The sequence below is a fragment of the Cantharellus anzutake genome (assembly GCF_015039405.1).
Source record: "Cantharellus anzutake strain C23 chromosome Unknown EI90scaffold_39, whole genome shotgun sequence".
In the NCBI taxonomy this organism is placed as follows: domain Eukaryota; kingdom Fungi; phylum Basidiomycota; class Agaricomycetes; order Cantharellales; family Hydnaceae; genus Cantharellus; species Cantharellus anzutake.
In genome coordinates, this window is record NW_024066989.1 from 500,531 (window position 1) to 565,969 (window position 65,439).

Sequence of the window (65,439 nt, forward strand, 5' to 3'; positions counted from 1 at the left end):
ACGCGAGATGAAGAAGCAGGTTAGCTGCGATAGATGCCACAAGCAGGGATAGCGTAACAAAAAGGAGGTGCAGGGATCACCTGCTTTCTATTCAATGCCAACTTCACGACGAGGCGGGAGAGTCACCCAAATCTGGGCGGCAACGGGATGCGTTGAATTTCTTATCAGCAAATTGAGATAGTTCAGCAGTTCTTAGTTGGCATTTCAACATGTCTACAAGCGATAATCGGTTGAAAACTATTGTGGGGCACTGGGGTGGTTTTCAACATTCTCGCCACTGGGTCAGATTGTGAACATTCTTGGGATACCTTGAGATTAAGATGACAGAATACAGCAGTGAGAAGTTTGCTGAGCCTGCAGGCAAAAAACGAGTGACCTCTTTCCTTTTCCGGAAGGGGTCATTTTGAATTGAAATGTGGTGTTCCGCGTTGGTCGCATATATGGTGCTGAAAACCCCCTCAAATACGGCCCCAACCCTCCAGCAGAATCAATCATGACTCCGACTCCGACCCTCCGCTTTATACCATGTTGTCCTCTCATACCGAGGATGCCTCACAGTGGCAGTGGCCGCAACATGAGTTTGATTCTCATTCGTGACTGCCAACAGGGTGTTGGGACAGTGCGGAGGATCGAAGGCCATGGATGCGCCGTTGCCCTGAGGCAGTTTTTCGATGCGTCTGCTTAGTGGCACTAGTGTGGATAAATTGCGAGCGAAGTGCATCAATTCAGTGCTCTTACTGCATTCGTCTACTACGGGTTATCTATCGTTTGAACTGGTATTTGTTTGACAGGCCCGCTCTAGTTTCGAGCCTCCTGAATCTTGGGAGATTTGTGACCTAGCTCCTTCAACTCTTTGCAAACTTCGGGGGATGGGAATTCTATTGGAGCATGGTACAAATCCCATCAGAAACTAACTGATTAAATTGAATTTGAGGTCACAGGTCCCATCTCGCCCTTTATATAAAATCGAGAGCCAAATCCCCGAGAAAAGAACGGAAGAAAACTATATGCGAGGGATTGCGGTGACTGGGAAACACAGGTCTCTTCAACGCCACTGGCCTGTGCTGTGCACATCCAACAGTCGGCCTAATCACATTCTTTTCAAAATGGACTCTCCCCTACGGAATATGGTCGCAATACACGCAGGTTATGCTGGTTGTGCCCTTTAAGTGATTCGATTCGTTAGGATTTGAGTCAAGCTCGCTAGATCTGATAGGCAATGCATTCGCGATTGGAGTGCAAAGGCCAAAAAAATCATTATGCGGGCTCTCTGAATGAATGACTTGATTCACGAGGATTTGGATCAACGCAAAAAGCTTGCTCATCCACCAAAACCACTAGGTAATGCACCCATGATCAGGATACCAGGCTCAAACTATTATGCGGATGGTTTCTCCATCCAAACTGTGTCACGACTTCACACAGTTGGCTTCCCAGAAGCATGTGGCTAGATCTCATTTGGAGGTTCTGCCCCTTTGCTCTGGAACCAATAACCATTTAACTAGGTACGGTGTTGCCGCGCGCCGTCGCAGGTTCTATTTAATTTCTGGTTAGACGCATCTGCTTCGTATTTCAACACTCTCTGCCTCTTCCCCCCCCATCACTCCCTAAATTTTGTCCGCCCCAGTGCGCCCCAGTGCAAGACCACGATTCGAGCCGATAAGATCAAAGCCACAAGGAATATGGGTGGTTGTTTTCTCTGCAGAATCCGTCACAAAGTATTTTTTATCCTATTTTTATTGCTAATAATTCCGTGTCTGTCGCTTATGTCTTGCCTCCTCTTCAGCCATGCAATCAACCCCCGTTGGACGAGGATTGCTGCACCTGCAAACGGCTCCGACTTTTTTGTCCGAGGGGCTACAGGGAGGACATGCTACCCTGGCTCGCCGTAAGTTTAGTTGATAAAATAGGTGCCCTCCAGCCGTTCTCAAAACTGCCTCTTCAGGGCGATCACGCCGAAAGGACGGTAATGCGTTTTATTAAAGATTGGACTAAACGGAGAATGTATCGGCGCAACACCGGGCAGCCGCCGCCTGACCTGCAATGGTTGTTTTTGAAAATGGAACATGCCTTCTTGCAAAGAGGCCAACCAGCACAACGGGGAGATCGAGTAGTTTCTCGTTCTGGTAGCGACCGCATTTGCTGGCCAGAGTCGGGCCTCCACCCCTTTGCGGACATTTGCAGAAGTAGCAACAGTAATTACACGGCTCAAAGAGAAAATGAATACTCGAGCATGCAATCTGATTCAAGCGTTCCCGACGTTTCGAGGGTAACTTATACTTCACCAAAGCCCCTTGATTCGGACGTCCCTGTTTTTTTAGGCAAATTCCACCGCTCCAGGCAGCGTCTGACGGAGGATTACATACGAGTACAGGATGATGGAACGGCATTCCCTCCTTACGACGTCAGGCCGTTCGATCCACATCCCATCACATACGACGACTCTCGATTCTCATTTGAGTCAAACGTAGCATCCCTTCCTCATCCTGTAATCCCTGGCACCTCTGTCCAAAAGCCCCATCACGTTCGAGACCATGCGCCTGCGTTGGTATGGCCATTAGGTGCCGTGCTCATCCCAGGGCCTATCGCTCTTAATCCAGAGCTCATGATAGAGTTGAACCAGCCATCCCTCCCAGTCATCCCGACCCGCTTCCCCGCCCGTCACCACTTCCCTGCGTCAGGTCACGTCAATACTTACTTTGATTGCTCTCGGGGTCGGCCAGGACTTTCCAGAGAAAATCGACTTAACCCTGAACCCTCGAACAAAGCCGCCGCTGATGACATCCCTGGCCACTATCTATAAGCAGGGCTCCTTTTAAATCGCGGGCAGCAAGGGCATGAAGCTACGGGGGACTCTGCTGTTGGCGATCCCTCTCGCTTGGCGCCTTGGTTCTGTAGTTCCACCATTGCCATCCCCCTACCCTTTACTTGCGCATAAGTTTTGTACAGGACAAACCTATCTATCAGATCCCCATTTCTACTCCGTATCCCAAAAGCTACTCGCCAAAGGAACCCAGGATTCCGGGCGCTGGCACATCCGACTCGGTCGCGGCTCTTGTGGCACACCCGCGATGCACGCCCACCCAGGCGCCACGCCAATATTTTGATCAAGACGTTCTTCTCTGTACCATTTTGTTTGATCGTACATACTCCTTTGGTCCTTTGGACGGACATGAGTTCCAAAACTTGATTGCACGTTGCTCCGGACTTTTGTTCAGTTTAGCTGTCAGGGTAGTATTTATGTCATTTGTTCCAGGAAACGTCCTTTTGTCCTACGTCTGTAAAATTCCTTCCCTTGGACACTGTGTCACCCTTGTCTCGACCCAATTATCGTTTGCACGTAATGAATAGTCGTCGTCATGTAGCCCATAGGTATCCCATTTCATGCGCAGGAAGGCTCGGTGATTGGGCGCCGTGGTTGCGGAATATTACGGAAAATTTGGAATCTGTAAAAACGAAACATGGGAAGGAGACCGGGGTGCGATAGTAGAGCTCTGCCAGGTGAGGCCCAAAAAGGTACCTGACCGTACCTGCCAATAGGCGGGTGGCGTCCTGTCTGAATGATCCATAGTTCAAGCCCTCTACATGGTCCGAAGCACACAGCGATTGGTGATCCAGCAGCTGTGTCCTTGCCTCGCTCCATTCAGTCCATTTTCGCTCTGAGTAGGTCCTACCGCTTATAGGAAAGAGGCGGCGTTGAAATCGCTCAGCAAACATGCTCACCGAATGCATTTGTGACCTTCTGACAGAGTAAATCCACTATGTGAATAAGAGAAGGGAGCGAGGGACAGAGGGAGGAATGAGAGGATCCAGGCTGCGCTGGCTTGTGGGGGTCCACTGGATCAGTACTGTCTATGGCTAGTCGCGTAAATGGCCGGTGTAATATTACGAGCATCAGGGGGATCTCTTATCTAGGAAACATAAGTGCTGGGACACCCATTTGTAGGCAGTTATTCGGAACAGATGACCTTCTGTTATGGACCCTGATAGTAACGTATTCTATACTATACTATCCCATAGCAAATTGTGACTGACTTCCCACTGAGATGGGAAACGCCACCATGCTGAGTGGGATCCAAGCCCCAGAGTCTAAATGGAGGAAGAGTCTTATGGAACACTGATAGGACAGTCGCTACAAAGAGTCTTCCTAGATAGTTCAGTGCAATACTGATACTTACGTGTCAGCTGCTGTTATCCAGCTTGACAATGTTCGATATCACCTACCTGTGAGAATGCGTTATTGGATGAAGAAATGGAGGGGAAACCTCCTAAGTCCCATTGAATACTTATTCTTCTCCCCCCACCCCTTAGGATATCGGGGGAGGCGCAATGCTAGCTATTTAATACATTGCCGAGACGAGCGACAATCTAAAAAGGGAGTGTGGGAAGATCGCATATTTAATTGAACAACCAATGATAACTCTTGAAGTTGTCATGGTTCATGCCCAGCAGTGTCCGTTTCTATATATAGTTGCGTAACTGCTCATGGCAGATTCCACAACTCGTCTGAAGGCGGCTATTGATCTCCTTGCAGACTTCCCCTCCATCGGTTTATTATTCGATCTCTCTACAGGAAACCATTCCAAAAGGTGCCATCCAGACTGAAATATGGGAGAACCAATGCTTTCGTCGTTTTCGTCTGAGATACGAACTACGAGGTTCACTTCAAACTTGAACGCCGCACGTCTGGCATCGCACCATTGGTAAAGAAAGGAACAAACATAAGCAGCCATTGTGGGTCAGCCTTCTCCTTTTTCCCAATCGGCGAAATCTCACAGACGTTGTGCCCCTACCCTTCAGCGAAATATTCCCCGGCTGTTTCGCACGACGTCCCAGATACATCGACGGCTTACCGTCGGTGAACTCAGCCCCCTTCCGCCAGCAGTCTTCAGGAATGTCGCTCCATAGATGGTCATCGTCTCAATCCCCTCCGCTCGTGATTCCAACGTTGATCTATATAAGATTCTTCTCAGCCGTGTGCATCATTGCTTGCTGATGTCGTTCCTCTGAGGAATCGGGCCCAAAGTCTTCAAACAACATTTTGATGACGTACCTCTCAGCATCGCTTAACGACGTCGGCAATATCTTGCTAAATTAATTCATTCAAAGATCTCGATCGATCATCGTACTGAGTCAAAGTATCTCATCGTGATTGCCAACCAGCTTAGCGGGTGGAATCCTATGTATACAGTCTAGTGCCGAGCGGAATGCTGCTGTTTAGCCATTATAAGGGGGTTAAAGTCGAGCACCATGATATTCCAGGGTGATCTGCTGCAGTGTAAATTCTTCGCTGGCGGGTAGGCCGCAAATCTCTGACCCACGTTCAAAAATGCGGGCTTCGCAGAATTTCGTTTGGATTAGCAGTTGAGCTATGACCGAAGGTCAACGACTAAGTACAGCAGTCACCCAAGATGACACGGACTGATTAGACGGTAACAAGAAGTGAGCGGCAGAAAAGTAGACAGTTTATTGTTTGGGCTCGTAGCTCTCCAAAGGACACTGCGAGTGTCACTTCAGGTTCTAGTCCAAAGACTTGTCTCGAAAGAATCTACTTTCCGATGCGCGATGCGACCCCAAGCTTTGGCGTTTGTTCATGAGGTCGTACACAAAGTTTTAAACCCCTTGGGAAATGGGTCGCTTCGATCTAAAAGGTCAGCAGGTACGTCTTGATCGAGTCATGTCACTAGGTCATTGTTTCCTTCGTTTCTTGTGTTCCTTTCTTTTTCGGGTTCGCAGAACTCACATTCCGCGTTGTGTTCAGAATCACCCATGTACGCTTGATTTCTAGCTGAAGCACCAATATGCAAGAACAAACGCTGCCAGTAATGAGGGGTGACCGCTCCACATAACTACCATGCTTTGTTTCTTAAATGCCGTATACTTTTACCGTATTGGGATCTTCGCTTGTTGTACTTTATCTCAGTTTTCGCTGTAAATGAACCAGGTGATGTCGCTCCACATTAAGAGCATAGATGGGGCGCAGTGCTCCAGCCCCCCAGGGTATAGAGGATATAGAACTAGATTGAAATAGATAATGTACAATATCCGCTATCGGTTGGTACGCCCAATAGCCTTTGCGGTTTTTGCACCTTCAAGTTTGGGCAGTTTGAGCTCGCCCGTCCGTGAAGGTGGTTCCAAGAATCCGGCTTCGATCAGCCACGAGAGGTATTTGCCCATTAAAGCGTTATCAACTCCTTTTGGATCGCTGAGGTACCCAGCCGCTTTCCACAGCGCCAATGTATTTGTATCGTTGAGGTCTGGTCCTTTCGTGCTAGTGGGGAGGTCATCCAGGACAAAGTGAAGAAGTGGGAATAAAGCATTGTCTTGGGCTTCTAACACGTGCTGCTCCAATCTGCGACGCCATATGATGTATTCGCTCTGCTCAACCTTGTACCCGTATAGGGTGAGTGAGCCCAGAACAGCGTTGAATCGGAGAGGAGGGCGAGCAGTAATATGAAAGACGTCGGCTCTATGATTGGCAGGAAGAACGAGCGCGGAGAGCGCAGTAGTTCGTGCGACATTGTCGACTGGTACCATGTTCACGGTGTTATTAATGTCTGGAGTGAGGCCGAGCTGGATACAACCCTTCACAAGCCGCCAGATGAAATCGTCGGTATTGGTAACTATACGAAATGATGATCAGTGCTAACTGAGTACATATCATACATTAAACTTGCCTGCTGTTTCCGAGTCTCCGACAACATATCCTGGTCGAACAATGTTTACGGAGAGTCCACGCCTTGCAGCTTCCATGAGAAGTCGCTCTGCTACCCATTTGGATTGGCCGTAGCCCACTTTAAGGCCCGTTCGAGCGCCCTCAAGGTCATCGTCTTCAGGGACACCAGGCGTTGCTGTATTTGCAAGCTCATCTGACAAACGAACAAAGTGTTGAACATCGATTGCCGATGTCGACGAGACAAACGAGACAAGTTTTTCTTTTCCAGTCGAAGCGAGTTCAATAATTGCCAGGGTGGAGAGGACATTCGCAGGACGTAGTTTGTGGTATGGGTAGATCCAGTGAACCTAGGTCGTAACTGTCAACGCGCCGCCGAGTTCGGACTTCTGAGTACCCACCAAAGCACCATTATGTAGGAGGACATCAGTGGTATCGGCCACATTCTTCCAATCCCCCTCGTCAAGTCCCAATCGTTCTGAATCAAGATCCCCAGTAACGACTTGAAGCTTCCCGCTTGTGACCCATTTCTCGTCCCATACCCCACGATCGCTGCTGCTCTGTCGAATCCTACGCAGCGCATGCTCGCGTGTATTTGCGCGTACCAAACAAATCACCTTCGCCACCTTTTCTCGCTCCATCAAGTCACGGAGGACGAACGCGCCAAGGAAACCAGTAGCTCCCGTGAGGAAGATCGAGACTGTACTTGGGAGGGTGGACAAAGATTGATATGATTGAGCAAGTCTATGAAGCAATAGGTCCAGATCAGCGCCATAGTTCGCCAAGGCAGTCCTCTCGTTGTCAGGTCGTCTGAAGGGCGTCGCGGCCCCAGATGAAGACCCATTGGGTTGTGCAAAACTGAAATCCGATTGGCGCAGCGAATCGATCTCGCAGGCTTGTCCCCTAATTGTAGGCTTCTCAAAAACCAAGCCCAGCGGCGCATCCACAACAAACGTTTTCCGAAGCTCGAAAATAAGTCGTGTTGCAAGTATCGAATGACCGCCGAGGTCGGAGAAACTTTCGTCCAGCGGAATGGAAGTGGGTGGAGATTTCAACAACTTGGACCATATTTCGTGAACGGTGTTCTCTGTCGGGGTCAGCTTGCGCGCGCTGCCAGCTGGAGATGTCTGAGCAGCAACCGCCTCAATGGTATCGGGGAACGGAAGAGCAGGTTTGTCGATTTTACCATTTGGATTTAATGGCATTCGACGAAGGGGGACGAATACTGAGGAATCCCTAGGGTAATAAGAATCAATCAATCGGAAAAGAGAGGACACTTGCCAGAAGGAATGCTGTAGACTGGGAGCTTCTTCTTGAGATGTTCACGGATGTCCTTGATGAGCTTCCTATATGGTCGGAAGGGCTGGATAAGACCACTTTGGACACCGTCAGCGTCTTCTGCTTCGCTCATCAATTCTCTCAACCCCTTGATATTCAAAGGCACAAAATAGCTGACAAGAACTTTCTCCTCGTCTTTGTCACGTCGAACCAGCGTCACGTTCTCGCGAACGAACGGGTGTTGGCTAAGATGGGTATCGATCTCCCCAAGTTCGATTCGGAAGCCACGAATCTTGACTTGATCGTCCGCCCGTCCGGTACACTCAACAAGACCATTTGGGTAGTATCTGCCAAGGTCTCCCGTTCTATACATTCGGTCGCGTATGCCCTTCCAATGTCTTGCTTCGGGTCCGGGTGGAGTCCCCTCCGTAGGACTTCTAATTGTATCCCTCCAACGAGAGGTGTCGCTCTGCGTGAACCAGTTCGTCACAAACTTTTGGGAGGTAGATTCTGCATCCAAATACCCTTCAGCTAGCCCGCCCGAGCGGACGTAAATCTCGCCGACCTCCCCTACCGCACAAGGCACATTACGGTCGTTACGATTAACAACGAGGAGTTGGACGTCAATCATGCCTTGCCCAGCAGGCATAATGTCCTTTTGAGTTGTCAGAAAAGTGCCATCTTCGGAGACGCTGGGTATTTCGAAATACGACACGGCTCGCTGGGTCTCGGTCGTTCCATACATATTAATAATGCGCACGTTACTCGCGAGACTCTGGAGACGATGACAATCTCGCTTGGTCAGAACATCACCAACAAAGAATGCGTGTCGAAGCGCTGGAATTTTGCGTGTCGCTTGTGCAGACAACAGTTGACCCATAGCTGGAGTTAGATGAGTCACTGTCACTCCGCTGTCGGCCATCCATTCCGCAAGACGGCCAGGGAAACCAATATCATCAGTTGTTGGTACATGCAACTCAGCACCAAAGAACAAAGGCGTGAACACTATCCGGGTGGATATAAGGAATGTGCGGCTGTGGTAAATGAATAAACATACTATCTCGCTGAATCGGATCGTGGGCTATGCCACTTAGCATTGTGAACTTGGAGTCCGGGCCTAGACTGAATCTCTCCCCCATCCACGGGAAGAAATGAGTCAGACTGTAGTGACGTCCTTTGACACCTTTGGGTATTCCTGTACTTCCGCTGGTGAAGGATAGCGTCCCAACGCTGTCAGGCCCAAGAATGACGGAGGGATCGACATCTGCCAGGTTTCGAGTTGACTGCAGCACATCGGCTAGTCCCTCGGATAATGAACCTCCCAGAATCTCCAAGTTCGGCGAAAATTCCAAGGCTGGAACTTCAACTTTAATCTCCAACTCCTCCGTCACAAATCGCCGAACTGAAGGATTGATTATCCCGGCACCTTTGAGGACAATAAGACCACGAGGCTTCGCTACGCGGAGGTAGATGGTTTGGCGTGATGGTGGATACGCAGGATCTAGGAGAGATTCAGTTCAAAATCCTTGATCCACCTCGTATCATCCATACCTATGACCGAGAAGGTGGCTCCGGCCTTCAATATGGCTATGACGGCAACCATCATCTCCGCGCTTCTGTAGGCATAAACCATAACCACATCTTCTCGCGTCACGCCTTCTTTTATTAAGTGGTGTGCCAGAATGTTTGACGCATGCAAAATATGTTGATATGTGTACACGGTACGCTGAAGTGGCGTATGGGCCAAGGCTGTTGTGATGTACTGGATGACACAGGTCTTGTCTGGATGCCTTCGGGCATTTCTAGAAAAGACATCGGTAATGGCACCTTTCCAACCACACCAGTTGAGGTCACCCGCAGGGTCGGGGAGTAATGTTTTTTGCACAGGCGTGAGTAAAGGGATGGATCCTACGGGGTTGAGAGGATCCTTCGCCACTGTACGAAGGAGCACAGACAATTGATCGAAGAGGAATGATATTCGGTCAGGAGTGAAAAGCAAAGAGTTGTACGCCGCTCGCAGTGAAATTGATGGTATTATGGATGAGTGCGAATTGGAAGGGGGACGGGTAATGATGATAGTAAGATCGGAAGTCACTTCGGTGGAGTGAATGAAGGTCGACTGGTGCTCATCAGTATCATCGAAGAAGCGCACACGAAAGAGAGGCGCGGTGCCCTCCTTATCTGCAGAGAGTGCCTCAACAATACTCTCATAAGGCACTGAGTCGGCTTCTGCTTCCCTTTCGACGGCCTGAATTTTTCGGACGACCGCCCAGAAGGGATCGGTTGGCTCAATTGACCCACGAAGTAAGAGTGGATTGGGGGACTGGGCCGAAGAGGAGCCGATCAACAGATCGCTGTCTCCGGTATAGCGATGTAAAAGCACGAAAAATGCAGAAAGCAGTAGATGGAATGGCGTCGGCCGAATAAAGACGTCACCCGATTGTTCTTCGTGTTCATCCTCGTACAGCGCTAATTTGAGCAGGCCTATGGCACTTGCTTCATCCAGCTCCTTGGTTTGTACAGCTTCTATGAGTTTATGCGAAAGTGGACGGGGATAATCAGTGGGTAGCGCGATGGACGGGAGGTTCTGCAGTCGCGCAATGACCCGTGATAGCCGCGCCGAAATATCATCAGTCATTAGCGTTATAGTAGTTCCTGGGCAGTTTCTGTGGCCAAATATTTCGAGAGTGGCCGAAAAATGTGTTTACACAAGAAACCAAGCTGCGTCATTCTAAAGCACTGCCACCAATTCACCCTTTGGATCTATGACCATCGTGCTCTTGCCCACGCTGAAGCAGCCTCTATAGATAGATGCCCACTCCTTGCACACTTACAACGTTTGGGGAGTCTTTTCAGCTACTCCGTGTCTTTTTGTGGCCTCTGTATCCTCCACAACTGGTAGGGAGCTCTTGGTATTTTCTGTTTCGATGACCCACTGCATGGATACATCAATATCAATGATCCATGCGCCTGCGCCCAATGAGAAATCGATGTCGGATTTCTTGAGCCTGAATATCACAGTCTTCGCTTCCTGAAGAGACCCATCTTGGGTCCATTGGGGCATGTGGAATGTCGGAATGAACCAAAACCAACCCATCGGAACCTCATGTTGTCATGCATGAGTGGCCAGTTGGAAGGGGAAAGATGTTGATTTACCTGTCCCATATAAAGTTTGACCCGCAGTTCCCGACTTGCGTCAACTATGAACCCCTCGTCACTGACAGGTTTTTGGGAAAGACTTGCCCCTGTGGCATCTGAAATTGTCGATGTGGAATCATCAGTAGCATTGTCATAAGGACCTTCGTCTCGATTGTCGCTTTTCTCCCTCGAGTTCCTTTCAAGTTTCTTGGCCACTTCCACCCATTTGGACCAGGAAATGGGACGCAATGCATAAGCAAACGTTCGTACATCCTGTCAAAACCGGTCATTTAGGCGATAATTATGGGCCTTTGATGTACCTTCTCTCTCTCCTCGATGACGTCGCTTTTGGAAAGCAATCCAAACCGCCCGAAGCGACAGACCATCTTATCGTTATCCCACTTCGCATCGTCAAAAATTGAGCTAACACTTCGTTCCGCTTTGCTATCATCTGGGAGTGACTCCGTGCCTGGTTTCCGCCTGCCTATGTTGGCATCGCTTCTGGTGTACCTTTCCCATTTTTCTAACGTCTCGACGAAATGGTCATCGTAGCGAGTAACAGATACCCAAACATCGCCTCCACCCTTCTCAATCCCGCGCAGCTGCATAAATGGGTATTGGCAAGATTATATTCATCATAATTTCTTACAGCTCACTTTCTCATTCATGGTCTTTTCCAGCACCTTGCTGATAACCTTCACAGCAGTTGTTTTCATGCCTCCTAGATCCTCCATCCGAACGCGGATGGACTCTATCCGGACGTTCTGGGGAGTGCGGCACACGAACGTGGAGTCTTTACTCGGTGGTGCATCATTTGCGTACGTTTTTGTCCAAAACCCAGCAGGACCCGCATTCGACAGCATCTGGGACCAATAGAACAGGAAACGGCGTTGTGAAGGTATTGTCACGCCACGATGGGGCTTCTTATTTGGTAAGTCCCGAGGCCTCATTCGACGAGAGGAGTGAAGAGCGAGTACATTGTCGAAATAAGATGTGCTTGCGGATGCTTCATGCGGTTGCTTCGTGGGGTTTCAGAAGCGGGATTGGAAGGTAGCATTGGATCGGAAGGACTCACTAGCGGTCTCGGTGAAGATGCTAATTTAACAGCGCCCAGAAACGGATGGGGTAAATCATGACTGCTTGTCTGAACATGGTCGTTGCCATCCGCCCCCATCGTGGTCCTTTCTACTCCTTGGGATGGAATACTAAGCGGACTGATGGCGGTTGCCTCTGAAGGCGAGTTAATTTGATTAGACTTCTGCACAGAGAGAACACTGTAGTCATCGTCACTGAGTTCTGCCACCGTCTCCATCATTTCCTCAGCACGTAGCTTTGACCACTCTTGTTTTGACATGCTTCTCTCTAAACGAGGTGCCTTCGGAGGCTCCCCTAGCGAAAGGAGATAGGCACATGCAAGGGTTCCTGAACGTCCCTTCCCAGCTACCACGGGATAATGGTATTACTAGACATGCACGAGGCCCGGTATTTACTGTACCTTTACAATGCAGAACGACTACTCGTTTAGCATCACCTTCAAGCCAAACATCCATTTCTCGGGTGGCAAGAGCCATGATGGCAAGAGGAGGAGCATGGTGATCGGGGAATCTAACAACATCTCAATACTTTGCGACCTGTCCAATACGGGATACCATAACTGACGGGTATCGTGATACGTGACCTCTGAAAAATTCTGCAGGATACGAGTTCTCCTGAATCGGGCAGCTGCGAAGGTGTTTCAATTGTAAAAATATCAAAAGGGACTTCCACCGACGCTTACAAATTGAAAACCCAGTAGTCATGGCCATGTCTATGTTCTATAAATTTACGGGCGTCGTGCCTGTTGTTTCGGTAAAAGGCTTCCATGCCCTGAGCTGGTGGTCTGGGATCGGTGAAACATGATTAATTTCCAGTGTATGATGCGTATACCAGGGAACCCCATCACGATGACTCGGTCCTTAGAGGCAGTTGTTTTAGCTCAACGAAAGAATGCAGTGTTTCCCAAGCTCACAGTGACGTAGACAAGATCAAGCTCAATCTTGAGTTCTGCGGTGGGTGTATCCAAGTCGCATCATCGACTGCTGCCAGTGCTCTCAATATCACCACATACTTACCTTCGTCTTCAAATCGCGCTTTGGTGCCCGAGACTAGACGTCGTGCCCACCTCGGCATCCTTGTTGATACTCCCTTGTTGGCCGGGCCTGCGTGACGCTGTGACAGGTTGTCGGTTGATCTATATATATAGTTGGAATCAACCCCTGCCATTGAGTCCGCACCGGGCCGAGGCAGTCTGAACATAGAATCCCTTTCGAGAGATGGGTACCGCCTCGTAATGCAAATGTTGTGGACTGCATTTCACTAGTTTGTGCCCGGTTTGACTTGCTTGAATTTCGCGGGAATCTCAGGTAATCTCTCTATTTATGAAGGCTACTCCACAATTTCTTGCGAGGATACTTTGGGCCTAAACGCAATGAATGAACCGACGGCGCTCGTCGAGTACTGAATCATCACGAAAGTGAAGTCCGGTGAGGAGACACTTCCAGTGGTTTAAAAGGGAATGCACATTGATGGGGGTTCATACAACCGATTGAGTATATATACGATCACACTCGCAGTATGTGGCACGTTGAACATCGACAGCCCGTCTGGAGAAAAAGTCAGTGAAGACGTTTAAGCTGTTATCAAATGAACAAGAGAGGAGACGTAGGATGTAATGATTCCATTGCTCGGAAATACGCATCACAGTGAGGCTGAAAAGATAAGAACCCATTGTGAGTGAGCTCTCGATTAATGCGAGGAGCGATAGCATTGAGCAGGTTAGATGCGTTGGAACCATTGCGGCGGTACAACAAACCATCTTTCAAGGGAACAGGGAATACTTAGTGTTAGAAGTTGCAGCCCAACGCCACTGGTGGTCAAGGGAGTCACCCGGGCCGGACATTCACGCTTTGGGAAGGGGAGGGGCGCTTTGAGGCACAAACGGCGGCAACCTCTTAGACTCTTTGTCTTTGCGCTTTTGTTTTCAACTTGTTGTTTACCATTTATGTTTCACCTCAGTGGCGTAGAGTCATTACAAGATGTATATAAGGACCGGACTTGCGCTAGCAACTGATACCTCACTAATTGAGGTATCGCGCTGCGCAGTTATCACACTTAGATCGCTCAGGTCAAAATGGAGTATTTAAACGGACGGTGGGCAGTGTGTGAACGCCCGCAGCTGCTCTTCCATGACCGTGGCAACGTCGATATTGGGCAGCTCCAGAATAGGTACACAGAGATACAACCAAGCTCGGTCTGCTCCTGCGAGATGTCAGTTCCTCGTGACCGAAGTGTGGGAACAAGAAAAGTCGCCTCATTAATTTGTCCTTGACGCGCGCGAATGGAGGTAGGTGAGGGTTTTGAACTACCTTAGTCAATGATTTGATTCTGAAGTAGCAGAAGGGGGGGATAGGCGTGTCCCTTCGGGCCCCTTTAGCGTATACAGTTAAGCATCGAGAGGGTGAGCCGACGGACCCCGAAAAATTGCAGGAATGGCAGAAGGAGCGCATTGAACGAAGGCTAAAGGATGAATATCAGTCCTCATTGAAGCGGCTGGGAGAATTGGGAAGTTGTTTATTTTCCTCAAGTCTCATGTTTGCCTGATGTGCATTCTCGCATGCAGATTCATGCGAGCATGGACTCAACGGCCAGGGTAGCAGACGTGCACGTCCAAGGCAACACCCGGACCCGTTCTTCATTCCTTGGTTATATTATAAATCCTCATTTGAAGAATACTACCTCGACACCAAAACCCGAAACCCTGGAAGACGTACTCAATCGTGTGCACCGAATTTCCGACACCTTAGAGAGGACAGACATTTTCCACAGCGTCAGAGTGACCCTAGAACGTAGTCGCTCCCCTTTAGCCGGGTCCAATGATGTAGATGTCACGTACAACGTCCGTGATAGACCGCGGATGTTCCTCAAAGGCTCGACGGAGACTGGGAATGGGGAAGGGAGCGCTGTGGGTGTTGGTGTGAACTCAGTTTATGCTGCTTCCTGATATTTCTCTTCACTTTCCGATGCATCTTCTTGTGTCATTCTAGACTGCAATTGCCCGCATGCGCAATGCTTTCGGGGGTGCAGAGACATTGGAAGGCTCGATATCATATGGAACGCGAACACGCCAGGCTTTCCAAGTGCGGTTGGAGGCCCCTATTACTCCTACTCTGATGACCAGAGGGGAGCTCAGCGCATTTAAGTTCGAACGGGACCAAACCTCATTTGCCAGTTCTCATGAGGGTGTAACTGGGTTTAAAGCTACATTAAGGGTAAGTACGATGCTCCTGTGGTCTGAAGAATATTCATATGCAAGGTGCCTGCTTTATACATAGAGACCCACGGCTCTTGGTTTACACGAGTTATCCTATGAATTTTCCCGTCGGAGAATTAAAAATCTCACACCAGCTGCATCGATTAGGCAATTGCCATCTCCTGTACCCTTGACCTCATTGGGATCTGACCAATTTTTGACCAGTGTTCGTGAAGCTGCAGGGCCAACAGTAAAATCTTCCATATCACACATTCTCGTTCGGGACACAAGAGATGGCACAATAGCTAGTCCTGTGGGATCCTTCCTCAAGTGGACATCAGTACGTCTATCACTGCGTGGTTGACTTGACGATGTTAAGGAGTATTACGGAGCACAGGAGTTGGCTGGCGTTGGGGGTGGCGACGCATCGTTTGTGAAGACTGAAGTAGAAACCCACGTTTCGAGGCCACTTCCGTTCGTCTCGGGAACGGTGGGTGCCAATGTTAATTCTTTATCCTCGGGCAGCACTGAGGACATACTTTGTTGCCAGACAGTATCATTCGGTCTCCGCTCAGGGATTCTCGTGCCAACATTTGGGCGTAAATCACTGTTTTGTGATCGATTTTATTTGGGTGGTCCAACAAGCGTGCGAATGTTCAAGCAGAATGGACTTGGTCTTAAGGATAGAGGTAGGGCTTCATTCCGGAATGGGGTGTTTCATGATCTAATTCTAGGTTAACAGCCGACTCGTTGGGAGGGGAACTTTTCTGGTCTGCCGGGCTGAGCTTCATTAGTGATATTCCCCGAAAATCTCACTGGCCACTCAAATCGCATATTTTCTTCAACGCCGGTCGCCTTGACATGTTAGATCGATATCGAGGTGAGCTTCCATTGTAAAAATTTACGGAATTGATTTTGAGGGGTTATCGTAGCGACCGATGCGGCCCTGCTGCGAGAATTCTTTGCAAGACCTTCAGTGTCAGCTGGAGTCGGTTTGATTTACCGGTTTGATCCCATACGATTGGAAGTCAACTTTGGCGTGCCATTGGTTGCTGCGAAGAGTGATTGGGCACGGAAAGGCGTCCAAGTTGGAATAGGATTGGAATTTTTATAGTGCATAGTCTGGATTTATCGCCTGATAGTATAGGTCCATACTTATTACAGATCACCCTTTTACAGATCACCCCGCGTAGTCGGTGCCTAATAAACAATTCCCCCGGTGTTTGCGATTAGATGCTACTGGCGGCAAATATCCTGTTAAGCAGCGTTTGTTGACAATTGACGGTAGCTCACTTTCTGTTTGGCCAATGGTTATCGCGCCCGACATACCACTTCGCCTCCAAGATTCATTGCTACTGCTTCCCTCGCTTCCACCCATTGTCTATCTCCAACCTTTACGACGCCAATTTCACCCATCCCCAGGGGTTTGATGAAATTACTTCGTTTCCCGCTGACCAGCCGCCGTATACCATGAGGATCCATAAATATACGTTTCGAAGGAGTGCTAACAAGAGACATAGATGAAAGGACAGGCCGGTCGCCACGATACTTCAGGAACGCCCAGATGCGACGATGCGGTTCTGTGACGAATGCCCATTCGGATGGAGAAGGCTCTGATGCAGTCCCCCTTGTAATAGATGACAGAAAGCCTATATATGAGCGATCACTGATTGTTCGTATTGATGGCTTCGGTGAATGCAAACCTTCGCGCAAGAGTATGCTCAGGATTGCTAGATTTTGGGTGGTGTGTGGGACAGCAATCTTAGCGCGCCGCATGCGGAAACCATTTTGGATTTGGGAGCACAGATCATGAGGGAGAGGCATTTTTAGCTCACGCTTTACCGCGTGCCGACGGCGATGTCCCACTATGCAATATACTGTGGAGGCTGCTTTGGCTTATGCCTGCTCTCAACTCACTCTGAGCACATGACTGCGGGAAAATATCCTTGTCTCTCACGTGGCAAATTTCTCGCGTTACAGGCCGACTACTTACTCTTATTCCCACTTCCTACCGCCGATTCCAAAATTGGCCATTTTGATTTCATTGAAAGAGATCTAGGACCAACCACCCCCGTGGACACGCGCCGAGAGTGCCATACACCTCTCCTATGTGTCATTACTTCACTTTATTTTCCTCGTATCTTCCCAACCTCGATGCATCATCCACACATAGATATCAGATCCTCATCTCTGTCTCTCAAACAGCCCTCACCCGTGTCACCATGTGCCGATACATACTCTAAAATGGAATCCATTCATCCACCCATGCTCCTACATGGTCCCTGTTGGCCCGTTGCCCGTTGCGCCACTTCCACACCCCGGTATTTAACCCCCTCAGAGACATGGCAAAGAGAATTACTTGTGTTGCTCACCACTTTTTTTCGTTGTAAATAATTTAACCGTGGAGCGCAGCTACGAAGTCATAGAGGCTGGGGTGCTGCCTACAGCCCAGCAATCGCTGAATTTAATATTCCATAAGCGGATATATCCTCATGCACGAAATTCACGTTAAGAGGCAGCGAAGAACGAAAAGTAAATAGACATCAGGCCATCGGGTTGGTGGTGTACAACCGGCTGTGACGTCATTGCCAATCCCCACACAACGGCAATGATTCTTTTCCCTTGGCCTATTGCTTTGGAAAGGGTCCTACAATCATTTGGGTTTGGTGGCTCAAAACTGAGACTCCGGAAAACATTGAAAGTCAAAACGTATGCGGTGTATCAGTACAGTATATCATCAAATTAGGGAGTCTGTATGCGTAGCCATGATACTGGAAATGACATCTGACAACATGCCTGAAGCGCGCCGCTCTCTGCCCTCGGAACCTGCAGTCAATTCCACAATTAATTAACAGAAAGAAATCCACTTAACAGACTACCCCTGAATGCTCCACAATAAAGATACAGAGATACAGAAGGGCCCCTCTTGGAACTATACTAATCGAGCAACCATCGCCATTCGTTCAAAATCGGCGAGGGAGACAGACTTGTCGGCAGACGTAGAAAAGGCGTCCAACATTTCAACAATCTGGTCATCTCTGTGTTAGGAAGCGGGGAGAACAGTAGGCTGGACGCACCTCCTCTGCTTTAAGCTTCTCATCGAGAAGCTCAGCGACGCGCTTAATGTCTTTAATCATGATTCTCTTCTTTGACAACTCATCCGAATCAATGGAATGTCAGGAAAGAAGAGTCCAAAAGCTTTCCGGGCTTCCCCTTTTTGTCGAGCCGTCATGGGCTCCGAAGTGCCATCGGAGGAGGCGGAAGATGCTCTACGTGCGTGCCTGCGCGTCTTCCTTCGGGATTTGACTGAGGCCAAGAGGTCTGCCTCATAATCCGAATCGTCCTGTGCTACCTCATCCTCATCCTCTTCGTCCTCAATTAAAAAATCCCCATCTTTCTCGTCACCTGCAATCGACTCGTCGGGCTGATCATCTTCGGCATCTCCGTCGTCTTCAAGTATGAAACCGCCACCATCATCCGATTCCCCAGCCATATCTACATCAGAGGCCTGACTGGGGCTTTGTTCGTGGGCGATAAGTAGCACAGCACAAACCTCGCGCCAGTCGTCGAGTTTCACACCGTGTTCTCCATTAGACGAGTCTCCCCATCCGAAGGCGGCACTTCTGAAGGTGGCTAAGACATCTTCATCATCTGGCGGCAGGTCAAGTCTCTGCAGCTACAATGGGCGTTAGCTTAGCTATCGCAGTTAGTCACTCAGAATTACCGACCGCAGTTGGGATATCAGTGAGTCGAATGTACGGAGCTGGGGGCTTTACATCCGTACCGTTCTCGTGAGATTCTGTTCTGGATGAAGTAGGGTCATCAATGAGAAAACCTGCAGCCTCGTCTGCGTCTAGGAGGAAACCTCCTGCTTCCTCGTCAGGCATCGCCCTCATAGGAATATTTTGGGTTGTTTTGCGGCGCTTATATGGACGACCAGATTCCTCAGAGTCGTCAGACACGCGCTTATCCCTAGGCTACCACGCGTCAACAGTTGTGAATTTGAGCGCCAAAAGGACATGAGTCACCGTCGCATTTATTGCCTCGTCGAATACGCGATCGATTCGTTTCCTGAGTCTATGGGATAGTTGACTGTACTCTGAAGCCATCCCAAGCCCTCTGAACAGCGAGCGTGCCGTCCAAAGCGTTTGGAGTCAGTGTGTTTGTTTACATCACGTGTGACTATTTGTTGTTGTTTGTGTCAGGGAATAAAACTGGCTGTTGTTGCCTCCGCCGTTCAAGCCCACCATTTGTGTGTCCGACACCGACGACTGCTGTCTGCCACAGTCATCTAAGCGCCCCCTTTATATCATCTATATCCAGTATTACAGATTACCATGCAATCGGCAAGTCCTATCCTTATAAGAATCCGGCTTTGGCTCATGGGAACTGAACGGGCAGCGTCGAACACGCGCCAGTCGGCTTGTGGACGCAGAGGCTGTATCGTCGACACGCAGTGGCATCGCTCGTAGTGCCGCAACTAAACCTCGTACTGGTGCTGGCCTGTCAGGGACAGCCCATCCTAACATCGCCAAACCGTCACTAAGGAGCGCGTCATCCAAAGATACGAAGGAGGTTGTCCAAAAAGATGTTGAAAAGCCATCAACAACCGCATCTGCTCCTGCACCCTCTAAGCGAAAGCGAGAGGTCTCCGGCGATCCTACCGCGAAGAATGGCAAAACAAAACCAACGATTGTGACAGACAAGGAAAACCATTTACAAAAACATCCTACAGCCTATGTTGAAATCCCATCTCATTCTTCCAAAACACGTTCATCCTCTGCTATTTCTGCTCCTCCAGACCGCAAAATTGCTGCTTCTTCGACTACCGCTGGTCGCAGTAGAATACGGGTTTTAAAGGACGGGGTCAAGGATGAGAAAATTGACGAGCATCCTGATGAGGATGGTGCAATGATCATCGAGAAGGAAATAACTCAAGAGCGTGCTGCTCGTGGTAGTTCTTCGCGTATTCCTATGCCTGGTCACCCATCGGGGACAACCTCACGACGTGTCACAACATCAAAGCGCGTGGTCTCGACCTCACATCTTCGTCGTCCCGTTAAACTAGAAGAGCCAGAAGTAGAAGCTGTTGGGCGTATTGCCAAGAAACGCCGGACATCATCCGTTGGTCCCGATGATGCGGACCAGCCTCGACAAGGCCGTAGCTCATTGGAAGAGTCTGCACTTGCAAAGGAGACTGCTGCCATAGAGGAAGTCAAGTGGGAAGATCTTGACAAGGAGGACGAAGGGGATCCACTCATGGTTTCGGAGTATGTTGTGGACATCTTCCAGTACCTCTTGCAACTAGAGCAACAAACGATGCCCAACCCGAATTATATCGATACACAGAGAGACCTCGCTTGGAAGATGCGAGGCATCCTTATGGATTGGCTTATTCAAGTCCACGGCCGTTTTCGCCTTCTCCCTGAAACACTTTTTCTCGCCGTAAATATTGTCGACCGGTTCCTCAGCGCCAGGACTGTTTCCCTTGTTCGACTGCAGCTTGTTGGGATTACTGCTATCTTCATAGCAGCCAAGTACGAAGAAATCATGGCCCCTTCCCTCCACAACTTTATCTATTGTTCTGACTCTACGTATGAGGAGAAGGATATAATTGAGGCGGAAAAGTATATCCTGAAATCCCTGGACTGGAATCTCAGCTACCCCAACCCTATTCACTTCCTTCGACGAGCAAGCAAGGCAGATAATTATGACCTTCAAGTCCGCACGGTCGCCAAGTATCTGATCGAGATCTCTTGCGTAGACTGGCGTCTTCTGCCTTATCCTCCAAGCGCTATTGCCGCAGCTGGCATGTGGCTCGCGCGATTAATACTAGAGAAAGAAGAATGGGTATGTTCCTGCTTGTTGTATGCTATGACCTGTGCTCATTCCATTCCCAGACCCCCAATCTGGAGCATTATTCCGGCTATTCTGAAGAGGCACTTCTCCCAGGGGCCCAAATAATGCTAGCATACCTTCTTCGCGCTGTTCGACACGAATCTTTCTACAAGAAGTATGCAGCGAAGAAGTATATGAAGGTCAGCGCATACGTTCGGGACTGGGCATGGGCAAAGTTCGGCGCACATGAAGTGGACTATGACGAAGAGGGAGAAGCGCTGACAGGGATAGAGCCACACAAGAATATCGTCCCACAACCGGCATCGATAACTCTCTTCGACGTTCTGCCTCGCCTGCGTGAGGAAGCAAGATTACGGAAAGAGGCCGAGAAAGCGGCGGAAGATGAGTTGGGTGTACTTCATGAAGAGGATGAAGAGTAGATTCGTTCTCTGTCGCCTCTCGTCCGCTTGACGCTATCCATCATTCTACCTGGGTCTTTGCTTTCAATTCACTCCCGATGCCCCCCTCCCCCATATACCCTCACCACTAACATCGCTCATGTTCATCAGCACTGAACCGAAAACCGTTTCACATGTCCTCTGGACTCTCAGCAGTTATGATATCTTATTCTTCCAACATCACAACACACACTACCCTTCCGCACAAAGTACTGCGATTCCAAGCGTTCATGTTTCGTTAAACCAATTCGTTTGTCTGAGTCCTTGCAAACACGATGTGTGATTCATTGCATCCCGGCTTCCCTAGGAGACGTCGTGGCCTTTCCCTTCATAAATTTTGTCGCATAACCTTCACCTTTATGATTCCGTTATCTTATTTCCTTAAATTTTCTTTTCTGTAGTGTTTCGACATGGTTATGAACGCCTCCAAACATTTGACGGACTAATGCAATCCCATTGGTTGGAACGAACGATTGCCCGATTATGGCCAGGACGAGCAGAACTTAATACACATAAATGAGTTGATGGTCCAGATGAGCGATCATAGCGATTCGATAATTTCGCGGCACCAGGGATTGGCTTCAATCCTAGGCCTGTATTGATCGAAGATAGCACGCAATTGCTGAAGTTGCGCTGCGTTTTCATCGCCTTCAATAGCCTCACTCATGACGACGTCTTCGCCAGTTTGACCGGATTTTTGAGCTGTCCACGTCCGGAAGACCTCTTCAACAAGCTTGGCGCCCTCCTCCATTTCTTGACGCGAGTACTTGCTTGGTTCGAAGTGGGTGGTTTCTACAAGATCGCATTGAGCCGGCCTTTCGTGATCAGCATCGTAATTATACGTACCTCCGAAATCTTCTAATTCTTCTGCCTTGCGCTTCGCTAACTAAAAGGGAAGAGGATCAAGAAAACATTGTGACAGGATGTAATGCCCAACCAACCTTCACCACATTTTCTGGGAAATTCGCCAATTCGGCAACGTGAATACCGAAACTTTGGTCGCAGACTCCTGGGGTACCAGTCAGGCCGAGACGTCCAAATATACACGGACAACGCACCTGGCTCCACCTTGTATAGGAGTGTGATGTCACGATCATGCTTGCTTTTAGCGCTGTCTCGGGCAGTGACGTGAGCTACAACGTGTAGATTTTGAACCTGAGGTGCTTCTTGAGCTAGGGCAGTGAGCTCGTGGAAGTGTGTGGCAAAAAGGCAGAATGCATGTATTTCTGTGGTAATGTGCCTGTGATGCGTGTCAGCGGTGTAATTCAATATAAATCGATCAAGTGGACTAACTCCGATATCGCCCAAGCAAGACCAAACCCATCGTATGTGGAAGTCCCCCTGCCGAGTTCATCGATAATAATCAGAGAGTCCTGAGTAGCAGACTGTCATGGGTAGGATCGTCAGCTTCAGCACTCTATTAAGAAGAATAAGAAACACCTTCAAAATCGTAGCAGTTTCAAGCATTTCTGCCATGAAGGTGGATACACCTTTAAGTTGACTGTCGCCGGCCCCGACACGGCATAAAATCGAATCGAACACAGGTAGCTGTGCCTCTTCGCATGGCACGAAACACCCTATTTGTGCCATTAATGCGACCACTCCCACCTGGCTCAAAAGTTAGTACGAATATAATGCTGGGGGCTCCGCTTACCTGACGGATATAGGTTGACTTCCCTCCCATGTTTGGCCCAGTAATGATTAAGAAATCGCTTTTCCCTGAAATTGGGGTAAGCAAAATCCGACTATACGAGAAAATGAAAGCGAACCTTTCACCAGCGAGACATCATTCGGAATGAAACTAATCTCATCTTGTACTTCAAGACAAGGATGTCGGGCCTCCTTGAGGATGAGATCGCCTCCACCTAAAGCGTGTATATGTCCACTTTAATGACTACCGACAGTGAGTGGAAGTCACGTAGCTGACGCTTACCTTTATCCAGTACTGTAGGCTTGACATAGGGTGTCGGCGCAGACACGGATGCTTCTGCCATGCTATGAAAGTCCGATTGTTTGACAGCCTGCTCAACAATCCCAGTTTACGTACCTGGCAATACAGTCTAGATCTGCCAAAAGATCATCTAGAGCTTCCAGAACAGGTGTGTATGTCGCTATACACATCAAAAAAGGGATTAACCTCGTGTTGAGTGAAGCAATGACGCAGGTCACTGACCAGCAATGCTGACAACTTCTTTAACAAGGCTGCTTTGCTCTTTCTGATACTCCTCACTGTAATCTCGGAACGATGATGCCACTTCTTTCATGGTTTTCGTTGTGAAGAAGGTCCCCGACTTTTGAGTGGTTAATTCGATATAGTTGCGATTGTTGTGGATTGCCTTGGCATCCTATAGAGGCCGGCCAATGCTGTTACAAGCCTAGTACGGGAAGGGGATAAAGCGAAACTCACTCCTTTCGACAGTCGGAAACAATAGCCCCAAGTTGGATTGTTCTCTAAATGCAGCTTCTTGTCAAGGTCGAGGTCCAAATCTTTCCCAACCCGTCGATGTTCCTTATCTAGGGCATCTCGAGCATTGGAAAGATGCTCGGTTAATTCTTGCAATCGCGCATTATATTCAGGCTTGATGACATAGTTGTGGCGATCAAGTTCCTCTAAATCAATGGTCTGCTCGACCATGTCCGCATATCTCCCCAGCGTCTCCACATGTTCCTAATTGTGATATGTTATCAATACAGGGTGTAGCGTAGCGAGATGTCTGAAATGACCTTAAATTTCGTTGTATACCGTCCATCAATGAGTTCACGCCTGGCTGAATCGCAGGTTATAGCCCGGAGATTCTCTACGAGCCCATTGAGCTGGAAATGGCGAGCTGAGATGGGCCCAAGCATGGGAAAAAGAACACGCACCTTGAGTATTGCTTGGTATACTCGCACGACATCCTCCAACGAAGCAATAGATCGTTGAAATCGCTTGGTCAGGCGGCGCATGTCGGGCATAGGCTTTAAGAAGTCATCCTAGATTATCATTTCATGAGCTTCATCAAAAAAGGGGAAAGGCCACAAACTACACACCCGCAAGATGTGTCGCGAGTTGTTGTCCTGCACCAAAACTTCTACCAGGTCTTGACGTTTGACTGCAAACGCCATGACATTCATATGGCCATTGTCACTATTTGCCAATACGAGTGCTTACCCACCAATCTCATGAAGGTTTACAAGGGCTGCTTGAGCCACTGGCCAAGAAGGCGAACACCCTGAGCAGTTTTACACCGATTCAATATACCGAAAAGAGTCATGTTCTTGCTCTGCCCCACTTCATGGGTGCTCGGTATGAGGTTGAGCGCGCGCAAAGCAGATGCATCCAAGCGCATATACTGAGATAGGTCGTGCCTCACCAGAGCGTACTGTGCATGATTTGAATCGTCGTGAGTGAGAGAGAGGTATGAGATGAGGGCCGCCGTGGCGCCCATTGCAACTTTTAAATCAAATTCAGCTAAAAGGGAATATCAGCTCCCTTCTCCCAAAATGCGAGAAACTCTATTACGTCGGGTAGCAGCAGAAGTTTCCCCTTTGAGTAGCCGGTTGAGATCCTGTTCAATGTTGTGAGTAGCAAATTCGGCTGTGGATATAGTCAGACGAAGAACAATGGATAGAAGCAGTTGTAGCAAACATGATTTTCTCTCGGTCATCACAATGCTGCAACGGTCTAATATAACACGCAGTTTCCCTAATTCTATGTCTTTCTCTTTTGGATCGGACTGGACCAAACACTCCTTCACTCCAAGTTGGATGAGGAGTGACTATGAGAAGTTGTTGGTTAGCTCACGATATAATGATGCAATGCCAAGCACCTACTTCGGTATTAGACAACAAATCATTGTCGACATACTCTGACACGCCAATTTGTCTCACGGTGGCATCCGCGAAAGCGACTCCGACATTATTAAGATTATCCTTCTTCGAGAGCTTGATCGACATGATGACGGGTGCGGACAGAATATCAGAATTAGCGAATAATAATTCTTCGACGTCTTGAAGATTTCCCGGGGAAGCCTATTCGACAGCAGAGATGCGGCAGTGGATCAAAATAATGCGAGGCACTGGCTGTACCTTCTTAGAGAGATCGAACTTCCCACTTTTCTTGCCACCTTCAGTAGTCCAAATTTCGATCTTGAGCTGTTTTGCGGTTAGTCCCTCGCGCAAAAACGACTTTGCTGCTGCCTGTGTCAGGTTTACGGTAGGGAGGGAGTCTGGTTGCCTTCCCCAGTACTTTATGACCGAATGAGTTCGGAACACATGAGTAGCAACATAAATTGCGTCTGGGCCATGCACGGTGTAGTAATCTCCCGACTGGAAATACACAGTTATGACGCGCCCAGTTTCAAGAGAGCCAAAAAATATTTGCCTGCCGCTCGAACAAACGTATGGTGTCCTCCCCTTTCTATGATATTGCACTCATTAGAAAAGGCAAAAACACGCCAATAATTGCTTACTGAAGGTAATTTCTTGTAAAATGACACAAAACCAAGTTCGCTGGCGTCTTGAAGCGATTGTTACCAACTGTGAGCATATCAGCTCTCACAAAGAGTGCGGCCCACCTCCATTCTCCGCCTTCTCTTTGACTTGGTACATGTTAATACGGTTGCCGAGCAGGGCCAGGTCTAAGTTTGCATCCGACTCAAGCGCCGCGCGTCACGACCTCATCGCTACGCGTCTATACATAAGTCAATTTGCGTTTTAACGGCTCCAGCGCTGTTGTGGACATACTAGGCACCACACCAACACTTTTTCTCGCTTTTTCCGAGTGAAATTCATGCCTTACATACCTGCGCTTTGAACTCACCGCTACGCGTCTCTACATAAGTTAACTGCGTTTTAAGCGACTCTGGCGCTGTTGTGGACATACTAGGCACCACACAATCACTTTTTTTTGGCTTCTCTTCTCTGGTTAAAATTTGGACATTCTTCGAGTCTCTTTGGTCCGCAAACCGCTGATTGATCAAGCTATGTGTCACATAGGTTATGTATTACATAGTTTTGTATGTATACTGGTAACATCCCTGACTACTATCACCCACTTACGGTTGCCCAGCAGGCCAGGTTGAACGTTAACGTTCGCATCATGGCCACAAGTCACGTGTTTTTTTATTTTTTATTTTTCTGTTGAGCTCACCGCTACGCGTGTTTACACTGCTACAAACACCACATCAGACTCGTACCCAGTTGTTTTCACTCTGTGGACGTGCGCGCGACACTGCAATGTGGAAATGCGACTAAGTAGTTTTGTATTCAATGTAAAGTCACGTTCCGCTTTCAATACAAAGAGTCACATGCTACTCCGAAAATTTGTGCGGACATGGGGAACCTCATGTGTTCCAGAATTGTTTTCTGAGAGGATCGCGTCGAATTTGGCAAATGCGTAAGTGGACTGCCACTGCTAATGGTGTGAGGTGCCGCGCGGAGTAGCATGTGACTCTTTGTATTGAAAGCAGAACGTGACTTTACATTGAATACAAAACTACTTAGTCGCATTTCCACATTGCAGTGTCGCGCGCACGTCCACAGAGTGAAAACAACTGGGTACGAGTCTGATGTGGTGTTTGTAGCAGTGTAAACACGCGTAGCGGTGAGCTCAACAGAAAAATAAAAAATAAAAAAACACGTGACTTGTGGCCATGATGCGAACGTTAACGTTCAACCTGGCCTGCTGGGCAACCGTAAGTGGGTGATAGTAGTCAGGGATGTTACCAGTATACATACAAAACTATGTAATACATAACCTATGTGACACATAGCTTGATCAATCAGCGGTTTGCGGACCAAAGAGACTCGAAGAATGTCCAAATTTTAACCAGAGAAGAGAAGCCAAAAAAAAGTGATTGTGTGGTGCCTAGTATGTCCACAACAGCGCCAGAGTCGCTTAAAATGCAGTTAACTTATGTAGAGACGCGTAGCGGTGAGTTCAAAGCGCAGGTATGTAAGGCATGAATTTCGCTCGGAAAAAGCGAGAAAAAGTGTTGGTGTGGTGCCTAGTATGTCCACAACAGCGCTGGAGCCATTAAAACGCAAATTGACTTATGTATAGACGCGTAGCGATGAGGTCGTGACGCGCGGCGCTTGAGTCGGATGCAAACTTAGACCTGGCCCTGCTCGGCAACCGTATGTTAAGCAAGTGTGAAGCACGTCGCGTGAATTCGCGAATTCTGAATTCAAATGAGCCGGAAGCAAAGCGTGTACCCAAAGCCCTCGGTCGGTCTCGAGGCCCATCAATGTCCTGGCTCATGATGGCACATCTGTGGTTATTTGGCTTATCGCTCGCTTCTGCCTCTTTTGCTAGATCGATCTCAGCCGAAGGGAGATGGATAAAGGTCGCCCAGCACGGGGTGGATTCTCCGTCGTTCCCTCCATGTGCCCGGCAGTCCTATCTGGGTGCCTATGGACATCCCCTCCGACACGTCTTCGCAACAAGGCAGATGAAATGCCTCGATGAAGCGCAAGCAGACCTCGTAGCATATATAGAACCAAGAGACGAACCATTCACCCTCATCTGGCTTCAGGATTCTGGAGTCGATGTCTCCATACGCCAAGCTTCTCCTTTGGAAGAATGGCTGTCAGACCCTGGTCTACACCTTCGGACCAGGGCTCAGCTCCTCAAGACGCGTGCTGGCTTACACGATGAAACTCAACATCCCATTGGGTCCGTTGGTCTGGATGTCGGCATCCGGTTGGAATGGTTTGCCCAGACACACGGGATTCTGTCCATAGACAATAATTTAATGGGCTACCTCGATACTCTCATTCCTCCATATGTCTCTGCAGTCGGCATGACCTCTCCTTTCAGCGAGGACGAGACTGGTCCATTCTTACCTGTTCCTCAGGCCTCGATCGAGCGTGTGCGAGCTCTGATTGAGGGCCTGAGGTTCAACCCTGATGTCGCCTCCATCCTTTCGACCCTTTCGGTCAAGGACATGACCGCCGACATCATGCATTTGACAGGGGAAGATGGTGGTGGAATTCTAACGCGGCATAGCTTCTCCGAAGGTGCATTGGTCGCTGCGGACTGGATTCAGAAGCAATTCGAAGAAACTGGTGCGATATGCCATCAGAAGTCCTTCCTAGTGGGATTTTCACCTAATATCATATGGTAAGTCTCTCCAGTTGATGTGGCAGATGTATCCCTACTGATTGTTACAACTCCCATGTAGCCGTTACGAGGGCACTGGAAACGGTACATCGCTCGTGCTCCTTTCCGCTCACTATGACTCTCGCGGTAGCTACGGTAGCACCCGTGCTCCAGGAGCCAACGATGATGGCAGCGGTGTAACACATCTTTTGGCTATTGCGAAGGCCATTAAATCGAACAAGATCAAGTTTAAATCCCCCGTCGAACTGGTCGCATTTTCCGGAGAAGAGCAAGGCCTCTTTGGTAGTCAAGCATATGCCAGTTAGTTGATTTTTTGGTTGTGATGACGGACGGAGGCGCTGACAATGTGCTGGCCTTTCAAGAGGAACTTCGTGAGCAGGGCGCAGATATCACACTGATGATTCAGGCGGATATGCTTGCGTATCACTCTCCAACTGAACCCATGCAGCTTGGTCTACCCGAATTGTACGTTCCCGCCGATCACAACACTTATGATCATCTTTAACATTACTCTCAGCATCGGACTGCCGGAGGCAGCGTGGTTGTTATCCAACGTGTCGAAAATTTATAGTCCTGAATTGACAGTCGGGGTGACTAGTGTAAGCCGTGCATTCGGATATCTGGTAGGGGATCTAATATTGTGTATGTTCTCGTAGGCATGTTGTAGTGATCATCAATCATTCCATTTGGAGGGCTTCCCAGCCACTCAAGTCTTTGAGCGTGCTGGTCCAATTCTTGATCCCATGTATCACAATTCAGGTAAGTACGTTGTACCTCTTTTTCTGGGTTTGAAGCCATCACTATTGACAGGTGATTTGAGTAAACGGGAAGGTTATGATCTCCAGCAAGTCAGGTCTATTGCCAAAGTTACGGTATGTAATGCTACTGCTGGATCTCGGCGATGAAGCACTTACGATCGATTTCACAATCACTGTTAGTTTTCAAGCGTCTTGGAAGCTGCAGGATTCGTCATCGATTCTTAAAGTACCGAGATCCCTCAGTGGGAGCTATAATCTATTTAATGTTCTCGCTACGGTACAAAGAATTGAAGCCACAATAATTATAATTAATCAGCGAGCGTAAAGCGTCACACGTCAGCCTCACCTTACAGCTGAGTGAGGACGAAAGGGTTTCTGTACTACAATGTAAAGGTCTCTATATAATATTACGAAGCCATAGAGGCTGGAGTCCTGCCTAGTAAAGGTCAAGACGCTGGTGGCACAGAATGTGAACGAATACATATAAAAGATCAAGCTAGCTTTTGCGTGCCATTGAGTTTCCAACAACCGAGAAGATGAAGAAAATGACCTAGTAACTCAACTCGCTACCTAATCTGCGCACCAAAATATGACGAACACTTAGCTAGACCATGTCACCATATTGAGCTTTCCGTTGCTTGTCCCGCTTACGTTTTCTAGTCGCAAAGCTTGATTATCGGCATCAGCCGATCGTGAAGAGCAATGTTTCCTTCACTCCTCACACTCCCACCGTCCTCCATTGAGGTTCTGGATGCAGAAGAAGAGGTGCATAGAAATATGGCCACCTCAGGATGATTCCTGACGCTCGTAACGACAGGTCTTCAACTTGTATTCTTCCAGATTTTCCTCCACTCTGGGTTCTGCCGGTTTGGGAAGCTATGACTCGTTGCATGATGAGATATCTGTTAGGATTGACCTAAGGGCTTCGCCTCCCAAGGGGCTTCTTGAAACACCCTCGCGAACGCCGAAGCTTAAATCCCGATCGGAAAACAGGCAAATGCATGTTTGCTTGAAACAAGACATCACAAGTCTTCGGACCAGAAGAGGTGATACTGGTAGCGTCCTTTGGAGAGCAAGGTAGCTTGAGCAATACACATGCCCGACGCGCCCCCTTACCGCGCATTTTCTTGTAGCATTGAACTTGCTCGTGTCATCCTGAGTGACTGCTATTGTCCGGTGGTTGAAGGTAGCCGCTCATTTATCAATCCCACGAAGTTCCGTGAGGCGCGCGTCCTGGAACTTGGGTCAGGGATTGGACTTCTTGGTTGCCTATTCGCCCCGCTAGTGAAGCATTACATTGTAACGGACTTGCCGGAAATGTTACCTCTCATTCAAAAAAACATGGACGAAAACGTGACGAAAACTGATTCAAATCCTCCCCAAACTCGCGCACACAGATCAAAAAATCGGCAATCTTTGGATGCTCAGGTCCCATCAGCGCCTAACTATAGTATTGCTGCCCTTGATTGGACAGACGTGGCAACCTCTGCACCGAGCAGCACCGCGCGGAAGCTCGTTCGAACTTCTGTCCTAGGATCTCCGTCGGAGCACATTGACCTGATCATTGCCGTTGACACCCTTTACAATACGTCACTCGTATCTCCATTTCTTGCCACACTGGAAGAGTTTGCCAATGGACCCAGTACCAAGGCGGAGGGGGGCGTGCGAGAAAGCACAGCTGTCCTTGTTGTGTGTGAGCTCAGGGATGAGGACGTCATTCGTGTTTTCCTGGAAGGGTGGCTTTCACTCGGCGGTTGGAAGGTATGGCGGGTTGGTGATCATGCATCGCCAGATGCACGAGATACAAACAATGTTACCCTCGGATATGGGATTCCCTCAGAGGCTTTTTTCGATGGTCCCTTCGTTGCTTGGTTGGGCTGGAAAGCCTAGTTGTTACGTGTCTACTTATCGCGGAAGGTTTTAGGACCCTCACGATGAGCGATTTTTGGTCCCAGTGTAGACGTACCTCTGCTGCGAATGAGTCATCACACGCTGAATCATTTAGGTGGAACCGAGCTCCATGCTTCCGCCGATGGAGCTCATCAATTACAGAAGACCAAAGGGAGCAGAGCCATTGGTGCACTATCCAATGACCCCAATTGGCTGCTATCATTGCGACGTTTATAGGCTAAACAACCGCTGGCGCTAGACATTACGCTAGTTTTCTTCGGCGGCCTAGCCTAATGAGTCATGATGACACACTTTGACTGAAGATCATGAAGCCGTGTATCATTGCCAATATATCTTTAGTCAGAGAAGACAGGAATTGTGACAGCTATGTTGTAAACGTCACTTCTGGACTTTGAGATCGATATATCGGAGGAACGGGTAATGATTCAGTGTGGCCGGAGCGAATCCCACGTAGATTTGTCGTTTGCCGTCAGCAGAGTAATAAGTGGGGTTCGATTGGGGCGATGCCAGGCATGAGTTAACGTTCCCGGGGACTCTGCTGCTAGCAGAAAGAACTCGATCATATCAAGTTCCAATGGTGCGTCATCAATGTGCCCGAGGCGTGGTGCAGAACGACGGAGAAAATGTTTTGCCACCCTAGCTCCGAATAATATAGGGCGCATAGCGATAGTACTCCGAGAGTTTCCAATTTACACGGTCCCAAGTTACCGATCAGCCGGAAGCAATGCAGTTGCGGCTGATTGGCTGGGGAGTCTGGTCTTCCCACGACGTACCCCCTCTAGAGATTAATCGTTTTGCTCACGTTGACATTATATCCGGATGCCATTAAAGACGTTAGGACGAGATCCTGAAGGGGATAAAGGAGAATAATGCAATTCAAGAATTTTCATTTAAATTTTTGAGTGGCGCATCTCAAATGAGCGATTCCGAGTGGAAGCTACCAGGTTGAGGAGCTTTGCAGTCACAGCTCACAGGTATCCATTGCCGTCGCCAGCCTTTCCATGGAACTCTTCTCTCGGTCCCAGAGTACAACCGTAGACTCTCTTCTGATAAGCCAGAGGTTCAAAACAAGAAGGTCATCTTCTATGGTATTGGTATTGGCCTACATTGATATTATTCAGGTTGGAGATATACAGGCTGATGGGTTCATATTAGTGCCCCTGTCACCCCTTTGTCTTCTTAAACGCTGGTCTGAACGTCAAGGTCAATCGCAACACCATCCTCCCTTCAGCATCTTTTGCTCGCACAACGGATGGCACTGTCGTGGGTGTCGCAGGTGCATCACCATCTTCTGTGGGCTTCTGGCATGACAAACACCCTACGAACAGTTAAGAGTCGAGATGGAACGGAAGAGCCTAGGCCAGCCGAAGATGTAGTTGCTAAGCTAACGAACCACCGCGTACATGAGCATGCGGGGTCCCAAACTACCAATCGTCCAGGAAAAATATAATTCGTTTGCAGTTCTGATCAGGCGCCCACACCATACAAACCCCCACCAGAGCCACCGCGCCTCCTTGGCAGCATGTTTCATTTTTATGGACTCCAGGTCTTCTACGATACCCCACAACCAATGCGCCCAACGGCCAGGACGCACATGTTGTGTATGAGACGGCCAGCGAGAAGCCGCATGACGAAGATTATCCATTACAATTATGTAATTACTGGACCAATAAGAGGAAACATAGCGCCGGAGAAGAAAAGGTCAGAGGCAAACTGGAACAAACATTATGAATGCACATGATGCCAGCAACGTCCAACAAACAAAGTCCAAAGAAAGAAGTATGTGCGATCAGATCTCAGGAGTGCAACTAAGTCCGATTTTCCAGTGCTCAGAAACCGTAGCCTCTTTAGCAACGAATCCCCCGGGCACGGAGTGGAGATGGCCATACGGACGACATGATAGATTTCTCCTATATGATGCAGTCAATAATAAAAGTATCAAACCTGAAGAATGCCAACAAATCGCTGTACTTCTTCGTATGTTTGTCAATGACATCGGAGTCGTCGTTTATAGAGGGCGACGCTGACTCTGCTCCATGAAATATCGTTTTTCCTGGTGGCGGCTTTGGTTAGCTTGAGTTGGGCGAGGTGGACCCTCTTCGTAAGATTTCGAAGGATGGGCGGGGCAATTTGGGTGCTCGTACATGAAACGAGACAGGGAGGAGTGGGGATGAGGGGTGAGGGTCGAGGTAGTCGGTGAACATGGCTGATTCCATCCCGTCATAATCTGCGGACCATTTGACGTCTCGAACACGGTGAGCGTAGGACCCGGAGGTCCCCCGGGTATGCAGTCTCCTTGGCGGCGCCCCCGGAGGGTGTCGGGGCGCGCGAATTGGGAGAAGGGTATGCTTGGCGCAAGTGGAGAATGAGAGTCGGCATACAACATGGGATGATTGGGATGATGCGGTGCTGTTGGTCTGATACGACCAAGAGCGGACGCCGCTTCAGAGGAGCGCTGACGAATATATTGTTCTGCTGGCGGCTGCAGGGAGTCTGCGCGGTGATACTGACTAGAGGACGCGGGCGCGTCCCATGAGCGATGCGCCTCACCATGAAGATGGTATTTCCCATTCGCATCCAAACCAGAGCGTTGTTGAGAACGAGGCGGTCCCGCGACATCTAACGCGCCTAATTCAAAATGTTGTAGATCAGTGACCCCACTCTGCCCATCGGTTCCATAACTATCGTCTCCGGGAATGAGGTTATCGGGGAATGGCAGGGGCGAGAGTTGGGGGGGAAGGTTAATTCCTGAACCCTGCCCGGAGATGTGGTCGCTAGCTGGATGAGAAACTACTACTTGCTCCGCCGGTTGCGCCTCATGAAAAAAATTATGCTCTATTTGCGAGAAGAGCTCATGCACGTCGGGAGGCGACTGTACCCCGTTGCGCTGATAGAACCTCCCCATAGTCCAAGGTCGAATCAACTTCATGACCTTTGCTTCTGCACGAGCATCCTGAACGAGTAGTTGAATACCGCCAGCAGGAACCTGCTTCTACTTGCCAAACTTACAAGCCAATGGGGCTTCTCCTGCCCGTAGCCCTTCGGGCAGTGAAGTCGAAGTTTCTCGCAAACAACACAGGGTCCATCAGATAAGGGGGGTTTGCAGCGCTGAAGATGTGATAAGACTTTGAGTTACGGACATGAATATTGGCATAATAACCACCTTGCGGCGAAGCCTGCACAAGAGACAGCCCCTCCAGCCCCTCGTCACCCTGGTTTGCTTCACTTGAGTCATGGTTGAGAACTCGACTGAGGTAAAAATCCGGGGAGCTGAGAAAGAAGGGAAAGAAGGTTGAAAAGGGATTCTGAAAAGCTTAAGTAAAAACAAATTAGGAACACGGCCGCGCGGCAGATCAAGCTAACCATAATTCAAAGCAAAGAAGGGATGAAACCGACCTTATGGGAGATGTAGCCTTAATGCTTCTGGGCAATTATGTAAAGGCATGGCACTCTAAATGATTCCTCTAGGCACTTCGTTTGTGCACTAGCTCCGACCCTGCTGCCCCGATTATGGAGATACAACGCAGAGGATTTAAGGAATCTTTGGATCGGATGATAACGGGAGGCTGAGGTCAGTTGACTCATATTCAAACAATGGAAGTCATCCAGAATAGCTGTACCAAAGCTGTGTATATGCTATGCATATGCTGTGCGTGCGCGTTTCGCAACCATTTTTCCTAGTTGAATGGGGAGTATGTCAACAAGAAACTGACGTTGGTATGGCAGCGATGGTCTCTGAACTGGCCTCAGAAACGAGCAACGCAGATTTAGATGCTAGCGGAGCGTAGTGCGGCCGCTAGTATCGTCGAAGCCTTGGGCTGAACTTTCTGATCACGAAGATGACTCGTATCACGTTTTCTTGATTATTTTCCTTTCCCCGTATCTGAATTTGGCTTGTGATTCTTTCTAGGGGATGAGTGCTGTGACTCCTATCTTCAATCCAATGAATCACTTTGCCGGTGCTTGGGAACTTGCGCCTGATGGTCCGATGAAATCCCGAAATCCTGTCTTATGCCACTCGCAGCTACGTGCGGGGTCTATAAATTCGGGAAAACTGCCGTGTCTAGAGCCAAAGGCGGTTAGACACAAGAGTGGACCTCTCGAACAATTGTTAGCCCAAGCAAAAATCCGTGGCAGACCAGGATGCAATTTGCCCACAATTGACTACAGGGGTTGCGCTAGAAGGCGTAATGAAAAAACTCCCTTAAGTCAAAGGCGTGCCTATGATCATATTTGATTCCCCGGACACCCAACACTTGGTTGCAGTACCGAATGAGAATCAAACTTATCTCGCGGCTGCCAAAACACTTTTAGGGCATTCTCAATACAAAAAGCATGAAACGACGAGGGATCTGGCGCGAGACTACAACTCATCGCGGGGGGTCGGGAGCGTCCGAAAGTACATCTCAGTGCCTGTATATGTGGAGAACTTGAGAGGCATCGCAACCCATTTCCCGAAAAAATTGCAAGTTGATATATATTACCAAAAAAGGCAACCCATTCTATTCGCGCGGCTGGCGTTTGTGGCCACCGTGCTTATCGCACTCTATCACCTGAACGGCCCGGGCATCCAACTCACCCTCCCAAACCTGTAGTTTTGTGCAATGACGAATGGTCTACTATGACAGTCTTAGCCGGTTATCGCTCGCGGTCAAGTTAAGTAGATGCCTTCTTGAGCAATGCCGGGCCATCTCAGTTCTGTACATGGCCCCAAATTTGAAAGCATCCGTCTAGGAGTCATGGGACCCCCTGCTTCAGCTTCTACTCTTGGAATGACCCCCAACTCTCTTGTTCGGATCGCACAAAGTGAACGGCGATTGCGATTGCATGCGCAAATCTCCCATATACGTTTGCCCCATGGTTTTGTACACCTCCGTTGATGTGCAACCGTTACGTATTCATGAATTTCGATATCGGTTGTGGAACCAAGGCAATTCCCACTTCCACTTAGAATAGTCCATGTGGGCAGTTCCGGTGACCGGTTCGTCTGGGGAGGGGTGCCACGAGACACACCAGTGAACTGACTTACCTCCCCGCAATGGTTGTCTGGGCCGATAACGGTCCTTTGCACTTTTGTAGAATTCAACTATTCGCATAATGGTGCACTGTGCGACTTAGAGACCCGCCCCTGCATCAGGAAAGAGGAAACACCATCATTCAATTGGGCGCTTTCTTATGCAGTCGCCGACCGGAACTGTAAAGCTGGGATCTTCCTGGAGAACCAATTATTGGATTTTCCTATAGTGTAATGGCATGAGCATGAGCAGGGTCTGCCTTATTTACAGCATTATCAGGCCCACCGATGGAAAATCGACATCAGCACGATCCCCATGTCATGGCTTTGCGTTCTCCTGCCCGTAACCGAAGGAACTTAGCAACTGGCTGCAGTGGAATCACGATAAAGTGCATATTTCGTGGACTAGGCTCGGAGTTAGTCGAGACGTATGCACCTCACAATTCTCGCCCTCACTGGCTCAACTCGAGGTTTGCCTTTAACCTGAGGGGAGCATTTATAGACCTTAGTTGTTAGTCGAAGGAGTCCGCAGGAGCCTGTAGACGGCACTCCGCGGTATAGCTGTTGGAATCCGGGGGCGAGAATGTGATATCAATCACGAGGGTCAGGTACGCTGTGGATTTAAGGAAATTTCCCCACTTCATTTATCTCTTCAGCGCCGAGGAACACTCGCTGACCACTATCATTACTTTCAAAATTCCTCGGCGCCGTCTTGCAATGCATCGCGAGTCTTCGACGACCCAACATCTTTTTCGCACTGAAGGCGCCAGAAAGAGCTTTCTCTCAGAATATAAAATGTCATCGTAATGTAGCGCATCGTTACTCATTTTGAAGACGGTCCACGCTAGTTGCCGTGAGTCTGCCTACCCACTACATGCCTTCCCGTCAAGATCAAGTGAGTCGATCTTTTTGGAAAATGCTCTTATCAAACCACAATTTTTTACTATCATCATCGCGAGGTTTATAGGTTAAACAGCCGCGTTGCCACTGGTGCTGGACTGAATAATTGACTGCACCGTGGAATTGCCGTGGAATTAAGTAAGTACATAATCCCACTAAGTAGGACTCAGGAATATGATTGATCGAGTCCGCGCACTGCATAATGAATCAATTTCCAATATAGGCTCGAGCGTCATCAGGGGACATCATGACCCTGTTGCAAAATGATCTTACTTATGTAAGCCTCATTTCTTGTGGAACGGCAATCACGTCCAACCCAGGACCCATAGTCTTGTCAACGGCAGAAGCGTCGATCAGGGACAATAATGATTGGACCAACCGGTTCCACGGGATCCGGGAGTTGCCGGCGGCTGTCAACCAATTCAATTGTGTTAAATTTCAATTCAATCCAAGACCGGTTGTGGATGACTTTCCTGCTAACGAGAAAGCAAAATTCGCTACTGGAGTACAGGACATTGCTTCGCCATTGTATCCCAAATAAAAGCAGGATCGATACCTTTGCTTATTGCGCAGTTCATAACCAAGACTGCCATTTCTCCAGTGATGCCAGTACTTCATGTTAGGCCTCGACTCGGAGATTGGTGCGTTGGAATTGTTAGGACCGAATGACAGTCCCGGGATTTGGAACTCGGGCGGGCAATGGGTTTCACTTCTCACATTATAGTCATCTGTTACTGCTGGAGAAGCTTCCTCGCAGAAATCTTGACCACGAGAGGGTTGGAGGACTTACGGAAATAACAAATTGATGAGGGTGTTGAAATTCCAACATTCGGCCCGTCACCCGCAACGTGAAATTCCTTTGTGGTAAGCAGACAGTGGTCGACAAGAGAGAGTGGCATTGGTGCGCGAAGTAAGGTTGGGGCGTCCAGTACGTGCTTTTACCTATTTTCACATTTTCTCTCTGTTCGGACTCGGAGCAACACCCCACTAATGCGCGACACTCGTGCACAAAGAGGGCAGATCCCTCAGATCTCTCTGAGGTGAGAAGTGATTTGTCAATAACGATCATTCATGTATTAATTGGCGTAGAATCTACGCGCCATAGCTTTAATAGTTCAAGAGAGAGGGAAGAAGCCGCGTAAGTCATTATATTGGACCAATGAACGCTTTCAGATGAGTTGCTCTGCCGATTATGTCTTGATCAGTTCGTAGCCGTAAAGATGAAATACCACGACGACGTGAGTCCCCACCCCTCCCGGTGCCTTAGCGTTGCATCCAGATAACGTTATGATCCTCCGTTCAAGATTTCGAGGGGAAAGAAGGGTTAATAAGCGGTCCGGTGCAACCATGAATTTTCTAGATCCTTTCAGTGGCGCATCGGATCCCATGCCAGTAGCGATGCTGAACGCAGCGAAGGGCTGCCACGCACTATATAATTCTGCGGCTGAGGAAAGCTCTTTGTAGTCGCAACTTGGTATTCATTGCCGGCCATATCCGGCTTCACTGCAAGACTCCTCCTCTGTTAGGACCCAAGAATGCCTCTGCTTTTGAGTCTCGTCCCCTGGTAACCAGTAGTTCGAAATGGAAGGTCGCCTGATTTTTCCACTCATGTTACTACCGGATCTGTTCGAATTCATCTTCATCACCGCACCACAAGCCACAACCTCAACCTCCCTCTCTGTCGCCTCCTCCCCCTGTTCGCATGGTGGACTTGCGCTTCTGGACTGTTACACTTCCGTGGTGTTCACTGTGTGCTTCAAGCGTCACACATGGCCCAAAATCAGCAGGACTTAAAGTTGCTTAGGGCGCCACTGGGGTTGGTGCCAGGCCAAGGGGCAGTTGCTCGGCTTACCAGTCACTGCGTAGCTTGGACGATGTGGGGACTCGATCCATCGATCATTCAAATAAGACATCCACTCACTCGAGGGTCCCATTGGGCGCTTGTGAGAGACCACACCATGCTCACAAACTCCCTCACCAATCACACCTGAACCATCATACCTCGCCTGGCACCTTCCTTGACCTATTTCATCTCTTACGAACTTGCAATGCTGCACAAACAACGCGGCTAATTGTTAGCACGTTTTATGCCGACACAGCGACACCGACTTCATCAGTGACACACAAGTGATAACTGGATCAAGATGGGGAGAAACGTAGTGCTAGGTAGGAGGAGGTTTACAGAAGTCAGACAAGGGGTAAACAACAAGTCCTTTTTCCGGAACAAACATTATGAATGATGCGGTAGTGTCTAATGAGGACAAGGTCGTACACCACGCGGGACCAAACTTGACAAATGGCGATTAAAATCAGAAGGAAATGAGTCAGAACGTCCTGATGGGAATCACGGTGCATTGGGTGCATTGGTTCGAAGTCCAAAGGTGAGCGTGTTGCTGTGAGGGTATTACAAGAGTTGTGACTGAGTCCGATGCCCGGACATCTGGATGTCTTTGGCAGTAACCGCGGTTAGCTTCCGGGTACCGTGTGGGGATAGCCATTTGGAAATATAGATCCTTTTTGTATCGTATGCTGAAGCCATGGACAGAGAGGTGATCCTACATGATCAGGGCATCAAACAAGGGGGCTCGTCCACCGACAATATGCTGTACAGCCTCGCACCTTCCTCGTCGATGATATCGAAGAAGTCGTGGTTTAGGAATGATACTGACTTTGGTTGGGGAAGTATCGCATTTGCCGGCGGCTGAGGCTTCGGTTCGCCTGCGTTGAGGGTCCAGGGCCAGCTTGTCCTTCCCGGTAGGGTTCTGGGGCGTGGGCAACATGGTTGGGAGGATATGTGAGCCCAGAACCCGACGCGGGGGAACAAGGGTAAGAGGCGAAATAGGGCGAAATAGTCGACATACCGGGAGTGGGGCCCGGGACGCTTACTGGGGAAGGCGCGTGGCGGCGTCCTTGAAGGGGTGGCTGCAGGAGCATGAATTGCGGGGACGGCGTTCCTATTGCGAAGTTAGAACCGCTGTGCGACGTAGAAGTTAGTCCCATTGAATCAGATGATCTGATATTATCAGGAGGGAGTGCCGCTTCAAAGGGGTGTTGTTGAACATAGTGTTCAGCCGGCGGCTGGAGGAAGGGGGGCGAGTGATGGTGTCGGGCCAAGGACACAGGTCAGTCAACGATCGCAGGCCCATGAGCTAACATCTTACCATCAGAACGGCGCCCCCCATCCATGGCGAACCAAAGTGGAGTCGAGAAGAATCAGAGGCCCCTAGGACATCTAACGCGCCTAAATCAAGATGTAACATGCGAGTGGCTTCATTTTGTCCGTTGATTCTGTAATTATCGTCGACAGTAATGGGGGCACCGGTAGAGAATTGCGGTGACGGGAAGGCTGGCGCCAGTGAAATTGACCATGGAATGTGGTTAGTGCTGGGAGGAGAAACTGGTTGCTCTGGCGGTGCCATTTGTACACCTTCGAACTCCTGCTGCAGTCGCAAGAACAGGTCTTGCAGGTCGGGAGGCGATTGCTTTGTGGCACGCTGATACGATCGCCTCATCGTCCAGTCTCGAATGGTCGCCATGACCCTTTTTTTGGCACTTTCATCCTGAGAAAATAGCTGAGAACAGTAATGAATACCTGTTGCACTTTCTGCACTTACAAGCCAGACGGGCGTGCCGGGCCCATAGCACTGTGAACAGTGCAGTTGAAGTCGCCCACACTCACTACAAGGCCTGCCGGATTGGGGTTCGGGGCACCGCTGAACGTGTAACGAGGGTATGAGTCAAGACATGAGTATTGACACGAATTAGCCACCTTCCGCCGAATTTTGCACAATAGACAACCGTGCTTATCCGTCGTCACTCTGGTCCGATTGCTCCGACCCATGATTGTGCCAACTGGAATGGGATACGACTTATGTAGGGAAAGAGAAGGAGAATGGATCAAGAGTGAGTTGAGAGGCGGTGCGCCCAAATGGAATTATATGGGATTCAACACCCGCGCGGCGGGCCAAATACTCATCCAAGTAGATTACGATCTAGAGGAGGGTAACCCCCCCACGTCGGAGACGTGGCCTAAATGCTTCCAGACAACTGACCATGTAAAAGTATGGCAATCTGGATGGCTTGTTTGAGCGGTATCATTTGCACACTAAGTTTGTAACAACTACGGAAGCATTAGCTATCGAAACCATGAAGCCCTTTGGATAAGTGGATGAGTACGCCTAAGGTCACGTTCTATATTCTAGTCATTCACAGCCTTGCCTTACAGGATTTCATGATTATCCGCCCTAGCTTAGGGGGATGTAATAACAGGAGGGTGGCCTCGGCGACAAGCAGCGCCGCCAATATAAGCGTTAACAGGAGTGTGGTGGAGTCGCTTGTAACGTCGAAACGAGGGTGAATTTCCTGATTGCAAGAGTCACGCCAGAGTTCTTTATTCTTTTCATCTTTTCCGCCTCCGGATCTGGCTCTGGGGTCTTTTGGGGGGAAATGAGAGTAGCTCGTAGTTTCAGCCTAATGAATTGATTTGCTGCTGCTTGAGGACTTACGCCGTGTTCCCAATGAAATTCCGAGATTCCTGTCTCATGTTACTCTCAGTCAACTGACGAGAATTTGTGCCCGCGAAGGCCGGATTCAAGCCTGTTAGAGACTAGACTGGCTCTCGAACAAAATATCAGCCTGAGCAAAAAATATCTCGCAGAAAGATGTAATGGGAGCGGCGAATTCACGCGCGTCGCTCACAACTAGCTACAGTGGTTGCACTAGCAGGCGCAGGTAAAACTGCCCCAAAATGGCGGCGCGCCCATGATAGCCTTTGATTCCCCGGACTGATCCAACACTCAGTTGCAGTTCCGAATGAGAATCAAACTCATGTTGCAGCCCCACCAGACACAACGTGGAGCGTTCGCCATGGAATGAGAGAATAGTGGAAAAATGACTACGATATCGCACAGACAATCGCGGTGGGTAGTTGCGGGTGTCCGAAGGGAATTCTCAGTCTTAGTAACTGGTAGTGCTGGCACTGGTATATGTAAATCAAGCCATCACGGTGTTGTAATTTCCAAATTGGTCGATCATTTCCATACATGGAAATGGATGTCAAAAAAGCTGAAGCGACTGTGCGCGCGCTTGCACCTAACAACGTGCTCAACGCACTCTATCACCTTAACAGCCTTCAGGTTCTACCAAGAACATCTGTGAGCGGTGGGGACGTCGACGGTACGCACAGCGTATACCTGAGTATCGCATATCGCTCGCGGTCACGTCAAATGGCATTTTCATAAATGCTGAGCCATTTCAATTCTCTACTGAAGGAAAAAACAGTCACCCAAAGTTAAATTGGGGCACATACAGGGGCCCTTCTTCGGCCTTTGAATGATTCCCGGTTCTCTGCCTATTCGGATCGCACGAAGAGAACAGCGACATATGCTTAGTGCAAATCTTTCCCATATTTCACCCCAGGGCTTCGTATTCCCTTCGTTTTCGGATCAGGGAATAAGTTCTGGTCCACTTCCGAGTGTGCACCGGCTATGACACGTTTGGGGGTGTTTGGACAGTGGGTAGCCTTGACGCCAGCCACACCCCTTTTCGGCTCATGGAATATGTGCAGCGGGAAACATCCCATGAACCAGTGGCGTAAAGTAATTTCACAGGGGCGAACCATTACGTGTTAGTGGATTTTGATATCAGTTGTGGAAGCAAGGCATATTTCCACATACACCCAGAATAGTCAAGACCACGGAGCAGCCCCAGTGATCAGTTCGGTTAGGGATGGGGGTCGCCACGAGACCAAGAATCACATACCAGCAAACCCACTGGCCTGCACCAATGGCAACACTATCCCTTCGCACTTTTGCAGGAGTCAACTACCTGCGGAATGGTGCACTGTGCATCTTCAGCACCCACCACCGCGTCAGAGAAGAGAAAGCACCATCATCCGGTCGGTCGCTCTCAAATGCAGTCTCCGACTGAAACTAGAAAGCCTGGAAAAACAATCGCTGGGTCTTTCCGTAGTGCAACAAGACGACCTTCCCTCCAAATCTGCAAGCACTTGCTCATCAGCACTAGATGTCATGGTTTCGCGTTGAAAATGCCAAAGGAACCGAATGGCCACCGGGAATCACAGGAATAAACTTGTGCATATGTCATAGATCAGAAGTTGCTCGAGACGTTGGGCCTGATGGTACACCAAGCGCTTCACCATTAGTCCCCTTGTACCTTTATTTTCCCCGTGGCCGAACTCCAGATTCTGATCTAAATCTTCGAGTTACAGCCTCAAAACAAATCTGTCCCAAGTACTACTGTAGGATGCAACAAATATGGCTGCGTGTATCTGGTCCGAGGGGTGCATTTCTGGACTTTGGTTATTGGCCCAGTGGCGGGGACTTGGCTGTGCGCTGACGAGGGGTCCTGTAGCTAGGCGGTGCCTCCGCAGCATTTGGGAATTGGACTAGATCGTGATAATAATCGTGAGCTTAGGCATGTAGGTAAATTCGCCAACTCATTTATCTTTCACGCCGCCAGCGCGCGCTGAGGGATATTCGCTTACGCTGCAACCAAAAATTTAAAAGATAAAATATGAGAAAGCTTTGGTGAGAAGATGGCTCAAATGCCCGGACCGCGATCTGGACCACAAGGCCGAACGTATGGGAGGCTAAATAAATCCAAGTACAAAAGCCCCCCCCCCCCCCCCCCACGCTCGGCCAACAAGGACTCGTACGGTGGGCGTGGGGAAACTGCAGCTCATGCGTCAGAGGGTCAGCAATCAATATTGGAAGTTCAGGCGGGCAGCTTGGCCAATCATTACCCTTCAAGCTTGACGTTGACGTGAGCATGCCTTGGAGGTGAGTGTTCGCGGACGTTCAGAAAGCGCGGCTCCAAGCCTGGACAACCAAGTGCCACTTAACATGAGAGCTTCGTTGCAAGTGTTGATAGATGCCAACATCCGCGATGACATGATCCGGTGCTCCGGTGTCACATCGAAGAAGGTTGGGACTGATCCACGAGCCCCCTGGGCGCGTACAGTTCTACTAAATAGGATTCCCCCCTGATCACTCCTTTCTACGAATATATGGTTGGTCACAAATTTGTGCTGTTGGTATCTTTCGGGGAGGGTCATTGTCATGCAGCTGGCCTAATCGATCATAGTGGACTCAGGGGTCATCAATGAATCGAATATATCACTATTTGCATCCAACGGGAATGAGAACCCCATAGCGACGGTTGAAGTGCATGCACCCTGACATGGCAGCCAGGTAGGTGCATGCATCTCCCCTCGCGATCGATTATGCATGGTGGTTGCACACTGGCATGGATCCAGTCTTAGATTCGTTTTGCGATTAATGTTGACAGATGAGTGAATGTCGGCCTACTATTGCGTGCAGGTTTCCGCAATACCTTTAATGGCCGGAGTCACCACCTGCACTGAATTCTGCTGCTTCGATGTCTGACTAGCTCTGCGATGAAATACCGACCAGTTGGCGTTCTGGTTCGGAGCGACATGCAAGGCAGTGGGCGTGCACCAGTGTGCTGGCCTGCCATGCTATGATATCAATATTATTTGCCGTGTCCTTGTATGCCTTTCTTTTATAATTCATTCCTGTGGTGGTGGAATTAACAGGGACAATTCAGGCACGAAGCGTAATATTTGCACTTCGCTGCGGGTAGCGGCCGGGACTTAGCTAGATCACAGCATTCCTGGATGATGCAATCAAGGCATCGTGAATCTCAAGCAGTGTATATGGCTGGAGACCGTGGTTCTAAGCAATAGCTGATGAAGAGATTATTATCTTCGGCACCTATGCTTGCTTCACATGATAAACGAGATGGCGGTGATCACCGGCGCCGCCCCCGTAGCGCCCATAGCCTTGTGATGCGCGCGCATTGCTGCTTCAGCAGCCAGGTACACGCAGGCGCCCGGCGAGAAAGAGGCTTATTTCCGCGACAGCCCAGATATTAATCAAATGATTCTCACCTCCTATGTTGTGCCGCACTGGCTTCTAGCTACCAATCCTAAAAATACCTGACAGGTGTTAATTGCGACAGCGCACTCCTGTCTTTGATTGCTGCAACCGGACCGCCGGTCCATACCTCAAGACCCACCCGTGGGTGCGAATGAATCTTCTTTTCGTATCATGCCACTGCGCGCGCCTTGAAAGGCTGCAGGCAGGTTATCGATGGGGGAATGTCAGGAAAAGGATTTAGTCGTAATTTGTCATTTAGGTGGCTGCTTCCCACCTCCCGGAAGGGGAATATATAGACATCGAAGTTCTATGATGCTGAGTATTGATGCGGTGCACCACGGCGACACCTGTTCATGAGCTTTTTGCTGGCTTTCCGTACAAGATCCACAATTCAAGGTGGGACTCTTTCCAGGAGATTCTAGAAGTAATAGAAGCGGTAAGCGGATATCCTTCAATGCTGGCGGTATGAGTTGGCGAACTTACCTAAAGTCTACAACTCCACAATTGCTTTCGCGATCTACTTTCCACAGTACCAATACCGTAAATGCACCGCCTGCACACACCTTCCAACCCTTTCACGGCGCGGGGCTGACATCAAGGTCCCTGGATGCTCTCAGATCAGATATGCGCAACCGAAATCCGTTCCATCAGTATTACTGGTCTGCGCCAAGGTGATTATGCTTGGAGGATGTAGCTCGCATGGCGATTTGTTCGGGGATTGAAACTCGATTTGAGCCACAGGAAGGGAGCCGTGAGGGTTATCGTGAAGCGGTTGGTTCATCGTCAGCTCCAGCGTCTTGAGCTATTCCTGATCTACGAAATACGTACATTGTCATGATTTACCGGTGGCCAGTCGTCGAGTTCCTTTGCATAGTTCCAAGTAAAAAAAACTATGATGGGGGTCGTGTTGCTGACGCTCTTCCGGTTGATAAGCTTAGTGAATGCGGGCTTTCAGTCCTGATTAACAGGAGCTTCTAAGATGGGGGTCGTCCTGTCGCGCTGTGGAAAGGACTGACGTTCCTTTCCCTGGTGATGCGCCCGGCTTCCTAGTTCCTGCCGGAGACTACATAAGAAAGCGATCGACTGGTGGAGCCCCAAGCGCAGGGGTGGGCTCCCAAATGGCAGCGCTGTGAATGTGACTTACTCCCACGAACGTGGGAAGCGATGGGTATTGCCGCCTGTTAGCCAATTGGAGGTTGGTAATGTGAGCTTCCTCCCAGCCGAGCCGCTCATCTCCGTAGCCCCTCTATACTAATCCAGGTGAGGGTGGAAATGTGCTGTATTTCTAATCCATATTCAAGTTCACGTACACGTAACGTCACTACATTTCGCCTCCGAGTACTTATCCTTCAGGAACATTAATGATTCGTAGGGGTGCTTCTCGCTGCCCATGTCCCACGGGCCAAGAATGGCACAAAAAGAAGGGAATTTCGGCTGGTATCCGAACGACGAACTACTAGCTTTGTTAGGCCTTCCAAATTTTGATATCACGGATGAAGGGAAATACGAATTCGAACCCTGTGGCAATTATATGACACTATAGATAGAATGAAATCTCTGCTCTCTTTTCGCGACCCGAATGAGCAGAGAGCCGGGAACCACACACAGCCCAAAAGATCGAAGAGATGAGCCCCCTGTGACTGCTAGGTGGCAGGGGTCACCCGAATTTGGGTAGCTGTGCGATGGGCTATTTCCTCCGATCAGGAAATTGAAATGGCTTAGCATTTCCGAATTGCGCGGAATCGCGAGCGATACTCGGTTAACTTGAAGACCGTTGTGGGCGACGGATACCCATGGGCGTCGTTCAACGCTCTTACCACTGGAAATGATATGTACGTGACGTCTGGGGAACTTGAAGACCCTCAAGGTGATAGGTGCAGTAAGCACGTAGCCCGAGCAACCGCTTTGAGATTGACACTTTTCCATAATAGATCGACCAATTTAAAATTACTTCATCACAACCGTTCACATATACTAGCACTGACAGTGAAATTTTTTTCACAGCTCCCCACCAACTTCGTTCGTTATTCTGTCGAATGTTCCTCCTCCTTTTTTTCGCTATGATGTCTTTTTCCTTGCGGAAAACGCTCCACATGTGTTTCGGTGGCCGCTTCATGAGTTTGACTCTCGTTCGGGGCTGCAGCTGGGTGTTGCTCAGTCTGGGGTGTCAAAGATTATCATGAAGGGGCCGCCACCTTGGGAGCGGTTTTCTAACGCGCTTGCTGATGCAAGCCTTGCAGACAAATTGTGAGCAATAGGCATGAATTCATCGCTGTTGTTTTGACCTGTCTGCGAGGTATTTTTGTTTGGGCTGACGTTTTGTTCAAGAGCCCACTCTAGTTCCCAAAAGATTTGGCTCTAAGTGGAGCAATTTCCCCCACGAGCCTGGACCGCCAGACTCTTCACCTAACTGTATAAGGCAGGAATTTTGATATTCCATTGGGAATACCGTATGAGTGCTCAAGCACCAGCAGAACGATTCAAGTTGAATCCAGAAGTCACAAGCCTTTTTTATCCGCAGAAAGGCTTCCTGACAGACCTAGACGGAGCCTGAGTGATCCTCGCAACCAGGAACCTCATCCTCCCCTCGATATTACACACGGTTCTACTGGACGCCTCTTAAAACTCAGCTCGGCGGCGCTGCTTGACTCCAAGGTCAGTTTCTTTGTGGCAGTCTTTCACCGACATTGACCCCCCCTTTACTTAATTGCAGGAGTGTTTCACGGAAGGCACCGCCCGGCTGTGCCCAGTGACCTGATTCGTCGTCCGAGCTTGAACGTGACCTGAATATTCATCTTATGCACCCAGTAATTGAGGGCCAATGTCAAACCACCGGCACGCACAGCACCTATCATGCATATAGCCTGAGTGGTGCCATGTCTTACATAGTAAATTGGTCCAAAGCATTGGGATTGCGTCTCATCTGTGGATTCTTTTCCCTCCCCTTGGTATAATTAACTGGCTATAATGTATCGAACTTATTGCCGCGCGGGCTAGGCCCATATTTGTCCCTTTAGACGCACTCGCATCAAAACCAGCTGTTCGATTTTTTGCCCCCTCCCCGCATCGTCCCAAAACACGACCCTCGACCACCATGATCCAAGGTAGAAAGCGGACGAGAAGCAAGAGCGCCTGCCCACTTTGCCAAATCCGACGAAAAGTGCCACTTACTTTTTCCCTACACTCTCATTTTGTGGCTCACTTCTCTCCCTTTTCAGGGTTGTGTGCGAGCCGCAAGTGGTGGTCCCTGCAGCGAATGCTCAAAATTCAGGCTGTACTGTCCTGGGGACAGGCCACCCTGGCTTACCGTGAGTGGGGTAACAATCCTCGTCGGCCGTTCCTCAGCCATTAGTTCACTGGCAGCGGAATCATATCCAGGATATTAAGGACTTCACCAGCCCCTGGACTATGGGAAGGAAGTACCTGGATAAGACTGCATCGCCGCCCAACGTACAGCTGCTGCTATCACAAATGGAACAAAAACATCTGCTCGAACTGGCACAACGGGGAGAACAACAAGTAATGCCCCACCCCAACGACGTCCATGTTCCACAGACAGCTATACCGACGCCGCCTATGCAATTTCGTCATTCTGATGTCCAGATTCCTGGTGATGATGATCGTGGGCCTGGTAATCGACGCCCGAGGGGCGGTAACGCTCAGTTTGCTTTAGGGACACCGGATGCCACGAGCGTCCCCGTTCCTCTCGTGTGCCCTTTGGTTGGGGTATGGATGCGGCCCCGCCATTTGAAGATGAATTCTTTACCTCTGGTGAGGTCTAACTGCCAGCGCGGGGTTCACCGTTCTTGACTGACTAGACAACCCCTACATGTATAGCACGGCCCTACCAACCGTTTTGGCAACCACCGGCTCCAGAAGCCCATGAACGACAACACGACCCTGAAGATCTCACTTCTGGAGGTGTGGAGCCATCGAACCCGTTCCCTCCTCATCTAGCTAGATCATACGGTGATCCCCAAATGGTTCCTGGATTAACGATGACATCCCCTAGCGCTCTCCCCTTACCTGCTACGCCTGCTCCCGGAAGCCACCAGCGCCATCATATACGCTACGCTGCTACTCGGACAGAGTTTCAAGGCCCCCCACCACAAATGGAATCCCAGACCTCAGGGCTTTCAACCCACCTCCCGCGACGCAGCTGACCTGGCAATCCCCCTCTACGACCGCTCCTTTCCCTACTTGTCCTTTTTCTCCTGGCTCCACGCACACGCACCACTGGCACCAGTACCATTCTGTCCAGCCCCCGAGCCAAACAGCAACGTACAAGGAGGGTGAAGCTGGCCCTGGTCCTTCAACCCAAGCTAACCCCCGTCATCGGCGCCATGAACAGTATCGTTATCTATGAACGTTACTACACTTTCATCATTGTCGAGGACATCCCTGATCTACTGTTTCGGTGGCTTCATCTCTATTTTACATTCGTTTGGCCGGTAGTCCCACTTTTTTCCGTACTCCAGTAAAGCTAACCGTAGTATACCGTCACTCAATCCTCGTTAGTTCTGGGTGCCCTGCATATCGAGCGTGACTCCGGCCCATGTAACTTCCCTTATTATGATTCCTGCTTCGGTTTTTGACTTAGGACTCCCAACGCGCCGCGATCCCTAACAGCCACTGCACTATTTTGACGAACACTTCCCGATAGTGCGACTTGGTACGCTGTTGCGGCACTATCCATGATGATCTTTCATGGAAAAACTGTTCGGGGTTATGTTGTACACATTCTGTTCCACTACTTTCACTTATGTTATCCTTTCTTCATGTCCTCGGGCGCAATGAAACATCGGTATTCTTCAGCCTTTCAGCGGTAAAAACATTATGTAAAGTTTATAGGGGCTTCGAACGCCAGTAGAGGTCGTCACATACCAGAGGTGGTGAGGGAACGACCTACTAGGGGTGTGTCTGGTGTGGCCTGAGGACAGGGTGTAACCGTGCAATGATGCCGCATCGGCCTGGGATGGATGGGTTTGAACGATCGACGATCAAGACTCGACATTGCTCAGATACGCGGCGATTACTGACTGCGTGGTCGTCTGGCTCTGGTCCGTCCATACTGTTTCTAGGAGAGATGTAAAGTTGCATTCATGCAGAAAACGCGGACGCCAAAGTGGGGTGCCTCTAACGGTGACGATTCGTTACGTGAACAAGGGAAAGGGGGGTGGCTAAGAGCATGGAGCGGTGTTTGTACCAGCGCTGCCTGCATTGACGGCGCAGGAGGTTCGCGCAACATTATGAAAGCATCAGACCACCCTATCTCGGTGGCATGGGTGTGAGTTGGATTGGAAGAGGTATGCCCACCAGCAGAGGGTCATTTGAGGCAGGTGACTTTCCCCTTCGACGGAACCACTGACCTGCTGAGGAACGGGGAAAGCCGTGGTGCCCCTGGCCCGAACAGAGTAAAAGTCCCATAGAAGGTGAGGTGGATACGGTAATGATTGTGTGCTACCGATCACTGCAAGGGGCATTCCATGAGATAGCTTCAATGGCACAGCGCCCCCCGAAATGCTTCACTGCTTTTGGCATCCTTCAAGTTGCTTGGGATGTGCCACTTGAAAAAATCTAAGAAATGAAGGGAAGCTTCCCCGAGGTTGCACTGGAACGCTTATTTTCCTCCTCCCTTTACCCCTCTAAAATTCTAAAGCAAAAGTCGAGGCATCCGGATATAAAGCGAAGGTGAGCGTGGGAGGATGTAATGAATTGGAAGATGCTCCGGAAATTGTCGCCGTTTCTAGAATCCTATTTTCATGACTGCGTACTAGTCATAAGTAGTCCCAAACGATTATGGACCCTTTTGTCTGACGACCCTCCACTGGTGAATTTTAAGTTAAGTTTAAGTTTATCTGGAATACAGTCCTATAATCATTATTGCCTCGATCGATCTCCGCTTGTACTAATTCCGTGGTCTCGTGGCGGATGCCGCCCCAATGCATAATCCCGACGCCGCTTCCCGGGAAACTGGGCTCGGAATCCCAGGTGTGTCGTTTTGTGACGTATTTATTAAAATCCCGATGTCTCTTGGCACATAGCAGTTCATCAGTATGTATGTATCAGATTTTCTTTTCCGTGGGAAGTGGCCGAAGTGCTTTTAGTGCCAAAGGCGCCGCAAGCTCAGCTTGGCAAATTCCCAAAAAAAAAAAATTATTATTATTCACATCCGAAAACTTCAAAATCGCGCGAGGGAAGTCGATGTTATGATAGGGCGCTTCCGTGGTGAGGTAGGCCGGGCTGGTGCCGCTTAACAATTTTTAGTCTAATCACATCTGCCCACGTTCAAAAACTGCAACTTCAAGCCCGGACTAGAATACATGACCTATCATTTATTGATAATGTCATTGTCGTATCGATTCGGATAAAGGTATGTGCTCTGGTGTACATGTTGGACCGGCGCTGATATCTTTTCGTCCCACGAGCCGCCGCTGCAACACATGTCCAAACAGAACTTTCTCCTGATTTGCTCAACATCATTCGTTCCTTCCTGCAATTGGTTGGTCACGAGTTTGTGCTATTGGTAGGGGTTGCCAGTGATATATGCGCACAATTCGCGGGGTTGTTGGTAATCAACTTACTATTTGAATCCTTATCATAATGCGCGCACGCGCGCCTAGAATCGTATCGCCCGAATCGCCCAATAGTACAGCAGCGGGTAATGGTATTCATGCACGCCAAACACGCGGACCCGCCACAGCCCTTGTTCCTTGAGCCACCCGATTATGTCATCCATCATATTGTCTACCGTTTGCCACGTCCCATCGCATTGTCTCGCCCGTGCGTGAGACATGTGTTTTGACCCTTAGCCCAGAAAGAAAACTGTATCGACGCGAAACAATATCGATGCATACATTGCTATAAGTACAACTCAGTAAAAATTTGGAAGAGGAACGCTCTCAGAAGAGTTTCCCCGCTTAGCAGATACCAAGGTCTACGTGCGAGGAATGTACCATCCCTAATGAAGCAACCCGATTTGACATTACTGTGATAACTCACCCCAGCACATTTGTCGCAGAAGTAGGATCGCTGACGTAATCTGTTCCGTCGTAGGCTGACGCGGAGATCCAAGGATGGAGAGGGATTGGAGGATGTGGTGGCGGAGGGCGGGATCTTCAACCAGAGTCTAACGAGCAATGGGAAATGAGCCCTGCCAGCTGCTGGAAGGGGTCGTCAGCGGGCGAAAGAAGTCTTGATTATGTGCGAGCGGGACGCCAGCTGGTTGCGGGCTGTAAAGAAGGGCGTCTCCCGGAGCCCGCCCCACAGGGAGGAATGAGAGCGGTGGGTTGCTAACAGATGTGACCTGGTGGTGATGCCCACTAGAGCCTTCGTTGATACGGGGAACATCTGGGATGGAAGAGGCTTCGAAGTTGGAGTACGATGCGATAGAGCCAGGATTTGGTCCGAGGACTGAATGAGTGACTGAGCAGGTCGCGATTGGGCTGTCTGGTTGCCCAAAGAACTGGACAACGCCAGGCGTAAACGCCGTACGTGAGTCGTTCTCAGAGGGACCAGGTGGAAGGGCGGACCGCAGCGGTTGCAGGGACGAGACAGACTCAGGGTCTAAGAAGGACGTATGCGAGGCGCCTGGCACAAGAGCAGAAAGAGCGCCGATCCCCACGAGTTGGCGGGCTCAATGATGTGTGGAAACTCGAATCCAGAATGAAGACTCACCCGTACCGGCTACCATGCCGCTGGTTCGGGTACGCGCAGGTGGCGGGTCAATCTGGTTCATCAGCGCTGTCCTGACCCAAGTGATGAACGCTTGGTTCTAGTGTCAGGCCAAAAGGATCAGTACACCAACGAAATCGAACATGCACACAGCGGCTTGCCTTCGTCCATCCTGGCACTCTCTTGCCGTATCCTTGACATTTCCAGCCTTGCACGAGACAATTGCTACACGACCCTCCATCCTGCGCGGCCATTGGGCACACTGCGCGGGATATGCTAAGTTCAAGAAACTGAGAAGTGGTGCAGAAGTCTCACGTCTTCTGTTTATCCTGCACGGAAAGCATCCGCCGGTGGGGGTGCGTCGTTTGGGAGGCATTTGAGGCACTCAGTGCGAACTAGGAAGTAACAGTGGGAAGTGTAGGCAGTCTATGGATATCGAAATCGCTGTTGTATTGAGTATCAGAAAAGGTATATGAATTGCCTTCATAACTGAATGCTGTTCCCATGTGAAGCAATACGTCCCAAAGAGGAGACTCGTAAATGGTGCGCGTAAAAATGATAGACATCTTGGCCAGTCCAAGGGCCCATGGCTGTCATAGGATGTCGCAATGGAGTCAATTGCGCAGAACTTGACAGGACTCGGAGTTTCACAATCTCTCGCTCCAAAGCGTGACTTGGAGCTCGTGACCGTTTTGAGTCATTGGAGAAAACAACAACGCGCGCCAGAGCGAGACCGCGTGTTGTGTCTAGTGACTGCCACGGCGCAATTACACCCGGATTCGGTAGGTTTCCATTATACTCTCGGGGGTTACTAACGAGTAGTAGAGGTTGACGGTAGACTATGGGCGGTCTTTGAGGAGCATTCCTCGCTGATATCATGCACCTCCGGTCACCCAACGGTGTCGTTGTGCACTCGACGAAATCATCCCCACTCAGTGTTCCGATACACTAAGCCAAGTCGCTGGTCATGATCGCTCTCAGTTTAGCGCCAACAGTTTATGTCAGACAATAGGTCAAAGTGGCGAAGTCAAAGGCAACCACCAAGTCATGTGGAGGTGTGGAGAGGTGTATACCCCATCCATTTCTACGTCCAGGGTGAGGTGCCTCGGGCTCTGAGTTCTGAGGTTGCTGGTGGGAAGTGATAGGAGGCAGGAGAACGCATAAGGTAAGAGATGGAACTCAGGAAGGGGACATGCCCCTCAGTTTACGCGGAGGGAAAACGAGCCCCATAGCGAGGGTTGAAGTGCATATCGGCCTACCTTGACTAGCGAGGGTTGGTTGAGATAAAGGACGGGGAAAGGGCCCGAAGGAAGATTTCGTGTGAGGCAAGGACTAGAGGAGGGGGGTTGGTACTGATAAGCGGCGGCATGTTGGATAAGTTGTGCAAAGTGGACACTTGCTTCCGAGCACTTCTCTCTCTCAATGAATACCCACGCGGTCAGTGAAAGTTTAGGAAATAATTGGCCTTGAATTTCTCAAAGCAAAGCCACCCGGTCTGGTGGACTGGGTGTCCGCATTTCTCATGATTATGGTGGTTGCCCTGGCACACTGGTGCGGATCCAGGCTTAGATCCATCTTACAATTGCCCTCATTGCGTCTATCTGCGAGATATTGTTGTTTCGACTGATAATCTGTTCAAAAACCCACTCTGATCTCCAACAGACCCGACTCTTGAGCAACTACCTCCATGAGCCAAAATCGTCGAACTGTTCACTTGATACAGGACAGGAATTTCGATATTCCATTGAAAACGCAGCGCAAGTGCCAGCACGTCAATCCATTAAGTCCAAGCTAAAGGTCAGTTTCTTCATGGCGGTTTTTCGCCACCATTGACCCCCTAACATGACTGCAAGAACACGGACGTTTGGCTGTGCCCTTTGACTACTTGAGGATTTGAATCAACGTGATCACCCGGCTGCAGAAAGTGTCATTCATTTTCCCCAACACTCTTCGCCGCCTCATCCCCAAGCACTGCTAGCGGCCATCATATGATGAAACCTGCATTGCATGTTCAAGATTCAAGCTTCTCTGTCTAGGATGAGCCAATTCCAGCGTTTCGTAAGTAGGGAAGGTTTAGATTCTGATCAACAGTTTCACTTCAGAAGAATCACGCCAATGAAGTTATGGATCTCATCAGGACCTGGGATGGTACTGAGTTGCCACCCGGAATATATGTTGTGAATTGAGGAAGCCTACTGCTAGCACCCCTGCGACTCGATCACAATGGAGAGAACAACGTTTCTTACACTAGCACGCGGTTTGTTTTGGCCACACCAGATGTCACGGGAGTCCCTCGTTCCTCTCGAATGCCTTTTGGTTGCAGTGGGCATGGGGGCCCTGCCATTCGAATGTGAACCCTCGCCTATGGGACAGTCCCTACATATGCAGAACGACCGTACCAACCTTTGGTGGCATCGGAATCCCATAGCGGACAGCATGGCCCTGAAGAAGTTTCCCCGGAGGGGTAAGCCATCGAACCCCTCTTCTCGATACAATCACCCCTGAGTCAAGGATGACTTCCTCCCCCGCACCGTACCTACGCCGTCATATAGGCAATGCACCTACTCTGACGGAGCTTCGAGGTGAGTCAAAGCATGGGCGGTGCGGTGACAAGCGTGGCATCCGTAGACCGCGACACTGTTTCCTGTTCTTGAGGTCCTGGTCCGGCATCGCCCTCGTATGTCACTGTGCGGCTCGGAGGCTGGATAGAGGGTTGCTTATGGTGTATGTGCGCGGAGCCGAATGGAGAGGGAGGAGAGGAGGAATGGGTCGCTGTGGGTGGGATGAACTGCGTCGCGAGTTGTGGAATACAGCCGGGAGGCCAGGCCATTTTCGGTTGCAGCCGAGGAAGGTGTACGCAATCGCTTGGCTCGCATTCCATTTCTTCCCATATATTTCGTCAAGAGTTTGCTTATCAACAAACCCTGATCTTTGATTCCAGCACGTCGAATGTGATTACGACTTCTATGTAACTTATCCCAGTTCGCAGACCCGGAACTATTTAACGCGTGACGCGTGACGGGTTGTTGGTTCAGTTGGGGGATCCGTTCCACCTATTGGAAGACAACGCTTCTCGTGTTGCAACCCTCGACTTCATTCCTTCGTTGATATCATCGGAGTGACGTTCTCCGCAAGACTCTCACTCATGGCCTAATGGTACGAATCTTATGTTTCATTTGGGCCGGATCTTTTGTGAGCGTGACGCGTGACAGGTAGTTATTCGCAAAGGGTGATCAACATTGGGGGTCGGCAACCAACGTTGTAACATTGTGACACTTACATAAGCAAAACTGGCCCCGATCGTGGCCAGACGGTCCTCCTCTTCCAAACCCCTCGTCTCTAGGTTGGAAACCACGTTAAAACTTTGGAAGTAAGGAGATTGTAAGGATAGATGATTAAACCCATGCAAATATGAGTAGATTAATGGGGATTCTAGTGATTGAACTATGGACGTGCCAAACATGATCGCGTCGCATCACTCTCCATCCTTCCAGGTGCTGGGGCTGTTGCAGTGTTGGAAGCCAAGACATAATGATGTTCTGGTATGCATTTTACGTTGCGATATCGTTTTAGGTCCCCTTTCTGCATCTTGTCCCACTCCGAGTTTTGTCACCCCACTACGCTGTCCCGTTCCATGTGCAGCAGTTTCCCCACCCTATTTGCTTATCCCATTTGTCCAATATCTGTTCTTGTTCATTAGCCACTTAAAACCGTGCGGGCCATTGCAACATCGAGCTATCATCGTCATTCTTTCCCCCCGTCCCCCATATTGAGTCAACTACTGAGTGCTACACAGGATAATACTTGCTGGCTATCCGTGTGAGTACCTCTTTCTGTTCTTCATTATTCATACTGCTAAAGACCCCAACCCTTGGGATGTCCTTGTCATTGGGATGAAGGTATCGGTGCGCGTCAAGTTGTTGTGCAAGCGAGGAATTGTCCCCCCCAAAGTATTGGAATGGGAAATAGACTCTATTTGTGTAGGCGCTGGGACAGGGACATTCGAATTGGTATGCCAAGATGGTGATAGCAGCTCAGCAGTCGGAGTGATGGATCCAAGAATTTCGCGTGTTTGAACTGAGACTCTAGTCTGCACATTTTTGCTCAATCTATGAGCACTTTCGTCTGTTGATTCCCCTGACTGGTTCCCAGCCAGTCTAGCTCCATGAGCCTGCATGCTAACACGCGGCAACATCAATGGTGGCTGGACAGCGGAAGTCCCAGTCATTGGTCCAAAGGTTCTGCGGCTCCGAGTGGATAGTCCTGGGCATACATTCTCGTTTACTATGTGACCTCCCCCCTCTGTCTGTCGTTTATCCAAACCAGTCCTCCAAGCTTTATTAATCTGTCGGGTTTGGGGAGAAGAAATTGTTTTTTTGGAATACTTCCAAGCAGCTCTATCCCTTGGCATTTAGTAAGGGGGTATGGGGGGGGGGGGGGGGGGGGGGTTGAGTTTCAAGTCCAAAGTCAGTCTAGCCAGAAAGAGAAGATGCCAGAGTCAAGTTGGGCAAGCGCGCGTCGGTAAACCCTGACACGTGATCCCTATTTGCGCCTGTCCGGACATTCTGGGAAAGGTGAGTTCCAAATGTACCTTCAATCCCTTCCTTTTCCCTCAAATTTTGGCATAGTGGTAGATGTGTTATTTACCTAACTTTTGGCCACTCAGATTTTTCAAATTCTACTTGGTTCAAAAGTTATTCCTTGTCCATGAGGCTGTATTTTGTTGCATCCCCACATAAATTAGTGATTACTGCAAGTGGAGGCCCAAAACTTCCAAGAAGTATTATAATAACATTGGACTATTTTTCGGTTTAGTCTTTATATGAGTACCGACATATGTTGCACTGGGTTAGGGCCCGCATCCATCTCAGCTTCAGAGCAGTGGAATGTACCTTTCCACTTCTTCAATTGACTTCAAACTTGGCACAATTACTCTATGGGTGTGAACGCAGATTTTGGCCACTAGGATTTCTGAGAATCTCCCAGATGCATGAGAAAGGCTCGTACATTTCTGATGTCCCATAGTTATGTATAAACCTGTTTTAAAATGGGTTCCCATACCATATATGCATTTTAATGTTATTATCATGCAATAATTATACCAACACTTAATAGAAGTTGTGAAGTCAAATGAAATGGTTTTCGGGTGAAGCGCAGTGGCCATATTTTAGCATCATGTGAGATTTATGTTTTCTCGGACGTCTTCCCTCATTTGCCGACCCCCATCAACATGGAAATTACTCTGCACACAGAGTCACTAACCACTCCCAATATTATGCAATTGGCGACGCTGAAAATTTGTCATCATCTTCCTTTTCGGGTTGTTTACATGCTTTCTTTTACGTCATCTCGCCTGTCCCTTCTCTCTTTTATTTTCCGCTCCCCATTTGTCCTCCTGTTCCAGAACTTCACTTCAACTTTAAACCCAACTATGCGAAATACACAGTCCAACAGAAACAGTCTCCCCTGAAGTTGGCTTACTCCACAACGTTCAACAATTACCAAGGACTCACTTTTGATTGAATAGTGATTGATTGTAGAGGATGTCTTTGCACATGGGCAGCTGTACACTGCGCTAAGCTGTGTGCGACATAGGTCTCATGCGATGCTGTTCTTGCCCGAGTCAAAGCTGGACATTGCGAATGTAGTATACAGAAGACTTTTGGGTTAACGTTAACCTGGCTTGCTACGTTACTTAAATAAATGGATGGCAATTGTTGTATGTACTTTGTTTTAATGAATGTAAACTTCTGTACAGGTTAGCCCAAGACAAATGTAGCGAGGCTTTGCTGCCAGTCATTGGCAGCAGTCCTCTCATGCCGAGAGGTTTCTGATGGTCTATCTGACCATCTATCTATAATTTTATTGGCTCCTTAGCCCAAGGAGCCGCTGCTGTTTCTGGAAGCACCCTGCACTTCCTTCCTTCCTTCCTTTTCTGGGTTTTCCCTATGGAAAGCCAATCTGCTTTCCTCTCAGTCCGCGAGGCTGGAGATGGTCTAGGTGACCATCTCTCCACTGGTTTTGCACCGGTATTATAACTCTTTGAGCTCAGGAAGCGCCCTGCACTTCGTTGCATCCAGGGTTTTTTCAGATTTCAAGTCCTTACTCTTTTTTCCACTCATTCCGAGAGGTTTCAGATGGTCTATGCGACCATCTCTCCACTGGTTTTACGCCGGTATTAAGACTCTTTGAGCTCAGCTGAGAGCTGAGCTCTGGAAACGCCTGTGCTTCACCATATCCTGGGTGCATCGAGGATATGGCCCTTACTTCTTTCCCTTTCATTCCAGAAGGCTAGATACAGTCCCAGTGACCGTATTCCTACTCGTTTTCACTGGTGTTCTTAGCTTATGCTGAGAGCTGACTCTCAGAAGCGCCCTGCGCTTCCTCCTGTTTATGGGCCTCTTGACTCTGAGGCTCAACCGGTTCCTCTTATTCTGCGAGGTTATAGGTGGTCTATGTGGCCGCATCTTTACCAAGTTTATTATGGCTCAGCTTTCCATGGTATCATTTCAGTTTGATCAGTACCATCGTATCTGAAGGCTGCCATGTATGGCCTTCACTCGCTGCTGTGGCATCCGTTTTTTTTTTTTTAGATTTTCTTGAATGTCTTTCCCTGTATTGTGTTGTTGCGAGAAAGATGATCGAATTCCATTGATGGTTGCAATATAACAACATAGTTATTTGATGAGAACGGAATAAGTGGGCAGTGCAGAGTCCTGCGAAGCACGAAGTGCAAGCACTCTAGTTCTATACCCGATGTACCATTTCAGGTTTTAGTGGGTTTGAGCGGAGACATACATACTAAGTAATTCAATCGGCAATTGCCGTACCCCGGCCATTGCCGCATTCCATATTGGGCATCCACCTAGAAGCCGAATTCACTGCCAACTAGAAAGATGGAGGTATGTGGATCAATTAAACATTGTTCCCAATGACGGCATGTTGTTTTAGGCTCATGAGGGGAGTGCAGAGAATCATTCTCAAGTGTGTCCGGAGTGTGGTATGGACGTACTTCTGGGGACTGGTGGTCAAAAAATCTGCTGCATCATATTGGCAAGGCAAGATGCCGTGAATCCCAAGAAAAGCGGGAGAATAAAGTAAAAGCTCAACCACAAGCTGAGTTAATGGCTTCATTTTTCAAAAAAAAAAAAGGAGTCCATACACCACCCAACTGTGGTCCCCCCTGCTTTACTCCAAAGTCTAGTGTCAGGGACCGACCCGGGGTCGAGAGCACCCGGGTGTATCGCCCGAGGCTGAGGGTCCGGTAGGTATGACGCGGGCGCGCGTAGCAGCGGGCCCGAAGCAGACAAGGGTCCCTGGCCACTAAGACTAAAGTGGGAAATGTGTTATTGTCATTATCAAGGGAAGTGTAAGCTACTTGCCTAAAGTGGGAAATGTGAGAAGAAGGTTGCTTCTCAGTTCCCACTTAGGCTGTGTTTATATACATGTGGTTGAAGGCCACATGGGAAGCGCCACGTCATCCGAGCGCACAGCCACCTCCATCTGGGTACCTCCGTAAGAGGTCCTAGGAGCGTCCGGTGTGCGGGGGGTCGTCCAGTGTGTCCGGGTTCGGGCACGTTACACTGCAGCCAGGTCAATGGTACATTGATACAAAGGAAGTCGTCCGTGTGATAAGAAAGGAATAAAGAGGAGAGAGAATAGAAAAGAAGGAGAGGAAGGAAGGGAAGGGAGAAAAGGGGAAGAGGGGGGAGGTCGGGAGGAGTGGATGGTGGGGCACCGGGTTAGGTGGGGCCGGGTCAGGCGGGCGTGCCCTGACATCACCCCCTCCTTAAGCCGCTTCGCCTCGAAGCGGCCAGGTGGTTCTCCCTCTCTCTCCCGGGGGCTTGGGGGTGCGTTCTGTGGAATTCCTCGATTCGGTCGGGGGTGTGGGTTAAGTGGTCCCGCTGGAGCCACTGGTTCTCCGAGTTTGGCCAGCCCGTGAATTTTACCAGGTACCAGAGTTTCCGGCGTAGCCATTTGGAGTCTAATACCTTTTCAACTTCGTACTCCTCTTCTCCATCTATGAGTTCCGGGCCCGGGCGGGGGTCGAGGGGTCGTTCTGCGATTTCATCCGGGTGGTGGGGCCTGATGTTCGTTACAGATACAACCGGGTGGATCCCTTTCTGTCGTGCGGTGAGTTGGAGTTTGACAGCGGCAGGGGAGACGACTTTGACTATCTTGAAGGGGCCGAGCCATTTGTGGTCCAGTTTCTTGGTGGGGCGGTCGGTCGTGTAGTTCTGGGCATTGAGCCAGACTTGGTCACCCTCTTGGTACTTGGGGGCTGCTTCACGGCCCCGATCGTAATAGCGGGCCATCTCGTCTGCTGCATGTTCTAACGCCACCTTCGCCTCCTCCTGCATTTTCATCATCCTTGATGAAAAGGCATCAGCAGCCTCTACTTCGGACGTACGGGTGGGTTCTGTCCCCATCCTGGGGTGTTGCCCGGTGTCGAGTTCGAAGGGGGTCCGGTGGGTGGACGAGTGGATGCGATTGTTGTAGGCGAACTCTGCTAGCGGGAGCCAGTCTGCCCAGTCGTCCTGGCGGTGGTTGACAAACACTCGGAGGTAGGCTTCGATTTCTTGGTTGACCCGCTCGGTTTGTCCGTCCGTCTGGGGGTGGTAGGGTGTTGAAGGGGTGAGTTTGACTCCGAGGAGGTCTGCAAGCTCTCTCGAGAAGTGGGAGACGAAGGCACTCCCCCTGTCACTGAGGATCTCCTCTGGGAGCCCGTGATGCTTCCAGATGTGTTCTAGGAAGAGTCGCGCTATGCCCGCTGAGTCTATCGTCGTTACGGTGGGGACCGCATGGATGCGTTTGGACAAGCGGTCCACCACGACCAGGATGGCGTTGTACCCCTTCGACTCTGGGAGCTCTCCTACCATATCCACTGAGATTATCTGCCAGCAGTGGGTGGGGACTTTGTTTGGGGTGAGCTTCCCAACCTTTCGTGAGGGGAAAGGTTTGACTCGGTTGCAGGTATCGCACCCGCGTACGTACCGCCCGACGTATTCTGCCATCCGGGGCCACCAGTAGTCACGGGAAACGAGTTCTAGGGTTTTCCATCGCCCCGGATGCCCCGTTGCCCGTGCGTCGTGGTGCAACTGTACCAGGTCATGGCGGAGTTGCTGGTCTCTCGGTACGTACACCTTTCCTCGGTATAGGATTAACTCTCCTTGCTTCTCCCATTCATCCGACCTCAGGGTCCCTTCTCCCAGTTCCCGCATGGCTTTCACCACCCTCTCGTCATGCTCCTTCGCTCCACGTATCCTCTCTAGGATCCCTGCCTCCTCTCCCTCTACCGAGATCGCTTCTGTTGCCCGGGCTTCAAACCAGGTGGGTTGGAGGAGTGTCAGCCCCTCGTTGTCATCCTTCCCCTTCGGGTGGTCAGTGCGTCGTGAGAGTGCATCTGGCTTCCCCATGAGCTTCCCTGGGCGGTGGACGAGGGTGAAGTAGAAGCGGGAGAGGAAGAGGGACCACCGTGCTTGGCGTCGGTTTAGCCTCTGGGCCGTGCGGAAGTACCCTAGGTTGCGGTGATCCGTGTAGACCTCAACCCTCTCTTTGGCACCCTCCAGGAAGTGCCGCCACTCTTCAAGGGCTCGGACGATCGCGAGCATCTCCTTATCATATACCTCGTAGTTGCGCTCCACGTCCGTAAAGCTTTTGGACATGAACGCTACCGGGTGGAACTCCCCATCCGACTGAAGCTGAGAGAGGACTGCACCGGTTGCGAAGTTGGAGGCGTCACACTCGAGCCTGAAGTGGCTGGAATCAGTGGGGAAGGAGAGGATGGGGGCAGTGGTGACGGCCTCCTTAAGGGCGTGGAAGGCATGGTCCTCGTCCGGGCCCCAGTTCCAGACTTTGGTCTTCCGGGTCAATGCATGAAGCGGGTGGGCTTTCTCAGAGAAGTCTCTGATGAACCGGCGATAGAAATTCACAAACCCTAGGAAGGACTGCACTTCCTTTACCTTGGTTGGGGTGGGCCAGTCAAGGACTCCTCTAATCTTCACAGGGTCCATCGCGACACTTCCCTCGGAGATGATAAGTCCCAGATACTCGATCTGCGTCTGCTCGAACTTGCACTTCTCTGGCTTCAGGAAGAGCCTCCTCTTTCGCAACGTCTCCAGGACTTCTCGGACGACCCTCCGGTGCTCCTCTAGGGTAGTGGTGAAAATGAGGATGTCATCCATGTAACAGATGACGACCTCTCGGTCAATGAAATCCCGGAGGATGTCATTCATCATGGTTTGGAAGGTCGCGGGTGAGTTACATAGCCCGAAGAACATTACCAAGGGCTCGAACAGCCCTCGGTTGGTTGCGAATGCGGCCTTCCACTCGTCACCGTCCTTGATTCGGACGTTGTTGAACCCCCAGCACAAGTCTAGCGCTGAGAAGTACTTGGCATTGCGGAGGCGGGCCAGGACATCAGAGATGAGCAGGAGCGGGTATGAGTTCTTTACCGTGATCTCATTCAGTTTCCGGTAGTCCTGAACTAGCCGTAGTGACCCATCCTTCTTCTTAACAAAGAAGACTGGGGCCCCCATCGGGGACTTGGACGGTCGGATGTGTCCGTTCTGCAGGTTCTCTCGCAGAAACTCGTCCAGCTCCTTCTGCTCTGGCCGTGAGAGTGGGAAGGTCTTCCCTCTGGGGAGCTTGGCGTCCGGCACTAGATCAATGGCGTGGTCCCAGGGTTTCCGGGGGGGTAGTTGATCGAAGGCCTCTTTCGAGAACACATCCCGGAAATCTTGGTATTGCTCTGGCACCAGTGCCTCGAACGATACGGGTTCTGCCTCCGGGCCTTGGGCTTCTTGGGCCATCCGCTGGGAGGGTGTGGTAGTCGCTCTTAGCTCGTGTCCCCACTCTGGAGGAATGATCACAGCATAGATCCCGTCTCCAGGCTCTAGCGTGGGGTCTTGGTCACCTTGTGCTCGTGGTGGCCGGCAGGAGGATGGGCAGCGGGACATGACGACCTTTTGCCGTACCCAGTCCACCTCCGGGTTGTGGTGGAGCAGCCATGAGTGTCCTATGATGAGGGACTGTCGCCCAAGGTTCACGACTGCGAAGCGGGCCCGCTCTGTATGGCGTCCGAATGTCAAGAGGGCTTCTAATTCTTCGGTTATGGCCCCGTTCTCGTTTGGGGTTCCATCGACGTTACGGACGGGGATGGGTGTGGGGAGCGGGGTGGTCTCGAGCTTGTGTCTCCGGACGAACTCAGGGCTCACGAAGTTCCCGGTGGCTCCTGAGTCTAGGAGCGCTGATACGGACACGGAGGCAAGGGAGGTTAGGGAGGTCAGCCTCACGGCAAGGTTGAGGGATCTTGTTAGAGATGGGTGGAAACGGACGACTCCGGAGTGGAATCGGAGACTTAGCGTGGAGGGACCTTGGCCTCAGCGACTCAAGCGGAGCGCTGTGCCATTGCTGTTTGTCCATTTGGTCCTTAATTTCACAGTAGGTGAGCAGGAAGTCTCTTGGGGGCATTTCAGGTCGATTTCGGACTGAAACCAGACGAGTATGTACAAGCGCCGATATATATAAGGAAGGGGCAAAAGCACAAGGAGAAACAAAGGGTGACCGAATCGGAACGAAGACGTCCGAACGGGAACAAAGGGTTAGAGGGAGTGGAGCGGTACCGAAGGTCATAGGGCAAGACCTGTGATACATCCGAAAGGAGGTAGAGTGGGCGAGGCCCAGAGGGGCAGGAGGATGAGGGGAAGTGGGGGTGATGACTAACTGGCTAGAATAGAAAGAAGCAGTAGTCCAAATAGGGATGAGGGGGAATTGCGAGAAATACATTACAAACGGCGAGAGTGCCGGAGGCGGTCCGCGAAGCTCGGGGGTTGCGGAGCTTACGGAGGTTACGGAGGCGGGGTTGGAAGTCCGAGGAATATTGGCAATGGTGTTCACGTAGTATGAGGTCACCAATGCAATGGACTAAGACCGAGGTGGAGTCAAAGTCCGAGGTATGGACTATGACGGAGGCTCGGAGTAAGGTACGAACGGTGTCCGAGTGTGAAGTACGGAACAGCGGTGGATGGTCGTAACTTGGCGGAAGGGTGGCGGAGGAATGAGAGAGGGGACAGGTAAGGAAGAGTAGTCAGGTCCGAAGGTGGATATCGGAACGGACGGAGAAAGCGTAGGGGATGACGGGAGGGTGGAGGTGTGGTGAGGGGGGAGCGGAGTTGTAGGAAGGGTGGCGAGTAGGGCGATGTTCGGTCCGAGATGAGTATCGGAACGGACGGAGAAGGGGTCGGAGAGGTAAGAGGAGGGGTGTGTTGCCAAGACCGAAGGTGAGTATCGGAAAGGCAGCGGTAGGTTATGACTCCGGAGGTGAAGAGGGTGGAGGTCCGGAAGTCGGGTCGGGGTCGGGTATGCATGGATATGACAGATCTCGGGGACCGTTTGGAGAGGACATAGATAGCAGGTGGGGACACTGCTACCTCTGGGGCCGTCTCTGTGGTTTCCTCATCCTTGCGGGCTCGGGGTGCTCCTTTTCT

General features: G+C 49.9%; 16 protein-coding genes across 16 annotated transcripts; 7 read left to right on the top strand and 9 right to left on the bottom strand.

Annotated features, from left to right (window-relative positions):
- The first annotated feature begins 1,598 nt into the window (after positions 1-1,598).
- Positions 1,599-3,080, top strand: EI90DRAFT_1678333 (uncharacterized protein). Its single transcript, XM_039052019.1, has 2 exons — positions 1,599-1,888; positions 1,946-3,080. The coding sequence occupies exons 1-2, from the start codon at positions 1,871-1,873 to the stop codon at positions 2,801-2,803; spliced, it is 876 nt and encodes a 291-aa protein (XP_038913734.1). The 5' UTR covers positions 1,599-1,870; the 3' UTR covers positions 2,804-3,080.
- A 2,914-nt stretch (positions 3,081-5,994) lies between these two features.
- On the bottom strand, positions 5,995-10,685 carry EI90DRAFT_1679222 (alpha-aminoadipate reductase Lys1p). Its single transcript, XM_039052022.1, has 6 exons — positions 9,503-10,685; positions 9,009-9,452; positions 7,955-8,956; positions 7,075-7,898; positions 6,678-7,023; positions 5,995-6,623 (listed from the first exon to the last, which is right to left on the bottom strand). The coding sequence occupies exons 1-6, from the start codon at positions 10,587-10,589 to the stop codon at positions 6,049-6,051; spliced, it is 4,278 nt and encodes a 1,425-aa protein (XP_038913735.1). The 5' UTR covers positions 10,590-10,685; the 3' UTR covers positions 5,995-6,048.
- A 96-nt stretch (positions 10,686-10,781) lies between these two features.
- On the bottom strand, positions 10,782-13,258 carry EI90DRAFT_2927531 (uncharacterized protein; the record flags this gene model as incomplete). The annotated part of the gene is made up of 11 exons (XM_039054941.1): positions 10,782-11,054; positions 11,108-11,362; positions 11,410-11,691; positions 11,746-12,108; positions 12,279-12,529; positions 12,585-12,694; positions 12,749-12,811; positions 12,867-12,960; positions 13,016-13,043; positions 13,098-13,124; positions 13,190-13,258. The coding sequence occupies 11 exons, from the start codon at positions 13,256-13,258 to the stop codon at positions 10,782-10,784; spliced, it is 1,815 nt and encodes a 604-aa protein (XP_038913736.1).
- A 1,055-nt stretch (positions 13,259-14,313) lies between these two features.
- EI90DRAFT_3220439 (surface antigen-domain-containing protein) lies at positions 14,314-16,652 on the top strand (the record flags this gene model as incomplete). The annotated part of the gene is given in 10 exon segments (XM_039066470.1): positions 14,314-14,395; positions 14,538-14,693; positions 14,713-15,089; positions 15,172-15,396; positions 15,460-15,545; positions 15,603-15,717; positions 15,757-15,867; positions 15,928-16,066; positions 16,120-16,257; positions 16,310-16,652. 10 exon segments carry the CDS (start codon positions 14,314-14,316, stop codon positions 16,489-16,491), a joined length of 1,611 nt encoding a protein of 536 aa, XP_038913737.1. The 3' UTR covers positions 16,492-16,652.
- Positions 16,653-16,688: 36 nt separating this feature from the next.
- On the bottom strand, positions 16,689-17,201 carry EI90DRAFT_2927800 (ribosomal protein S8; the record flags this gene model as incomplete). Its single annotated transcript, XM_039054946.1, has 2 exons — positions 16,689-17,026; positions 17,081-17,201. The coding sequence occupies 2 exons, from the start codon at positions 17,199-17,201 to the stop codon at positions 16,689-16,691; spliced, it is 459 nt and encodes a 152-aa protein (XP_038913738.1).
- A 725-nt stretch (positions 17,202-17,926) lies between these two features.
- EI90DRAFT_3066874 (uncharacterized protein) lies at positions 17,927-19,528 on the bottom strand. The gene is made up of 4 exons (XM_039060973.1): positions 19,406-19,528; positions 19,106-19,354; positions 18,531-19,053; positions 17,927-18,413 (listed from the first exon to the last, which is right to left on the bottom strand). Exons 1-4 carry the CDS (start codon positions 19,484-19,486, stop codon positions 18,310-18,312), a joined length of 957 nt encoding a protein of 318 aa, XP_038913739.1. The 5' UTR covers positions 19,487-19,528; the 3' UTR covers positions 17,927-18,309.
- Positions 19,529-20,351: 823 nt separating this feature from the next.
- Positions 20,352-21,655, top strand: EI90DRAFT_2927533 (A/B/D/E cyclin; the record flags this gene model as incomplete). Its single annotated transcript, XM_039054942.1, has 2 exons — positions 20,352-21,227; positions 21,278-21,655. 2 exons carry the CDS (start codon positions 20,352-20,354, stop codon positions 21,653-21,655), a joined length of 1,254 nt encoding a protein of 417 aa, XP_038913740.1.
- Positions 21,656-22,214: 559 nt separating this feature from the next.
- Positions 22,215-26,263, bottom strand: EI90DRAFT_3146282 (putative DNA mismatch repair protein MSH2; the record flags this gene model as incomplete). Its single annotated transcript, XM_039065397.1, has 21 exons — positions 22,215-22,559; positions 22,615-22,682; positions 22,732-22,913; positions 22,967-23,058; positions 23,114-23,281; positions 23,328-23,392; positions 23,443-23,538; positions 23,607-23,668; positions 23,721-23,784; positions 23,847-24,018; positions 24,081-24,341; positions 24,476-24,646; positions 24,704-24,800; positions 24,848-25,124; positions 25,176-25,250; positions 25,302-25,431; positions 25,487-25,684; positions 25,742-25,981; positions 26,037-26,072; positions 26,125-26,171; positions 26,230-26,263. 21 exons carry the CDS (start codon positions 26,261-26,263, stop codon positions 22,215-22,217), a joined length of 2,880 nt encoding a protein of 959 aa, XP_038913741.1.
- Positions 26,264-27,771: 1,508 nt separating this feature from the next.
- EI90DRAFT_3066877 (uncharacterized protein) lies at positions 27,772-29,853 on the top strand. The gene is made up of 7 exons (XM_039060974.1): positions 27,772-28,775; positions 28,837-29,075; positions 29,138-29,240; positions 29,293-29,374; positions 29,432-29,534; positions 29,586-29,647; positions 29,714-29,853. The coding sequence occupies exons 1-7, from the start codon at positions 27,793-27,795 to the stop codon at positions 29,756-29,758; spliced, it is 1,617 nt and encodes a 538-aa protein (XP_038913742.1). The 5' UTR covers positions 27,772-27,792; the 3' UTR covers positions 29,759-29,853.
- A 644-nt stretch (positions 29,854-30,497) lies between these two features.
- Positions 30,498-31,647, top strand: EI90DRAFT_3066882 (uncharacterized protein). The gene has a single exon (XM_039060975.1). The coding sequence runs from the start codon at positions 30,629-30,631 to the stop codon at positions 31,421-31,423; it is 795 nt and encodes a 264-aa protein (XP_038913743.1). The 5' UTR covers positions 30,498-30,628; the 3' UTR covers positions 31,424-31,647.
- A 1,481-nt stretch (positions 31,648-33,128) lies between these two features.
- On the bottom strand, positions 33,129-34,914 carry EI90DRAFT_3066886 (uncharacterized protein). Its single transcript, XM_039060976.1, has 3 exons — positions 34,608-34,914; positions 34,454-34,552; positions 33,129-34,397 (listed from the first exon to the last, which is right to left on the bottom strand). The coding sequence occupies exons 1-3, from the start codon at positions 34,677-34,679 to the stop codon at positions 33,453-33,455; spliced, it is 1,116 nt and encodes a 371-aa protein (XP_038913744.1). The 5' UTR covers positions 34,680-34,914; the 3' UTR covers positions 33,129-33,452.
- A 4,689-nt stretch (positions 34,915-39,603) lies between these two features.
- EI90DRAFT_1680085 (uncharacterized protein) lies at positions 39,604-41,362 on the bottom strand. The gene is made up of 7 exons (XM_039052023.1): positions 41,128-41,362; positions 40,973-41,071; positions 40,520-40,918; positions 40,220-40,436; positions 40,028-40,120; positions 39,803-39,977; positions 39,604-39,739 (listed from the first exon to the last, which is right to left on the bottom strand). The coding sequence occupies exons 1-6, from the start codon at positions 41,197-41,199 to the stop codon at positions 39,922-39,924; spliced, it is 936 nt and encodes a 311-aa protein (XP_038913745.1). The 5' UTR covers positions 41,200-41,362; the 3' UTR covers positions 39,604-39,739; positions 39,803-39,921.
- A 5,119-nt stretch (positions 41,363-46,481) lies between these two features.
- Positions 46,482-47,441, bottom strand: EI90DRAFT_3066903 (uncharacterized protein). Its single transcript, XM_039060977.1, has 3 exons — positions 47,209-47,441; positions 46,650-47,144; positions 46,482-46,594 (listed from the first exon to the last, which is right to left on the bottom strand). Exons 1-2 carry the CDS (start codon positions 47,391-47,393, stop codon positions 46,805-46,807), a joined length of 525 nt encoding a protein of 174 aa, XP_038913746.1. The 5' UTR covers positions 47,394-47,441; the 3' UTR covers positions 46,482-46,594; positions 46,650-46,804.
- A 1,138-nt stretch (positions 47,442-48,579) lies between these two features.
- On the top strand, positions 48,580-50,067 carry EI90DRAFT_3066909 (uncharacterized protein). The gene is made up of 3 exons (XM_039060978.1): positions 48,580-48,970; positions 49,096-49,367; positions 49,409-50,067. Exons 1-3 carry the CDS (start codon positions 48,686-48,688, stop codon positions 49,641-49,643), a joined length of 792 nt encoding a protein of 263 aa, XP_038913747.1. The 5' UTR covers positions 48,580-48,685; the 3' UTR covers positions 49,644-50,067.
- Positions 50,068-52,207: 2,140 nt separating this feature from the next.
- On the bottom strand, positions 52,208-53,443 carry EI90DRAFT_1680339 (uncharacterized protein). Its single transcript, XM_039052024.1, has 5 exons — positions 53,267-53,443; positions 53,113-53,213; positions 52,955-53,051; positions 52,280-52,867; positions 52,208-52,214 (listed from the first exon to the last, which is right to left on the bottom strand). The coding sequence occupies exons 1-4, from the start codon at positions 53,325-53,327 to the stop codon at positions 52,407-52,409; spliced, it is 720 nt and encodes a 239-aa protein (XP_038913748.1). The 5' UTR covers positions 53,328-53,443; the 3' UTR covers positions 52,208-52,214; positions 52,280-52,406.
- Positions 53,444-55,228: 1,785 nt separating this feature from the next.
- On the top strand, positions 55,229-56,073 carry EI90DRAFT_3018002 (uncharacterized protein; the record flags this gene model as incomplete). The annotated part of the gene is made up of 4 exons (XM_039057173.1): positions 55,229-55,415; positions 55,504-55,533; positions 55,607-55,725; positions 55,987-56,073. 4 exons carry the CDS (start codon positions 55,229-55,231, stop codon positions 56,071-56,073), a joined length of 423 nt encoding a protein of 140 aa, XP_038913749.1.
- Positions 56,074-65,439: the final 9,366 nt, after the last annotated feature.

Bases quoted from the DNA above. Each gene is read 5' to 3' on its own strand.
- EI90DRAFT_3066877 (XM_039060974.1), top strand. From the start codon at position 27,793: ATGTTAAGCAAGTGTGAAGCACGTCGCGTGAATTCGCGAATTCTGAAT. The intron at 29,535-29,585 runs GTAAGTACGTTG...CACTATTGACAG, and splicing joins TCCCATGTATCACAATTCAG to GTGATTTGAGTAAACGGGAA. The intron at 29,648-29,713 runs GTATGTAATGCT...AATCACTGTTAG, and splicing joins GGTCTATTGCCAAAGTTACG to TTTTCAAGCGTCTTGGAAGC.
- EI90DRAFT_3066909 (XM_039060978.1), top strand. From the start codon at position 48,686: ATGGGAAGGAAGTACCTGGATAAGACTGCATCGCCGCCCAACGTACAG. The intron at 48,971-49,095 runs GTCCCCGTTCCT...TTGACTGACTAG, and splicing joins GGACACCGGATGCCACGAGC to ACAACCCCTACATGTATAGC. The intron at 49,368-49,408 runs GTTTCAAGGCCC...CCCAGACCTCAG, and splicing joins TACGCTGCTACTCGGACAGA to GGCTTTCAACCCACCTCCCG.
- EI90DRAFT_1680339 (XM_039052024.1), bottom strand. From the start codon at position 53,327: ATGCCTCCCAAACGACGCACCCCCACCGGCGGATGCTTTCCGTGCAGG. The intron at 53,052-53,112 runs GCAAGCCGCTGT...GCCTGACACTAG, and splicing joins GAGTGCCAGGATGGACGAAG to AACCAAGCGTTCATCACTTG. The intron at 52,868-52,954 runs GTGAGTCTTCAT...CTCTTGTGCCAG, and splicing joins CGGCATGGTAGCCGGTACGG to GCGCCTCGCATACGTCCTTC.
- EI90DRAFT_1679222 (XM_039052022.1), bottom strand. From the start codon at position 10,589: ATGACTGATGATATTTCGGCGCGGCTATCACGGGTCATTGCGCGACTG. The intron at 8,957-9,008 runs GTATGTTTATTC...CCACCCGGATAG, and splicing joins CGATCCGATTCAGCGAGATA to TGTTCACGCCTTTGTTCTTT. The intron at 6,624-6,677 runs GCAAGTTTAATG...CATTTCGTATAG, and splicing joins CGGAGACTCGGAAACAGCAG to TTACCAATACCGACGATTTC.
- EI90DRAFT_3066874 (XM_039060973.1), bottom strand. From the start codon at position 19,486: ATGGCTTCAGAGTACAGTCAACTATCCCATAGACTCAGGAAACGAATC. The intron at 19,054-19,105 runs GTCGGTAATTCT...CGCCCATTGTAG, and splicing joins TCACTGATATCCCAACTGCG to CTGCAGAGACTTGACCTGCC. The intron at 18,414-18,530 runs GTCAAAGAAGAG...CCTAACACAGAG, and splicing joins TCCATTGATTCGGATGAGTT to ATGACCAGATTGTTGAAATG.
- EI90DRAFT_1680085 (XM_039052023.1), bottom strand. From the start codon at position 41,199: ATGGGTCGGAGCAATCGGACCAGAGTGACGACGGATAAGCACGGTTGT. The intron at 40,919-40,972 runs GTAAGTGCAGAA...CTATTTTCTCAG, and splicing joins CCGGCACGCCCGTCTGGCTT to GATGAAAGTGCCAAAAAAAG. The intron at 40,437-40,519 runs GTAAGATGTTAG...CCCTTCCTCCAG, and splicing joins TGGGGGGCGCCGTTCTGATG to CCGCCGGCTGAACACTATGT.
- EI90DRAFT_3066886 (XM_039060976.1), bottom strand. From the start codon at position 34,679: ATGACTCAAGTGAAGCAAACCAGGGTGACGAGGGGCTGGAGGGGCTGT. The intron at 34,553-34,607 runs GTGGTTATTATG...TCACATCTTCAG, and splicing joins TGTGCAGGCTTCGCCGCAAG to CGCTGCAAACCCCCCTTATC. The intron at 34,398-34,453 runs GTAAGTTTGGCA...CTACTCGTTCAG, and splicing joins AGGAGAAGCCCCATTGGCTT to GATGCTCGTGCAGAAGCAAA.
- EI90DRAFT_3066903 (XM_039060977.1), bottom strand. From the start codon at position 47,393: ATGAAGCGGCCACCGAAACACATGTGGAGCGTTTTCCGCAAGGAAAAA. The intron at 47,145-47,208 runs CTATTATGGAAA...TGCACCTATCAC, and splicing joins GTAATTTTAAATTGGTCGAT to CTTGAGGGTCTTCAAGTTCC.
- EI90DRAFT_3066882 (XM_039060975.1), top strand. From the start codon at position 30,629: ATGCCCGACGCGCCCCCTTACCGCGCATTTTCTTGTAGCATTGAACTT.